Source organism: Salvelinus sp. IW2-2015, linkage group LG20 (assembly GCF_002910315.2).
Source record: "Salvelinus sp. IW2-2015 linkage group LG20, ASM291031v2, whole genome shotgun sequence".
Lineage (NCBI taxonomy): Eukaryota > Metazoa > Chordata > Actinopteri > Salmoniformes > Salmonidae > Salvelinus > Salvelinus sp. IW2-2015.
The window spans coordinates 21,616,560-21,668,107 of record NC_036860.1 but is presented as its reverse complement, the minus strand read 5'-3'; the positions used below and the strand labels follow the sequence as shown (position 1 = coordinate 21,668,107).

At 43.7% G+C, this 51,548-nt stretch overlaps 1 protein-coding gene across 3 annotated transcripts; it reads right to left on the bottom strand.

The window, feature by feature from the left end:
* Nucleotides 1-3,729: 3,729 nt before the first annotated feature.
* On the bottom strand, nucleotides 3,730-30,673 carry LOC111981957 (cytoplasmic polyadenylation element-binding protein 4). 3 transcript variants are annotated; one of them, XM_070449268.1, is made up of 11 exons: nucleotides 30,243-30,673; nucleotides 28,257-29,411; nucleotides 19,920-20,010; nucleotides 16,190-16,244; nucleotides 13,731-13,750; nucleotides 10,914-11,084; nucleotides 10,145-10,234; nucleotides 9,755-9,873; nucleotides 9,357-9,471; nucleotides 8,841-9,022; nucleotides 3,730-7,747 (listed from the first exon to the last, which is right to left on the bottom strand). In XM_070449268.1, exons 2-11 carry the CDS (start codon nucleotides 29,364-29,366, stop codon nucleotides 7,520-7,522), a joined length of 2,181 nt encoding a protein of 726 aa, XP_070305369.1. In that variant the 5' UTR covers nucleotides 29,367-29,411; nucleotides 30,243-30,673; the 3' UTR covers nucleotides 3,730-7,519. The 3 variants fall into 3 exon arrangements, with proteins under 3 accessions (XP_070305369.1, XP_023869230.1, XP_023869231.1); XM_024013462.2 differs by lacking the exon at nucleotides 16,190-16,244 and having other exon boundaries at nucleotides 13,731-13,754; nucleotides 30,243-30,313; nucleotides 30,599-30,670; XM_024013463.2 differs by lacking the exons at nucleotides 13,731-13,750; nucleotides 16,190-16,244 and having other exon boundaries at nucleotides 30,243-30,672.
* Between the last annotated feature and the right edge of the window lie 20,875 nt (nucleotides 30,674-51,548).

The window sequence follows — 51,548 nt, the reverse complement described above, 5'->3', positions numbered from 1 at the left end:
CAGGGGGAACTCGGTCCCTCCCCCTCCTCACCTTGGCTTCCTGTTGCTGTGGAGCAGAGCKCATTTACTCTCACTTCGGGCAGTGCATGGTGTTCTCTAAGCAGCATCTCTCTCACTGACGGGTTGCATCACTACCTGGTATGGCAACTGCTCGGCCTCCGACCGCAAGGCACTACAGAGGGTAGTGCGTACGGCCCAGTACATCACAGGGGCTAAGCTTCCTGCCATCCAGGACCTCTATACCAGGCTGTGTCAGAGGAAGGCCCTAAAAATTGTCAAAGACTCCAGCCACCCTAGTCATAGACTGTTCTCTCTGCTACCGCACAGCAAGCGGTACCGGAGCGCCAAGTGTAGGTCCAAGAGGCTTCTAAACAGCTTCTACCCCCAAGCCATAAAACTCCTGAAATTCTAATCAAATGGCTACCCAGACTATTTGCATTGCCCCACTCCCCTCTTCTATGCTGCTGCTACTCTCTATTATCTATGCATAGTCACTTTAATAACTCTACCTACATGTACATATTACCTCAATTACCTCGACTAACRGGTGCCCCCGCACATTGACTCTGTACCGGTACCCCCTGTATATAGCCTCGCTATTGTTATTTTACTGCTGCTCTTTAATTATTTGTTACTTTTATTTGTWACTTTTMMMMMMGTATTTTCTTAAAATTTGTTGGTTAAGGGCWTGTACMTAAGCATTTCACTGTAAGGTGAAATACKTGTTGTATTCGGTGCATGTGACAAATACAATTTGATTTGATTTTGATATGATTTGAWTTGATATGATTGTGGCATATTTCCCTGGCATATAGCAGCAAGGAGCAGGGGTTACCTAGACGAGTAAGCGCCCACTCCACTGGCATKTTGGGTGTTGTTTAAAGGGTTGACTATAGGAGYTATTTGTGCTGCAGCGAGTCGGGCATCACCACACACTTTMCTTACGGCAAGGACAGGGGAAAGTCACTAGGCAGCGCACCGTGTMCTCAATACCCAGACTGTCACATCTGGTGGTGTCAGGTCTGGGTTGTCTGCCATGGGCCATTGGGGCCTGATTATATTTCCCCATAGTACGTTTTAACAAAGTTGACTGACTTAAAGGGAACGTAACGTTATGACTATAACTACTGTTCCCTGAAGGAGGGAAAGGAGATACAACACCWGTTTGGCCCCGCACCGCCCGTTCCTGGGCTTGGTGAAGAGCATTATTAAATTGAAGGAATGAATCCAAGCCTCACGCTTATCACCTGTGGAAGGCGGGGCTTCCATCGAGGCACATATTTCATTGGCTTTGTCAGGCGTGATTGTAGATCCTTCAAGCGAAGTCGCGAGAGTGCGACTCCCCATAGTATGATGTACCTCGTTTCCCTCCTTCATGAAACAGTAGTCACAACGTTGCATTCTTTGTTTCAAGGGTTCAGTGRACTACTTTTGACCAGGGCACATAGGACCAAAAGGCACATAGGACCAAAACAGTGTTCAATAACAATAATCTAAGGAGATTTCAAATTCCTGTCCTAGAGTACTCATTCTTATAAATGTACTACCTAAGGGACAACATGTCCAGGGCAGAGGCTTTTCCTTGCTATGAGTCTTACCAGACACCACGGCCTAGCTGTGCTTAATGAGGGGTCCATGTCTCTSTGACCTGGTTGCTGGCTGCTACAGAGGCAGAGAGAGAAAGAGAGAGAGGCAGGCAGGCATCCGGTCGCAGAATGAATTGGCTCAGCAGAACCWTTGTCTCCACTGTCAGAGAGACAGGCGTGATGTCATCTGGATCTTTCATCCAAGTTTTTTGTCACTATTATTCTATACTGAACAAAAATATAAATGCAACATGCAACAATTTCAAGATTTGACTGAGCTACAGTTAATATAAGGAAATCAGTCAATTGAAAAAAATTCATTAGGCCCTAATCTATGGATTTCACGACTGGGCAGCGTTGCAGCCTTGGGTGGGCCTGGGAGGGCATAGGCCCACCCACTTGGGAGCCAGGCCCAGCCAATRASAATTAGTTTTTCCCCACAAAAGGGCTTTATTACAGACAAAAAAAAATCTCAGTTTCGTCAGCTGTTCAGGTGGCWGGRCTAAGACAATCCCGCAGGTGAAGAAGCCGGATGTGGAGGTCCTGGGCTGGCATGGTTACACGTGGTCTGTGGTTGTGAGGCCGGTTGGACGTACTGACAAATTCTSTAAATTGACGTTGGAGGTGGCTTATGGTAGAGAAATGACATTCAATTCTCTGGCAACAGCTCTGGTGGACAGTCCTGCAGTCAGCATGCCAATTGCACATTCCCTCAAAACTTGAGACATCTGTGGCATTGTGTTGTGTGACAAAACTGCACSTTTCAGATTGGCCTTTTATTGTCCCTAGCACAAGGTGCACCTGGTTAATGATCATGCTGTTTAATCAGCTTCTTGATATGCCACACCTGTCAGGTGGATSYATTATCTTGGCAAAGMAGAAATGCTCGCTTGCAGGGACGTAAACAAATGTGTGCCCAAAATTTGAGAGAAATAAGCTTATTATGCATATAGAACATTTCTGGGATKTTTCATTTCAGCTCATGAAACATGTGACCAACACTTTTCATGTTGTGTTTATATTTTTGTTCAGTATATGTACACTTCCTGCAGCGGTATATCCATGCAATGCCATCCGAGAACAGGGTTGGGGTCCATATTGACTGGAGCCCAACTACTGTTTTTGATGKAACCTCATGAGGAAAGGTTTTCCCAAATGCACCGCACAGCCCCAGGGACCTACAACTTTTTCTCTTGCATTACCTATTTTGATGATAGCAAGGTAATTCATGGTTTTGCCTACATTGAAGGATTTACACTTACTCAGGCAATGTGAGTGCTGCTACCTACGGTACATAAGGTCCCAAGGTTAGTGAGCTAATGGTTTTCTTTCAGGTTTGACACATTATTAGAAGACTACAGTACATTAGAGTGAATTCTGAGTGGTGCTTTATATTGGTAATGTACCAGTCAGCAGGCAGGTGGAGCTGCTGAGTCTGATGAATATGATCACTTACAGTGTGTTTGTAGACTGACATTAATCACATTCTTTATCCCAGGACATTTCGGCAGGATTATCAATACCCTGGCATGTGTGATGATACATCTATTTTGAATGACTGGCTTCATCAGCTACGGTTTGTATAAAGCAGGGGTGTCAAACTCATTCCATGGAGGGCCTCATGTCTGCTGGTTTTAGTTTTTTCCTTTCAATTATGACCTAGACAACCAGGTAAGGGGAGTTCCTTACTAATCAATGACCTGAATTCATCAACCGAGTACAAAAGAGGAACAACAACCTGCAGACACCCGGCCCTCCATGGAACGAGTAGCATTACAGTGACATTCTTTGAAAGGATCCAGTAACGACTGGCATACAAACACACAGACTTCTTAGTCTGGAAAAGGAAATAATGGTTGCAAAATAACAGCTCATAAAATATTAATGGTTAATCTGATACCGACATTTGCAAAAGCTGCTGGTGGTCGCCATTTTAACACCCTCTCTCGCTCACACACAGCATAACGTTCATAACTCATTGCGACCTTATTTTCTTGTATGTAGTAAAGATATCTGAATTCATTCAGAGGTTTAATRAGCCAGGGCCCAGCAATGGCTYCTGCCTAGCTTTATGAAAGCAGCAARCAATGAGCATCTACAGAAAACACAATACACTGTCCACACAAAGAAAAACACAATGGGCCTTATTGTCACAGTTAAGTTTTATTCATTCAACATTTCACATTACAAATATTTAAAAGTTATGCATACTGTTATAAATAGTTGGCTGCAAACAATTAAATAACATTAGATTTCTCTTTTTCATTTCACTAGCACTTCTACAGACCAACTCCTAGAAATATGGACATTTTGTATTACATAACTTAATTTGAAAGGAAAATACAAAAATAGTAACTTATAAAGTGAAATGACAATAAAAATTAAGGTGATATCTTAAGTTTAAAAAAAATATTAATAAATACAACCTTCCCATACACAGTTAAAAACTATTGACATTTTGCCATTAAGTAACATCATTAACAGACCAATATTTAAATATTTATTTCCTTCAGAAAATGTGAACCATATATTGTGGAGCACAATATAGCAATTAGTAAAAACTAGACACTAACATATTAAAAGCTTCACCTCAAAAATATAACAAAAATCTGATCAAAATTATAAAAAATTATACATTCCAATTAAAAATATACCAATAAACAGCTAAATACATTATTGACCTAATAATTACAATGCAATCAATCACAGTAGCTTGAAATAAACAAATTAAGCAAATGAGCACAAAACCTTTAAATGTTTTAAAAAATAACTTCAATTATTTATATTAGTACAAATAGTTTGATTTCTTTTTCTTTTCTTTTTTACAAACACCAGCATGAAAAGGATTACAATAACAGTAGAAAATGACTGTGAAAAACATATTAACATCTTCTTTAAATGTCTGCAATTAAAAACGGCATTAAAGAATTACATTGCAAAGTCTTATTCTGGAAAAAGGTTCAAAAAAGGTATTGCACATAACAACTCGAAGTTAACTTGCAACATTTACCACATTCAAGTCTTAATGTTCCCCTTCCTCCAACTAGGTTGATTTGCCTCAACAGACAGTGGAGATGAGTTATCAAGTCTTTTCAACAGTGTCCTAAAAGATGCTCAAGTCTTGCACTGTTAAAATATATTTTAGAGTTTTTTTTTTTCTTATTTTCTTGTATATTTTTCTGTGCATCCTGCAGAGGTCTGAGTATGGGGAAGGCAAAGAGATGAACACATGGGAGGGGAGTGAGGTGTGGGGGTGTCCTTAACAAATTAAAAGTTGTGAAACATCTGGTGCACTACAACAATTAATTTCAATAGCTAATTCATGTACTTATCTTTTTTTTTTATCATGCATGCTAAGGATTATAATAGGAGCTAGTTGGCAAGTTCAAGAATATACATTTTCCAATGTTAAAATATCTAAACACCAAACATCCATTCTTGTGATACGAGATTCAGCCTAATTATGAACCATCATTTGCATTCTCCTTATAATTGTTACATTCCAGCTATGGAGAGAGGAAACCAAAATAATAGAAGTTACCGTTTTCCAACTAGGATAGCCATTTTTTTAAACATTCATTTTAAATGACAACTTWTTCTCACCATGCTGTTAAGATCAGATTTTTGTGAAACATTTAGTGTATGAGATCTAATACCTTAAGCAATACACTTTCATCATTCCTCTGCAGTTTTGAAGTCGCATCAACACAAGTGTGCACTTAGTTGTAAAGATTCCTCAGCACTGAAATGTATAAAAAGCATAATTGAAAATAATATATTGAAATCACTCAACTTTTTTCTTTAAATTAAAATTTCCATATATGCAGATCTCAGTAACAAAAGTACAAAAGCTACCTTTCACAATGTGAAAAATTGAGGTATTGCAAAAAGGAGTTTTCCCATTTGTGAAAAAATGTGCCTAAAATGACTGTTGAAAAAAATGTTTAGAAAAGTAGTGCATAATAAATGTTTATATGTGCATGACAAAATAATTTAGCTAGAAAACACTGTACCAAAAATCWGCAGGCCATGTATAAAATAATKTTTTTCTCATTAACAGCAAATTCTTCAAAAAGGGTTTTTAACTTCTAAAATGTTCACCCACCACACCCAAGCTAAATTCATGGTGCAGAACTGGTGCATTAGCACACCATCAAGCCAACACAAGGATACGTATTTCACTAGTGTATTAAGTTATATTTCAGCACTTACTCCCTGACATATTTAACGCTAGTAGATTCAGATACTGTATGACTATATTAACCAGACCAACTGTGAGTCTTTGTTTAGCTTTTTGTGTTACATTTCCAAACCTTTTGCAGATCTATCCAAGTTACACAACTGCCTAGCAAGAAGCTTCTCCATTTTGACCTTTGGAAATGAGCGGATTGACTGGTGAAAAGGCCTGGGTGCTTGTAAGCTCAATAAATCCAGTTGTTTTCACTAATGTTTTCCTGGATTTTGACTGCACTGTTATCTATTCAAGGCCAATCTTTGGTTTACTGGTGTCCATCTGGTCTTCGTAAGGAAAGGGTAGAAATGATATAAAAACGAGAATGAAAACTCTTTTTTTTTTTAAATTGAAGAAATTAGCTAGTATTACTCACTACCACACAGCCGTCTTTGCTTCCCTAAAGCGTCTAGGTATAAACTCTTTATTGCAGTCTTGAGTGAATGAACTGCATGTGGGACTCACATAGTAGAGCACATTACATGGAGTATCTTCATTTATGCTTAAAACACTGGCTGAGTTAGCTCGGCTGGCACAGGAAAAGAGGTCGCTGTTCTAGCTATATCAACTCCTCTAGGTGTAAATGTGTGTTGATGACAACCCCCGACTTTTCTAATTAATTTCTCTTTTTTTAAGGGGGGGTAAAAACAAAATAGGATTGTGGATAAAGGCTTGGGAGATTTGCACACCTGCATTAATAATAATAAATGGAGAAGAAGAAAAAATAAAAAATACAAAAAATAAAAAAAACTGGGCTTTCTGCTCACATGCAGCCCTGATGAGAACTAGACCCTAGCCCCTCCTCCTCTCCGAGCTAGCAAGACCACAGACACAGAGAGGGGGGTTCAATAATTATCATCCCGACACCGGCCAGCACTCAGGGCCTCTGGGACCTCCAACGCCATACATTCCTCAATAAGATGCTCTGTTCATTCTTACTACAACCCTGGTTGGATTACAAAAATAAGGAAGTGACAAAGCAGTGTCTAGAAAAGTGTGCCTTTTCGCTGGTGCCGTTTCCCTTTGATTGTGGTCCTAAGGGAAAGGTGGAGACCAGCTTCTTTTCTTTAACTTATTCGGCACATTAGCAGCTAAGCTTGAGGTATTAGTTTTTGCATGTCAAAATGGAGATCAAACTCAAACGCCTGTTGTGAAATCGATCTTGTCAAGTAACATCAAATATTAGCATGGTCTTAAAACATTATTTCAAACATTTGATCTGTAGTCGTTTCTTTTTCAAACCAATTGAGATTAAGCTTTGGTTAAACTACTGGGATTTTATACTGAATCATCTGCACTCTAAAGTAAATAAATAAGTGCACTCTTCTTTAGCGACACCTTTTATATTCACATTTGCTCTGAATTACAACTGAACATACTGCTTTGAAATTCATGGTCAATGACACGCCAAATTGGATAGCAGAGTGAGAATTGAAAGCCCTTTTTTTTTTATGTCTATATGCACTAATAAAATATAAAATCAACTGGAGAAAGTAAAGAATGGGATTTAAACATTTTCTTTTCCTTCCTTGACATATCTGGATATAATTCCAGTTTCTCATCTTTAAAATAAATATGAATTTAAAATTWAAKAWWWWWWTCAAATTAGAGCTAAAAAGTAACCAGCAACTGAAAAGTGCATTTATTTGTACAATGATTTGCGACTCCTACTCCCCCCTCTGCCTCTTTCTCTGTGTGTCAGTCAGTTCCAGCGGAAGGAGATGTGCCTAGGCCGGTCTCCTCCTTCCTTTACCAGTGGCTTGTGGAACTCCCGGCCGGCGCGTGAGTGAATGGCCGCCCAGCAGTATTCACAGTAATACTGAAGGCAGGTGACGTTGGCGCAGAAGAAGGGGGCAAACTTGCCCCCACACCGGGTTCCCTGACACTCATCACACAGCTGGTCGTCCAGGACGTATGGCTTCACTTCCACCTGTAAAGAGAGATAGAGAGAGGAGAGAACCATCTGTCAGACACCCACTAAAGAATAAAGCTAGGATTCATTTACATTAATGTACACTACATCACCCATTAGTGAGGTCAGGCACTGATGTTGGGCGATTAGGCCTGGCTCTCAGTCGGCGTTCCAACTCATCCACAACGATCTCAACAACCCATTTCTGTATGGACCTCCCCAAACTGTTGCCACAAAMTTGGAAGCACAGAATCGACTAGAARGTAATTGTATGCTGTAGCGTTAAGATTCKCTTCACTGGAACTAAGGGGCCTAGCCCGAAACATGAAAACACCCCCAGACAATTATTCCTCCTCCACCAAACATTACAGTTGGCACAATGCATTCGAGCAGGTAGCGTTCTRCTGGCATCCGCCAAATCCAGATTCGTCCGTTGGACTGCCAGATGGTGAAGCGTGATTCATCACTCCAGAGAACCCATTTCCACTGCTCCAGAGTCCAAAGTTGAAAGTCACTGAGGTCTTCAGTAAGGCCATTCTACTGACAATGTTTGTCTACGGAGACTGCATGGCTGTGTGCTCYATTTAATACACCTGTCAGCAATGGCTYTGGCTGAAATAGCRGAATCCACTAATTTGAAGGGTGTCCACATATTTTTGTATATAGATATATAGTGTATCTTCAAAGATTTAACACACAACACATCATTGTACTGACATTACGCACGTCATCCTTTTATCAAAAACATTTATCTATAAAAATTCTCAAGTCACTACAAAAATAGAGACATGTTGGCTTGGCACATACTAATTTGTAAACAATTATTCCAGTTTGACCGAGTGAAATAGCCAAATTCTTCTGCAGGAGGCAGCTGGTTAACGGTACAAGGCATTTGTTTTCTGTCCTCGTATGCCACAGTCAAAATGCCAACAAATATTTTGCTTTAATCTTTTAAAACCAGAACAATAAAGAACAATTTGTRCTTTTAAAAGACAGGAGACAAGAGCCTATTATCTGTTTTGTACAACATTTCTGTCCTTCCGCATATTTGTGTGTGTAATGCTGCATTTTCCTGAGAGAGAAAGAGAAAAAAAACAAAGTCTTCACTAACCCGTTTATCGATTTCTCCATGCTGCAGTTGGACAAAACGAGCGCTGATAGCAGCAATGTAGCTCTGCTGATTAGAGAAGGCGACCCGCCCTGCTCCCTTGGGGTACTTGAGCTCGGGGTCTGTGTCGATACCGGCGTAGCACACCCCTCCATACAGCCTGTCCATGATCATTGCTAGCTCCACTGTGAAAAGAGGGAAACACAGGTTACAGATGAGTTCAAATACAGCACAGTTCCAGGATCTAGCCTCATAGATTTCATGTGACATTCCGAACTTGGCCATCATTTTCCAAATAGCTATACGAAAGTCCTCCCTTCTCCCCCCATTACACACATGCTGATGTGATGAAATGCGACGCTCATCTAACCGGTTTTAATATACCATAGAGGAGCTAGGGGCTGCATCCCAAATTCTCTATGGGCCCCTAGTCAAAAGTAGTGCACTATATGGTGCCATTTGGAACACAGCCCAGGACTAAAGTGCCAATGGGAGTGTGGACTAGGGTCAATAGGTTACCTGCACGGAGAGGGCGTGGCACCCCACCCACAAATATGGTCTTCCTGGGGTCCAGAGGCTGGGAGCCGTCCATCACAAAGTCACTGTCGTTCAGGTTCCAGGGGCGGATCTGGACCTGTTACACACACACACACAGGGAGACGTATGTATCACAACATGTTACGTCTTAATGTTTGTCATGTCAACCATGTTACGCTTGTAATGATGGAAAGCCAATTCCACAAAGAAGGGTGGCTGCTTGGTTATTCACTTGGTCAGCCACTAATCGAATGGGCTCCCTAAATAATAAATGAAGCCGTAAAACGCTGCTGTGGCGCTGCGTCTTGATACCTTTCACAATAGTATGAGAGAAGGGGAGAGAAGATAATWGCAGATGGGTGATGGGGCAATCCGCTCACCGGCTTGTCTTTGATGGTGGGGCTGGACACACACAGGTAGAGCTTGCCGTCCTCTTCAATACAGGCCTCGATCAGGGCCTGCACAGAGCTCTCKTCCTGGAACAGCAGGAAGGCATAACCTACAGAGCAAACGGAGGACAAGGTCACTCAAACCACCTACACGGAACAACGTCACAGAGATTACTAGAGGACTTACCTCTGCAGTTTCATTCTCTTGTCTGCTGCTGGAAATGACTGTCAACGGTAAGACCGCTCTGCTCGTGAGTTTGTTTTAATATTTTACACTATTTAGGCCTCAATAGTCAATTCTGATAGTACATTTTGATGGCAATGCCGTATGTGGCTGACGATAAGGGCAGTAGCAGTAGGTTGACTTAAAACGCGACTCACCTTTCGGGGGAAAGTAKGATTTGCTCTCTGCCTTGTGAGGCCAGTCCACAAAGAGGTGTCCAAAGCGACGGAAACTAGCCGTTATCTCATCTAAAAGGCGAAAAAGAAAAGAAAAAAAACATTCAACTATTGCTTCACAGTGGTTATACTGTGATATGGTGCATGTGTGTAACATCAGATGCCTGTTCTTAGTGGTGTAGACTACAGGGATGTGAGTCCCTACTACGTTGGGTGTAGATTGTAACGGTAAACAAGGAGAATAAAGCAGAGCAGATGGTAGCATCAAGAAAACAAGCAGGGCCTCAGCTGTTCTCTAGTCCCCCGCCAGCAACACCAATCTGACACGAGATGTCCRCCATTCCTTATTCGAAAAAAATACACAGAGAATGTACTACAACTATGCCTACTTAAGAGCCAAAACCCTCAGGAAGCAATAAGAACCGGGCAGAAACTGAACAAAATAACACAAGATGTTGTGTTATGCAMTGAGAAAAATGACAAGAGACTTTCACTACGCATCGCTGCTCTTACGGCAGAAATGGGTCCCAAAAGGGAGACATCTTCAACATCCGTCGTGTAACCCTAGACTACAGCCCATGAAGACGTGCACAGTCTAGACATCCACCCCATCAACCAGGTGTCCAGTCCAGTATCATCCTTGTGTTCACAGTTCATTGCCTCCACCCACGTAACCGTCGTCAGCAGTGGTGTTCAGTGAAGATGTTTTTATATATTTTTTTTTAAATTATTATTTTTAAAAAAAGGTTACCTTCATCAATATCAGGGGGGAGACCTCCAACGAAGACCTTGCGTGAGTAGCGCTCCACTCGCTCCCCGTTCTGGTGGGGGAAGCAGTGGGGCGAGCCTAGGCCAGGCAGGCTCTGCTCGCCGCGCTCGTCGTCAGGGAAACCATCCTCCATGGGGAACAGGGAAGAATGGACTGAGGAGAGGATCGCAGACAACGCAGTCAGCCAATAACAGAGGATAGCATGACTAAACACAACAACAAAAAGATCAATACTCATTCGGTTTATTTCCTAGGTTTATCATCAACCTGAGTTGAGTGGGGGGATATCATTGCATGGTTAGGTATGGTCTAGCAATTTTAGCTACAACAACGTGCCCATTTTCCAGTAGTTCATCTGACATGAATCATTGAGTGCCAGAAACAATGCTACAATAAGGCCCTGCTGAGCTGTGTTAAGAGGGACTGAGCCAGGGATACTAATCAATCTCCCGTTCTCCACATCCGTCCCCCAGCACAGAACTACACCAGCCACCCCCCAGTTTCAGCTCAAAACACACAGTCCACACACCCACCCACATGAGCGCCTGCAGCCAAGCCCATGGAAGCAGCAGAGGCCGTGCAGGCCTAAAATATTGTTCCCGGCCGCGTGTCCTGGAGCCACCCCAGCCTTATTCCTAACCAAGTGACGGAAACCAGAGCTGAGCAGCTTTACGTGAGAGAGTTAGCCCTGAGTCTGTACACTGTGTGTATTGTGTCAAAATCTAATAAAATGTTATTGGTCACATACACATATTTAGCAGATGTTATTGCGGGTGTAGCGAAATGCTTGTGTTCCTAGCGCTGACAGTGAAGTAGTATCTAACAATTCACACAAAACTAAAAGTAAAATAATGTAATATAAAAATACACAAAGTTTGGATACACCTACTCATTCAAGGGTTTCTTTATTTTAACTATTTTCTACATTGTAGAATAGTGAAGACATCAAAACTATGAAACAACATATGGAATCATGCAGTAACCACAAARGCACATTCTTGGCATTCTCTCAACCGGCTTRGTGAGGTAGTCACCTGGAATGCATTTCAATTAACAGTTGTGCCTTGTTAAAAGTTAAATTCCTTCTTAATGAGTTTGAGCCAATCAGTTGTGTTGTGACAAGGTAGGGGTGGTATACAGAAGATGGACTTTTACCAAATAGGGTAAAAGTACATACGGCAAGAACAGCTCAAATAAGCAAAGAGAAACAGTCCATCATTACTTTGAGACATGAAGGTCAGTCAATGCTAAACATTTCAAGAACTTTGAAAGTTTATTCAAGTGCAGTTGCAAAAAACCATCAAGTGCTATGATGAAACTGACTCTCATGAGGACCGCCACAGGAAGGGAAGATCCAGAGTTACGTCTTCTGCAGAGGACATGTTCATTAGAGTTACCAGCATCAGAAATGCAGCCTAAATAAGTGCTTCACAGATTTCAAGTAAGAGACACGTCTCAACTGTTCAGAGGAGAATGTGTAAAAAAGGCCTTCATGGCCGAATTTCTCCAAAGAAACTATTACTAAATGACACCAATAAGAAGATGAGACTTGCTTGGGCCAAGAAACACAAGCAACGGACATTAGACCAGTGGTCTGATGAGTCCAAATTTGAGATTTTTGGTTCCAACCGTGTCTTTGTGAGACGCAGAGTAGGTGAATGGATGATCTCTACATGTGTGGTTCCCACCGTGAAGCATGGAGGAGGTGTGATGGCGTGGGGGTGCTTTGCTGGTGACACTGTCAGTGTTTTATTTAGAATTCAAGGCACACTTAACCAGCATGGCTACCACAGCATTCTGCAGCGATACTCCATCCCGTCTGGTTTGCGCTTAGGGACTAAGTGGGACTATCATTTGTTTTTCAACAGGACAATAACCCAACACACCTCCAGGCTGTGTAAGGGCTATTTGACCAAGGAGAGTGATGGAGTGCTGCATCAGATGACCTGGACTCCAGTCACCCGATCTCAACCCAATTGAAATGGTTTGGGATGAGTTAGACCACAGAGTGAAGGAAAAGCAGCCAACAAGTGCTCAACATATGGGAAATCATTCAAGACTGTTGGAAAAACATTCCAGGTGAAGCTGGTTGAGAGAATGCCAAAAGTGTGCAAGCTGTCAAGGCAAAGGGTGGCTACTTTGAGCACTTTTTTGGTTACTACGTTATTTCATAGTTTGGATGTCTTCACTATTATTCTATAATGTAAAAAAAAATATATATATATATATATATATATATAAACCCTTGAATGAGTAGGTTTGTCCAAACTTGACTGGTACTGTATATGTGATGGGATGTATAGACAATATGGACACTATATGGATAGAATATGTAGTATACCTGAATAATAGTACACGTGCAGCAACAGTTAAATAGGATAGGCCTTGACTAGAATACAGTGTACACATATGAAGTGGGTAAAACAGTATGTAAACATTATTTAAGTGACCAGTATTCCATAGGYCAGCAGCCTCTAAGGTGCATTGTAGAKTAACTGGGTGGTAGKCGTCTAGTGACAGTGACTAAAGTACAGGGCACGCTACTGGGCSGGGGCCGGCTTGTGGTCACTGCTTGACGTGTGTGTCTGTGTGTCTCGCTCTGTACACAAACAAATGTAATGCTGACAACCACAACACCACAGACCAACAATGAAGCATGACAACTACATGCAAACACATACGGTCGCCCTTCATAAACATTGGACATGGCTGCAAAAGACAGGGTCTTTCTATGCCKGTTTTGAAGGTAAAACCAAACAAACATAATCCACTTGAATAACCCAAAATGATTAAATTTACCTCGTCTCCTCCCATAATTCCTTGCTGCATGTAAAAACAAGACAGGTGAACAAACGGATGCATAGAACATCAACAGTGACAGTTTCATTGAAATGCTKATTCTTTCAGGCACAGCACATGCCCTTCTCCTTTGCAGTCAAATCCTACACGTGATTAGTGCTGTATTGCCTCCTCAGTGCCCAGCAGTACATGGCAGAGAGAGCCAGAGGATGCCCTTGTGTCATGAGGATCCCGCACCCACTCCCTTCCATGGGTCAGATGGCGAGCAGCTCTTCAGGAAGTCAGTGGAGGGTGGTTTTACACGCTCTCTGATACACGTGTGTGCATTCCACAGAGAAACTACCAGCTGGTGTGACTGCCTCTCTAAGACTAGTACTCTCTGAATGGTATCTATGCAGGACCACCATCTGTACAGTTTGATCACCGTCTGACCATATGACCGAGCAATATAGGCTAACACTATGAGACTCYGGGAGAGAGTCCATGGTGGATCACTGGGCTCTCAGTTGCACGTCGGCTTATGCATATCAAAATGCAGTTGAGGAAGCTGTATGTTATATTTTTTAAATGAACATGTCACTATCTTTAGGCAATAGGTTTCATTCTCACGTAAGGACACAAATGGGGAGCTTAGTTCTTTCATTGCATAGCTAGGCAAATTAGAGGTCTGGCTGAATGCAAATAGCATAGCCTCTGGCCCTCTGTGGCCTTATCACATGTAAAATAATAGCTTGCCTATGCAATGAAAGAACTAAGCTCCCCATTTGTGTTCTTACGTGAGAATGAAACCCATTGCCTAGAGATGGTGACATGTTCATTTKAAAAATATAACATACAGCTTCCTCAACTGCATTTCGATATGCATAAGCCGACGTGCAACTGAGAGTCCAGTGATCCACCACGGAGTCTCACCCAGAGTCTCTGCGTCAGAACAAGATTTAAAAACAGAAATTAGAATGACAAAGCTGTAAAACAGTATCCTAAATATAAACCATCAACTTAGTGAATTCCACTGCTGTTTAATATGAGGGACTCAGCATGAAATGTCTTTTATTACTAATGTTTAACACCCTTATTTTTATTTTACTACGTCAATATGTCTTTGTTGTAAATGTGTTGGCGCCAAACTTGTGGCAGTTGTGAAAAAAGTCAATAGCTGGAAGAGTTGCAGAGTTAATAGAAAATAATGCCATTGTTGATTAGATGCTTTTTCATTGATTAGGCTATTCTCTCTTGAACCATATGGTCTATCTACTAGAAACTCATGGACAATATGGTATAATATAAAAAAAGACTACTATGACATTGTTGTTGTACTACTTTACCCCTTTTTTGCCCCAATTTCGTGATATCCAATTGGTAGTTAGTCTTGTCCGATCGCTGCAACTCCCGTACGGACTCGGGAAAGGCGAAGGTCGAGAGCCAAAGGTCGAGATCCTGCCAAACCGCACCGCTTCCTGACACACTGCTCACTTAACCCGGAAGCCAGTCGCACCAATGTGTCGGGGGAAACACCGTCCAACTGGCAACCGTGTCAGCATGCATGCGCCCGGCCCACCACAGTAGTCACTAGAGCGGGATAGGACATCTCGGCCGGACAAAACCTCCCCTAACCCGGACCAAATTGTGCGCCGCCTTATGGTTCTCCAGGTCAGGCCGGGTGGCTGCGGCACAGCCCGGGATAGAACCCGGATCTGTTGTGACGCCTCAAGCACTGCGATGAAGRGCCTTGGACCGCTGCACCACTTGGGAGGCTTATGAATATATTTTTTTAAAGTTATTCTAGTAAAAATTACTTAAGTTACAATACATTATCTGTTAATTACCAAAAAGATCCAAGATTGCAGTAGATTTGGTAAATTAGTCTACCGTAGATTTCCAATCCTATCACTATTCAATTAATCTGACATCCAGAGCAAAAAAAAATTAAGATTCAGTTCTGGGGGAGACGTGATACTAGAATGAGGTACTAGAAGATACTAGAATGAGGAGCGGTAGGGGAACGAGGAGCTCCACCCCCTCTTTTTTTGGAGGTTACAGGCAAGTCTATGGGCCAAATGTCCCCATCCCATCCGAAATTCAAATGATGCTTACACCTGCGAAATTGTGATTTGTTGTAATTACCCGTGCTGGAAAATCTACGCACCTGGTTGCAATCCATAGTCTGTTGACAGATGCTACAACACCAGTAATTCTACGTGCATCTGTCCACAAGAGATTACTATTCAATAAATCCACATCAATCATTAAAGAACTAATGGCATAAGAATCGTCCACAGAGCAGCAAACCCACACTGGTGCCTCAAGAGCACGCTAAGCAAAAACATGGTGCTGCCAATCTTGCTGACTACATTAACATATGGCTTGTTTCACCCTCCCTCCCTCCATCCATCCATCCATCCATCCATCCGCTAGCATGGGTAAAGCCATCAGATCACTAGTGCTATAAAACCATTTACATATCATTTATGGGCAAAGGACTATCTCCCCCTGGATGTGTGAATCCTAGGCGACCTAGTGAGAGGAAACAGAGTATAAATCATTAAGAGATTCAGTTACAAGCATATGCTGCAATACACAAACTGAGCCGTGGTTACATTAGCCCACGTAGTCCATCGCCCAGCCGCCTGCTCGCTGGCACCTCATACAATATACACTGAGCCATTTGCGCGCACCCRGTTCCTCCCATGACCTCCTGCCAAATGTACTTGAGTGTTGAACTGTGCCATGCTGGGATGCCTTGGTGAAGGGGATAATGAGAGGGAAAACTCGCAATAGTAAACCCATTGTGACTGGTGTGGACCAGAGCCACGTATTTAGAGTTGAGCAATTGAGGTTTCAGCGTTGATGCATTTACATGACACTTCAACATTCTATGGCAGCCATGTCAACGCCCCATAAGCATTACATGGGGAATATTTCATGTCTAGAATTGGAACAATAATTCGCTTTGTTTGTTTGACCAACTCTCTATATAGATGGCTCCTGTGTGGACTAGATGAGAGTGCCGTGATTTGTGACGGAACGGATTTCACCAATTCTCTAAGCCCCTCCCCTCCCTCCACCTATTCAATCAAAGAGAGCGAACAGGCTGGTGGACAGGCTCAGCAGTCAATGGTGACACAGAGCCAACACACCATTTTGTAACTTCTCAGAGAACAGAGTGCTCTTTTTAGTCGCAGAGGACAATGCTGGAATCGATTCAWAGCCACTTCTACAGTCCATTTTTCCCCTCTTTCCTTTTAATCTGTTCTACAGAGGTCCACGTTTGACGGTCAGATCATTCTTTTCAATTAGGGATAGGGGGGGCCGGGGTGCTGCTTTGGTACCATTGGAGCTCACCCAAAGCGACCCAGTAAGGTCAGGACACAGCCGGAGTAGGGCCTGCATCTGTGTGGATATTTCTAATGTAGAAACACATTGCCRTGGAGACAGTGGCGAGGAACTGCTGCTGCTCACAAGGCAAATAATGCAWCAGAATTATGTTTTTCTCTGCCCTCTGTAGCTGGCACGCAGCACTGGGAGCGTCATTCCAATAATCAGCAAAGGCACAAACTAGATTGGAGAACATCTGAGAGGCAGAGAGCCTGAGGTGATGAGCTGTTGTGTGTGACAAAGTTGTTGACTTTCACTGTGTGGTTTAACAGCTCAATACGGAGGTGTAAAAATGAATACACATGCTACTGAAGAGATAAACATTAGAAACCCATGCCTAAGCTACTCCCTCTAACCAATCGTGACCCAGTCTGTCCTTACCCAAACAAACCAAAGAGTAGGCTAGGTGTAGATTAGGTTGTCCTCACTGACTGACAAAAGGAACGTTCCGGTTTGCAATGTTTGCGTCACAAACCAGACGGACAACCTATAGAGACTGTCGCAAGCGTTGCATTTACATGCCCCATTAAAAAAAAAAAAATTAAACTCTGCGAAATCAACAAACCCCACTAGCTGCAGCTATGAAAATACCTCCCACACAACCAGCAGCTAACCCCCAAAGATGACCTCTAAAACGCCTCACTTTACATCATTAGAAACTGATTCAAAATCCAGACAGTTTTATTAGTGGTGGAGTCCCTTCCTCCACGTCACAACATCTCCACCCTCCACATCCTGGATCAGCCMGACTAATCCTGAGGATTATCCTTGCATCACGGAGATGGCCTGTCAGCACACCCAGCACAAGTGCTCCATGGCTGGGACAGGGAAAGAGGCACCTGTGGAGGTCTGCTCCATCAGAGGTGCTGGCGTTTATAGGTCAGTGTAGCTGCTGCCAACACCAGTCTGCTGCGCCACGGCATTGTACGTGTGCAGCCGCACAGCTCTAATGGACCTAAGTTGTGCAGCTGCTCAAAATCCATCTGCAACGYCCTCAAAAATGGGGAACTACAGGCAACTATGAACGAGAAGGAAGAGTTGGGAAGGAAAACTTAGTCCCATCAAGTGATTATCTCTGCATGTCTGTTCCATTTGACTTCACACCTGAAATGGGACTTTCGTACCTTATGCAATGCAAAGTTGAGAGGTCTAATGGCATTGCAACATTACGGTTTAATTAGAGGAAGGAATCGATGCAAACACGTTCGTTTTCCATTGTAAATTAGCATCTGCTGCTGATGYAACTTATGAGCTGGATCTGTGTGTGGTGTGTGAATGTGTATGTAGGCACCTGAGCTGAGCCGTGAGAGAAACTACCACCCCCACTATCAGCTCGGGGGGGGGGGGGGGTTTGCATTTTTATTAATTTTATGGACCGTTTGGAAGTTGTCAGACGCGATGTGAGCTTCTCGGAGTGAGCTCCTCTTCCTATAGCAAAAGTGACTGCTGTCCCRGTTAAGAAAGTATCAACTTCACTCTGTATATCTAAAAATGACCATARTAATTGTTTCAAGTAAAACTACCAAAACTATTACTCATGGTGAACCTGGACAATCAAAATAAAATATAAGCCCCGATTAGGTTTATTTATTTAAAAACTTTAACTAGGCAAGTCGGTTAAGAACAAATTCTTATTTACAATGACGGCCTACCCRGGCCAAACCCTGCGAACACTGGGACAATTGTGTGCCGCCCTATGGGACTCCCAATCAGGGCCGGTTGTGATACAGGCTGGAATCGAACCAGGGTCTGTAGTTTTTTTTTTACTCTGCGAAATCAACAAACCCCACTAGCTGCAGCTATGAAAATAGCTGCAGCTAGCACTGATATGTAGTGCCTTAGCCAGATAGTATCCGGTGGTAGCTTAYGCTACTTTTATTCCAGTAAAACATTTTCAACGGCGCATTTGATAAAAATAACCTAGCAAATTGCAGTGGCTCTCACTCAACAAATAAAGCTTAATATTGCAAAAGCCATTTTACAAACATTTGAATGCTGAAAGTGACACGCAGCAGATGTGCCAGATCAGGAATAGACCTCAATTTGCACCCTCTGTAGAAAAGCCTAGCATTTTGAAGTGCGCATTGGCTCTAGTTGTATTAAAAAGACGCAGAAATCGCTCCACCATTTCCTGGTTGCTAAAATTTTAAATAGGTTGCCTAATTTCAGTTTGTGACAAAACAAGCAGTCATTCTYTAGAGAATCATTGTACCATCTAAACCACTGAAATATATTTTCCATAACCCAAAATAATGTATAGTCAGCTGTTTGAAATTGGTGTACAAAACCGAAAGTAAAAGACAAAAWAATATCAGAAAAGGAAGCAKAGAAATAGCACACTTCTTAGAATTGCTTTCAACAGGAATGAAAGATCTATAACTCAAATTTCTATGTGAATCTGGTCAGGTGTCGCTTTAATGGAATAGCCTACAATGTTTGTTTTAAGCTCAGATTTACTCAAGTGGCAATGGCATACAACCCGGCATAGCTTATAGGCCTAGGTGTTTTATTTATATAATTATTATGCATTTACCGGACCGAGGCCCCCGTACACGAATGCGTACCATAACACCACTACTGCACAATCATAAGTCCATTTGCAATCTCAGAATAGCCTACATAAGCCTCCATACCTTACTTCCTAGTCTACTCTAGGGCCACTGAAATGAAAACTCAAAATCAGCAGTTGTCTGACATGGCTGTCCTTGATGACCTTGCAGCAGATTTGGGAGGACAAAGGCTGTAAGATACGGCCGTTAACAGCAATTTTGTGACCGGACATGCGATCCTGGTGTTGTGTGATTGTCATCTTACCTTTCAGGGTATCTTGCTCAGCCCTCATGATGTCAATGAGAGAGTTCTCCAGGGAYTGCATGTTGAAGCCATCAAAGGATCTGGTGCGCTCCTGTGTAAAAGATAGATGAGAGTTCTGCTTTAGAGGGATGGAGCCGCCGCTGGTTAAATGTTACATTTGTTGGCCTATATTCGGAGTCCGACGCAATGAAATTTCCATTAGGCTTTCATCACACACTTCATGCATGGAATACAGAATACTGTGAATAAAGTAAATGCAATCGTGACCGTTACTTTTTGCTGCAGTGTTATAATTATTTTATAGCTTTATCTCTTACAGAAGTCAATCTGTATCTACACATTTTCGTTGCAAGTATGATTCAGTACAGAACGCAGGTCGTCGGCTCAAAAACACGCTCACTGCGCACGCAGGAGGAAGCTCAGGCAAGCAATGATTGAGATGAACTTTAAACACCAGACCATGAAAAAGGGCCGACACCACGACCAAACTGGAAATGTTCAATTCTTTCAGTCAGTCGGGCACGACGTGGCAGTGCGATAAGAGAGCGCTCATAACCTAAACCAAACACCTTCTCAAGCCAGCAGTTCAACTTGTATACAGAAACAATATTGAGGCCTACTARTAAAACAAGGCAGCCTCTCACTCGCTGTCCTTGACTTGAAGGTTTTCAATGGACACTCAACACTTCCCATGACAATGGTAGTCACGACTCATTTCTAAAAATTACTTGAGCAGTAAGCAGGTTAAACCCCTCTACTGAATGGCATACCAGAGGCCAGCCATGAATAACACAAGACAAGTCCTACCTGATGATAATGCYAAGCTTGTTGCGCAAGAGCTGGAAATGATTCACACTATCCTTCAACCCAGGCCAGACAAGATCTGGCTGTCATATGACAGGAGAAGCACTAGTATGAAGGCTCATGTGGTGTTCGGGACATGGTCACGTCTCATATGTCATGGAATCAAATACCATGATTTCTACACAGGCCCCATTTCAGGAATTTCAAWACCGTTTACTGAAAAATCCATACTTTGAATAAAATGTACGCAACATCCTATCACCTTCAGGTAAAATACACATCACGCTAGGCGGTGGGAATTGAAGCAGGCGTTTAATGCTCCATGGCCACCATTTAAAGTGATAACATTAACAACCATGGCCTTGACAGGGACAACCAAACTATTACCAGCAGGCTGGTGCTCCAGTAGACTGTGGTTTATTTTCTACAATGCTGAGACATGAACTACTTAGTCAAATAGGCTACCAGAGATTAATACAAAAATACTCATTACAAATTAAATTCTAGTACAGTACTAAGTAACAATATGCCATAAAGGTGTGACATTGTGCAAGATCCTGTAAAACCCTTCCGCCGCCACCACGACGCACAAGCATGGCTGCTGTTGTTGCTAAGCATCTGAATGGATTGGCAACCGTAGCGATTAACTKTCTGTTCTGCCCTCCTTTCTCACGCACCTCCACCCATCTGATGAACAGGCAGCAACACTCATCCCTGGAAGCTTAGAGGGCCCAGGCTACGTACTTAGGTGCACACAAACAGCCCTTAATAGCACACATGGCATGGGCCAGCTGAACCTGCCTGGCCCTCAGTGTCTATCTCACAGCCTCAGAAGTTTGGTTAATCTCCAAGGTACACAGATAGAAAGGTGCACGGGTCAGATAAGGCACTTCCTTACCAAGCTCAACAATAACCTTTGAAAAAAGAAAAGAAAATGATCAAATAAAAAAAGTCAGGCTTTAGGCATACGCATGCTTCCCAGTCGAAACAGTTTCAGAAGAGTTGTTTTGCATACATTATGGCGACATTGACATTTTTGTTTGTTTTTTCGGCTGTTTGGGCAAACAAAATGTTTTCCTKGAAGCCAGCAGAAGTTCGGGACCCGAAGTCCACACCCCTTCGTCTGTGATTGGTGAACTGTAGGGATTGTTCAATAAAGTCTTTGTTGTCATTCAACGCGAGATGACTTGTATTCATGCACATTTTTTCATTGAGAAATACTGCAGCAAACATCTTAGAAAACAAGTCGTTTTACATCCTAAGATCCCCTCTGCAAAAAACTTTAAATGAATGATAGATTAGATTAACTCGGACTATTTTGAGGTAGTGTACTGGCAGCTGCGTCTCAAAATAACCAAACAGTACTATTGCCATTTTCTTTCAAAAGAAGGTCTTAAGGGAGTATGCCAGCACACACTATCAGTTCGCCTAACGAACTTCYGCTAGCCGCCAGCCAAACTGAAGCATGACGACGCCTTTAGTCCACATAATAGGCGAGTTGCACATATACAGGAATGTAATCAAAGAATTCCCCCGACCCCAACTATGAGGAAAAYAAGTTGCACCTTACAGAGACAAAAGAATCGAGGGAAACAGTGAGGGAGAGACCAAACCGGTGTAACAAAGGAAACTGAAGGAGAACAAACCAGTGTAACCCATTTGTATCATAATATCTCTCTCCAGGCAAAGAGCCTGTGTCTGGGAGCTTGAAGCTAGGGCCAAACTATCCAACGTGAAGAACACTGCTAAAATAGGCCTTGATGAAACACCCTGAGCAGAATGATTAAGTATGGCATGCTAAGGGTGTTTCTGCTACAACATTAATCTACAATGTCACAGCTATACTAATGAAAAAGGGAATGGAACGGGGGGAGGGAGGTAGGTATAAGAGGCCCAGCTTTGACACTGTTGATTTTTGTGTTGCTGGTCAGAGTATTTCAAAGCCTTGCACATTAAAACACCCTCAAGCCCATTAATCCAGCCTCAGAGCCTGGTTAGGGAGGCAGGGGGTGCAGACTGGTCCCACGGGGGACCCAGATCTACTTTGGTGATAAAGTAATTAATGAACAGCAACAGAGCCTAATCAGAGAAGGGGTGTTAAATGCCTGTGACACTTCTGACATTTATTTTCTCTCTCGCTCTCATTTCTTTCATCTCTCTCATTACAACACACAAGATGCTTCCTGTTTCAAAACGACATTCAAGGGTAGGAGAAGGGCGAATAGAACACAACACAGTTATGCGCTAGTCACTGATGGTTATTTCATTATTCCAGGGACATTTGCAGAATTTAACGCCATAGGATCATTCCATAATTGTCTGATGTCCTCAAAATGTTAATAGCTGGAAGAGTGTTCTGGCCATAAACGAGGTGTTGAATGACAATGAATGAGGCTCGTTACTACAGCAGTAGAACAAAAGATTCAATCTGGAACTGACCTCAGAACAGCAGTCAGTCACACAGTCCAGTCCACACGATCAAAAACATATTCCCATTAGTACACTTAACTGATACAACAGTGATGTGAACAACAAGACATCCTGCCACATTGTGACTAAAGGTCGACCGATTAATCAGGACCGATTTCTAGTTCTCATAACAAACGGAAATGTGTATTTTTTTTTTTTTTTTACACCTTTATTTAACTAGGCAAGTCCATTAAGAACATTCTTATTTTCAATGACGGCCTAGGAACGGTGGGTTAACTGCCTTGTTCAAGGGCAGAACGACATTTTTACCTTGTCAGCTCAGGGATTCAATCTTGCAACCTTACGGTTAACTAGTCCAACGCTCTAACCACCTGCCTCTCATTGCACTCCACGAGGAGCCTTGCCTGTTACGTGAATGCAGTAAGAAGCCAAGGTAAGTTGCTAGCTAGCATTAAACTTATCTTATAAAAAACAAAATCATAAATCACTAGTTAACTACACATGGTTGATGATATTACTAGTTTATCTAGCGTGTCCTGCGTTGCATATAATCGATGCGGTGCGCATTCGCGAAAAAGGTACCTAACCATAACATCAATGCCTTTCTTAAAATCAATACACAAGTATATCTTTTATACCGCTATTTAGTTAATATTGCCTGCTAACGAATTTCTTTGTGTCACTCTCTTGCAACAGAGTCAGGGTATATGCAGCAGTTTGGGCCGCCTGGCTCGTTGCAAACTGTGTGAAGACTATTTTATCCTAACAAAGACAGCCAAACTTCGCCAAACGGGGGATGATTTAACAAAGCGCATTTGCGAAAAAAAAGCACAATCGTTGCACAACTGCACCTAACCATAAACATCAATGCCTTTCTTAAATCAATACACAGAAGTATATATTTTTTAAACCTGCATATTTAACTAAAAGAAATCCATGTTAGCAGGCAATATTAACCAGGTGAAATTGTGTCACTTCTTTTGCGTTCATTGACACAAGTCAGGGTTATTGCAACAGTTTGGGCCGCCTGGCTCGTTGCGAACTAATTTGCCAGAATTTTAGTTTATTATGACATAACACTGAAGGTTGTGCAATGTAACAGGAATATTTAGACTTATGGATGCCACCCATTAGATAAAATACGGAACGGTTCCGTATTTACTGAAAAAATAAATGTTTTGTTTTCGAGATGTGTTTCCGGATTCGACCATATTAATGACCTAAGGCTCGTATTTCTGTGTTATTATGTTATAATTAAGTTATGATTTGATAGAGCAGTCTGACTGAGCGATGGTGGGCACCAGCAGGCTCGTAAGCATTCTTTCAAACAGCACTTTCGTGCGTTTGCAGCAGCTCTGCTGTTTATGACTTCAAGCCTATCAACTCCCGAGATTAGGCTGGTGTAACCGATGTGAAATGGCTAGCTAGTTAGCGGGGTGCGCGCTAATAGCGTTTCAAACATCACTCGCTCTGAGACTTGGAGTAGTTGCTCCCCTTGCTCTGCATGGGTAAACGCTGGCTTCGAGGGTGGCTGTTGTTCGATGTGTTCTGGTTCGAGCCCAGGTAGGAGCGGGAGAGGACGGAAGCTATACTGTTACACTGGCAATACTATAGTCCTATATTTCCTAACAACCTAAAACATCTTCCTGGGAATATTGAAGACTCATGTTAAAAGGAACCACCAGCTTTCATATGTTCTCGTGTTCTGAGCAAGGAACTTAAACGTTAGCTTTCTTACATGGCACATTGTTTTTGAATTATTTAAACCAAATTGAACATGTTTCATTATTTATTTGAGGCTAAATTGATTTTATTGATGTATTATATTAAGTTAAAATAAGTGTTCATTCAGTATTGTTGTAATAGTCATTATTACAAAAAAGTTTTTTAAAATTATTTTTATTAAAATTGGCCGATTAATCAGTATCGGCTTTTTTTGGTCCTCCAAAAATCGGTATCGGCGTTGAAAAATTATAATTGGTCAACCTCTAATTGTGACCCAATGGATATCAGACTAATTGGAATGTTCGTAATGCTTTATAGAATGTAAAAACACAAAGCAGCAAGGTCTACTATAAACTAATGATTTACAGGTATTTCAGTCATACCTATTCAATCAGGATTTATGAATCTCTTTAAAATGACAAAATATTAAATTAATTCCAGATTCAAAACGTTCAGCCTTGTATACAAGGACAATGCAATCACCATCCAATAAGGTCCTTGTTCACAGCCCAATGTCCCCATAATTCTATTAGGGCATCAATATATATTGCATGGTTCATTGAAAAAAATTAATGTATATGATAATCTGAATTCTGATTTGGAGCTGTTATACATTCAAGCAAATGTCCTTCATTTAAACTAGCTAACCAGAATACCATAACCTACATCTACTAACAACTTCCCACGTAGATTGCTAATGTGGCCCTTTGGGTGCCTGCCCAGCCCCAAATCCAAAAGGCATGTTACCGGGCAGCAGGCCCTGTTCCTCCCAGTCACGGAAGGCTGTAGAGCAGCTTACACAGGGCTAAGAGGAAGTTTGGTTTTTAAAAAGTGAAAGACCTGCTTTGCCTCAGTGCAGAGAGGCCTAATAACACAGCTCTAGTACCATACCTAAAGGCAGTATAGTAGGGACCAGGGCCCTTCACACAAACTGTCTCCTATGTACAATCGTTGAAAGAATATCATGAGAGATGATACTGGTGTGTGTGTGTTCGTCCACGTTGTATAATATCATCATGACATCCCTCTCTGGGAGGCACAGTCACTAATCCCTGAAAGATGACACTGGACCTAGGCAACAGACGACTATTTGTCATGGGCACCTGCACCCAATGACAAAAGCTACTCTAATACAGAAACAAACAGAGTACAGTGGCCTAGCCAGTAAAACAAACAGCCTTCCTACAGTAGTCTAGGTTGCCCAGTACAGAACTGATCTGTGATCAGCAGCACAGCCCAAGGCCATCACAGGATGCACGTCACATCTAAATAAAAYGGAGGGGCCTTTTGTTTTTAGCACCATTGTCTCTTGACAAACCTTTTGTTGCCCGCTTTTGTTCTCCCCTGAGTGGGAGCAGCACCTCCCTTCTCTTATTTTCTCCCTAAGCTGCTAGTTAGCCTAATCATGAACGCCTCACCTGTGTCAGCTTGCATGGAACCCGTGCTCTCCTACCCCACCGCCTCTGCCTTCATACCAAACATGAGATATTCTAGGCTGAGATACAGGAGGCCTATTGAAACTTACAGCGCCATTAAGCTTTGACTAAGAGATGGGTATCACATCACTTGTATCAATGTAACTAGTTAAGTCCCTAAGGCATACACCTAAACAATTACTGAAGCCTCCTTTAAAATAGGCTACAAACAGACATCRAGTGTTGATTAACATTAACAAAGGAAATTGGTGAGCCTATAGGCTGCTGCAATCTATTATTTTAAAACAGGTGAGTGGTTAAGAATGAATAGGGAGTGAACAAACGGGGGACAACATCTACATGTTGCCTCTGTGATAAAATGGAAACTATGTGGAGCCATTTGGAAATGCCTGGCAGTCACACGAGAAAGGCATGTGATCCATGGAAATGGGCTTGTGTTCACCATCGCTGTCCACTTTAAGCTGAAAACATTGCTTGGTCAGGGACAGAGACAAACAGGAAACCTAGTAGTCCTAGTAATGTCCTTACTACAAAAATCTGTGTTTCCCCGAAATTAATTTAGTGGCGGTGACCGACCATTGTTACCAACGCCACAAAAATAGTATATATATATTTTWAAAAATTGCCGAGATGTGCTTTTAATTGGATAGTCGTTGGCTCAATAATTGTTAGTCGATGGGAACAGCTAGCATGTCATTGCGCTAACGCTAGTAGCAATGCACTCACCCCCACCAACCTTGCCACCACTGCTGAGGAAACACTCAAAATAGAACACAACCATGAGAGTTAGCCTAGTGTGACTAAACATGATTGCACAGTAGAWATTGAATAAATCAACAGCACTTTCAAACAGCTAACCTTAGCCTACTATACTGCATTTTGACCCAAAACAGATCCCTCGGTCCAGTCACACAAAAGTAGCCTGTCCTTTCTCTACTCAACCGTTGAATATAGAGACCYTTGCAGAGAATTCAACCTCATTTCCAATGGATTTTAAGACCACAACTTCATTCTGACAGTCTCTATTCAACGCTCTGCATCCTGAACTGCCGATCAGCCCAACCTAACGTGTGAGAATATTCAGCCTCTGGAAAAGACACATTTAAATATTACAGCCTGCATAAGGGAAACTAAAACCCCCAATCTAGCCCTCTACCCCCAATGCATTTAGAAGGCAGAGTGTCATAATCGAGCTAGCCTGAGCTACACAGGGTGATTATAAACCAACAAGGGCACAGCACTGCTGTGTGATATAGTAACATAGTAGCTAGGCTATTAGCAATATGTATCATGGTCGGTATGGCATCATGGCTGATGCAGCACTTCTGGGGGGGAAGGAGATCCTCAAAGCCTTCAAATCAGGCCTTCCAGCACATGTTTATATCAGCCCAACCCCCGCACCCACCTTCACCCCACAGACACCCCGGTGCTTAATCAATAAAATAACCTCCATGCCCTTTCCATCAATCCAACAGTGTTCTCTGCACATAACACTGTTATCTAAGTCATCTTAATTGTGTGCTATCAAATTGCATTAAAAATGAGACTGCATTATAAAGACGGCGTAGACCGGTAGTCTTGGGTTATTATTAGCCCTGTAATGTTAAAATCACTATTTCACGGGAAGATGGGTAATTGATGCTCCATCCATTTCTCTACCGCGTGTTCTCTGGATGAAGAAAAATATCTGATTCYTTCTAGGCTATGTCATAGCTTCTCTATCTCATATACGTGGCACCCATCACTGCAGTGGCAAAGCTATGTTAGTCATAAGGGGTATCTGGCAATTAAAGCATAGGACTAACATTAATATCGTGAAAATTCATCATATAACGGAGAGTAGGGCCTTTGGGTACATAAAACACAATTACATCTCGCTGAGTGGCTCTAAGTATGATTACAGAATTAAGAGGTATAAAAGCAGAGGGAATTATTCACTGACCTGGAAGGGGAAGATGTTCTCGCTCCTGCTCACACTCTCGTCCATCCAGGACTTGGGGTTGAAGCCGGGGCTGGTGCGGGAGTACTTCTGCGACGGCACGTGGTTGTTGGGGAAGGTCTTCTTCAATGGGGAGATTGAGTTCAGGGGAGTCATGCCTCCATTGAGGCCCCGACGGTACTCACGCCCCTGGGAGCCTCCCCAGCCACCATAGCCCCCACCGGGGCTCCAGGAGGTGGAGGAGGGGGAGGGAGAAGGGCTTTGGTAGCTACCCCAAGGTGACGGGGGCTTATTCAGGTTATTGGACAAATGCGGCAACTGGCTAAAGGCAGCATTCCTATGGGGGAAGGGAGGCGGGTGGGGGCTGGCCGGGGACCTTCGGTGCTGTTGGTGCTGGTTGTGGGGATGCTGAAAGTGGGGGTGTGGGGGATGGTGCTGGGAGATGGGTCCAATCTGGGGAGAGAAGTTTCCTCCGAAGCCTGGGCTGACATGGTGGGAGAAATTCTGGAACAGGAGGGGCCCGTTATTAGCGGAGGCAGCTGGGTTAAAGAAGCTGACATCCTCGTTGATGATGGTGGAGGGGGTCTGGGAAATAGCAGCTGACCAGTTGTTGAAGCCAGTCAGGGACGAGGAGGTACTGGACTGGCACGGAGTCCCAAGACCTGATGTCTCTTGGTAGTCGAAGCCTGTCAGTACTGGGGACTCGAGGCGCAGCTTCTCTTTTCCATTGCTACKCTCAGAGGGGCCGCCCTCCACCTTGTTCTCCTCTGACCTCGCCTTCTCTAACTCAGATACGATTCCAGACTCCGGGTGGCCAGGGGATAGTAGCTGTTTTTCTTGCGTTTCTTGCATTTCCTGTTGCTGGGCTTTGGGCTTTTCTGACCCAAGAATTTCATCTTGCATGCTGCTGTGGGCAGCTGTGGCTGAAAACAGCCAAGGTGACCCATTGTTACTGCCATTACCAGCTGTGGTACTGTTTATAAAAGCACCAGGGCTTTGAGACGCATTCTGATGATGGTGTGGAGGTTGCAGATGTGGATGAATTCTAACTGGGAAAGCAGACTTGTTGCCAGTGTTATTTTGCACTAAGACTCCAAACCCGTAATCCCCCATTTGTTTTCCCACACACAATATCAGCTATCCCTTGATCTTTAGGTCCTAAAGAGAGGGGGGGGGAAACAAAATACACCCGTTATTATTTCAATGTTTGTAAATGACAATCAGGCTGATAGAGAAATCAGACAGGACATTGATAGCACTCCAGCGTTCTAATTTTCTGTTGCTAACCATCTTGCTAGTCGAATAACAGTTAGCTAGCTATACTCAGCTAACGTCTGTCGAGAATAGCTGTCAATATAACAACCTTACTAACGAGACATGTTTCTCTGCCACATCAGTTCCCTGTAGTTAACTATTTTGTTTGCATGCTAGCTGTTTAGCTAGCAACATATTTAACTACAGGCTCGTGACGTTGCCACAGTCCAAATATGCTACGCGCTAGCAGCTAGCCAATTTGCTAGCAACTCGGAAAGCTAGCCTACCTAGCTAGTAAACGTTAGCCTGCTATTTCGGACAGTCGACAGTTGTTCCAACATTTCTYAGGCCAACTAACTTAATAGCTAGCATTTTGTCGATAACAGGCGCAATTAGCTTTATAGTTGCAATAGTATTATTCAAGAGTATTTMGAAAATGTATCTAGCTAGGTAAATTTAGAACGAAAATATGACAGACAAGCGACCTTGCGTGACAGCTGTCAAAGCCTATTCCCTGTGTGGGTGCTATTTGGACTCGACCCTTTAATTACATAAAACTTATGACGTAGCTAGCTAACGCGTTAGCAATCTCTTTATTTATATAGTTTCTGGTTGTTTTAGGCAAAATATGAAACGGATATTATCAAGTCGATAGTCGTAGATGCTAGCTAGCTAACTTCTGAATAATCTGGCTAAAGCGACYCTGCAAACATCGATCATAAAATCCTTTTTCACCTTTTGGTCGCTACCCTTGATCCAAGCGATGACTCGATCCGTCCTGTAGTTAACCTGCAACCTCGATGTGTCTGATAAAATAATGAAAAGAAAGTTTATGACTCAAGCGATATGGTCCTTCTATGCCTTTCGCTCATACAGTAGCTATGGCTAAACTGCTTTTCTCTCTCTCCTGACGTGTCCTGCCTGATCAATGACACAGCCCTCTCTGGAGAGCGCTAACCTTGACTGTATAAAAAAAAWAATACGTCATTGAATTAAATATATACAACTAATTCAATACTAGTTAAGTGTAGTGGCTTATTCGGTCGGTTTCATTGTTTAAATTATTTCAAATGTTTCTCTAGTCAACTGACTTGTTCCTGTGTTTCTTCGCCGTAGCTCTACCTCTCCTCAGAACCGACCGTGGCCAAATGACAAGGTTCTCATCCGCAAGACACTTCCGGTTAGAGCTCTGCCCCCTTCTTAAAGCCCTCCCACGGATGGCTGAGAGCCTCGCCTCAATTCGTGACACCACCCACACCTCGTGAGACAGCGTCGTGTAATTGGTCATACAAAAAGTAGCCTCACCCATTTTTTCCAAATAAGGCGCACATGCGAAAGATGTGTCCGCCTTTTAAGGTCTTTAACGTGATGCATATGCATATTCTCTTCACGCCAAGTCTCCACCTAGTAGGGTTGAATCGTGAGAGATGAGATCCAACTGAAATTGCATTCCATGCACGGTATCTTATGCAACCATGTCATGAGCCTCCTACAAAAAGATTGAAAAAGGTGAATGGTATGGATCCTGAGCAGAATTAAAGCATTGACCAGGCTGTAGTTATGATGATATAGTGACAGTCCTACCTTACTCTTAGATGCATARACACAGGGTACAAAACATTAGGAACACCTGCTCTTTCCATGACACTGACCAGGTGAATCCAGGTGAAAGTGATGATCCCTTACTGATGTCACTAGTTAAATCTACTTCAATCAGTGTAGATGATTGGGAGGAGACAGGTTTAAGAAGCCTTGAGACATGGATTGTGTATGTGTGCCATTCAGAGGGTGAACGGGCAAGACAAAAGATTGAAGTGCTTTTGAACAGGGTATGGTAGTAGGTGCCAGGCGCACCGGTTTGAGTGTCAAGAACTGCAGCGCTGCTGGGTTTTTCATGCTCAACAGTTTCCCGTGTGTATCAAGAATGGTCTACCAACCAAAGGACATCCAGACATCTTGACACAACTGTGGGAAGCATTGGAGTCAACATGGGCCAGCATCCCTGTGGAACGCTTCGACACCTTGTTGTCCAGTGGTCATCAGCCGGTCAATCTTCAAGGCATCCCTAATAGATCATCAAACTTTTCTGTAGAAAAGCCAACGATAAAGCCCTGTACACTGGGTAGGCAAAGTGTTCCTATTTTGGGACCATTTCCTTTGTCTGAAAAGACAAACTCTGCCTACCTGGCGGACCGGGAGATCTGTGGCCAAATTGAGTGTGCCTACTGTGCTGGCCAATCAGACAGCTTAAATCACCGTGCCTACAGCTTCTACGACCCKTGCCACAGCACAGTTTGATACTAGCCTACTTGAGATTTCATCATTTTTAAACCATGACCAGAGAGGGACTGTCAAAGAATACAGCAAAGAGCTGCTGTTATCAGTTAGTTTATGTTTAGGTTGTTTAGGTTTTTATCCAACACTGTCAACACTGTTTTATTCATCACTATTACAAAATATAAAAAGCGCGTCTCTCTATGTCCACACGAGTTGCAGTTGGAATGAATGAGTGAATGAATATCGAAGAATATTTCACTTTCTCTGGTCATAGGAACAAAATGAATTTGTGCATGATGTTATGCGACTAGAGTTTCGCCATCAGGTCTCTGGTCAGTCTCAGCAGAAGAAAGGAAAGAGAGAGCAGGGACCATGAGAGGCTGACCCTCTGCTGCTCTCTCCCTCCCTCTGAGACGAATGTCGTGTTCAAAACAACTGGGAACTCTGAAAAAAACAAGATCTGACTGGGGAAAATCGTTTTGAACGGTCATCCAACTCGGAATTCCAAGTCGGAAACTCTGGCATCTATCTAGGGGTGCGTTCGTAAATTCAATTCGGCTATCTACTCCGATTTTAGAGCACTGTCGTCTGTGTGCCAGAACGCAGAATAACTGAGGAATTTATGAACGCTCAACACCCGTTGAATATGGCCGGTGTCAGTAAACATAGGCAAAAAAAGGGTCATTCAATTGTTGCCAGCAGTACAGTTAGTCACCAACGCTCTGGATAACATGAAAACAGCCTAACCAGCTCTGCTAGGGCGAGTAAAAGGGTCAGAGTGAGGTGTTCTCTCATATGTGTCTGGAAGTAGCTAGCCAACGTTAGCCAATTAGCTTGGGCGCTTGACTGCCGTTGTGAGGTCAGAGCGCTCGGATCAACCCCACTCCTCGGCCAGAGCGTCCAGTGCGCTCTGAASGCTTCCAGAGCGAAACGCTCTAAATTTACGAGTGCACTCTGGCACTCCAGATTGAATTTATGAACACACCCTAGATCTCCAACCTGAAGATCATTGACGTCATGATTTGACCTCGTTTTTTTCCCGAGTTCCCAGTTGTCTTGAAAGCACCATGACCAACAAAAAAGCGAATTGTTATCAAATTATTTCAATGTATCCTGAGCTGTGCCTCGCAAGTGCTACACCAACTGATCTATTTTGTAATCAAAGCTCAAGTTTTGAAATATAAGATATGGTCTGAGAAGAACAATATTGGCAGGCCAGGCATATAGCCAATGTGCTGTGATAATGTATTAGGCCTACTGCACAAACCTCATTCCTACAGAACTGTTACATTTAAGATGTGTAAAAAAAATCTGAGCGGTAGATCTCGGCTTGAATTTTGACTGGGAAAGTGATCTTGACCCAGAAAAGGCAATGCCCCGACGAATTGAGGCTGTTCTGAAGGCAATATTCAACATGGAAAAGAGAGCTTGCTCTTCTGATCTTAGATATATTCACCATCAAACACTCACAGACAACCAGGATCATGTGATGTGCCTTAAATGAGCATGCAGCCCTTTAACTGCAGGCCATAGGCATGGAAGCTTGGGATGCAAATATCTTCTTCAACTTCCTGAAATTCTTCCTATCTCTGTGGTTTTGAAAGGCAAGTTGGTGGTGATGGGGCAGATTTTGACAGCGAGGGAAAGGCCTGCTGTCTGTGGCAGTGGTGGTGGCACCTGCTTGCTCTCTTCTCTCCATTTTTGGGCAAGCAGGATCAATCTCATTACCAGTMGGCTGTGAAATGATGGGTCAGGGAGCACCGAGAGAGAGCCTCCACTCTGAACAGCTGTGTCACAGACAGAGATCTAATTAAACCAAGCTGCTACCTAGTCTTCTTTTCTCTCACCCACTAAGCAAGCTCTTCCTGCCTGATCAWTTTKCTGGGCTGCTCGGGACACAACTAACTGAAATTCTCTAATTTGCCTTTTCATGAAACAAATAAAAAAATAAATGCCCCATTTWATTTTTTTGAAGTGTGATTGTGGTGTACTGGGGGTTCTACAGAGTGTGTAACCGCATGCTGGTGGTGGCCATGGCTACTAGAGCATGATAGCCCATTTTAGAATGTTCCGTCTCATTTCTATTTAACCTCATACTTCACTCAGTGAGACATGTCCTTTCACCTGCTGATAACAGCTTTGACTGAATTGAATTCAAATGTGTGTGTTATTATCTGCCTGTGCTGCCATTGTTGTGTTTGACAAGCCAACGGAATTCAAATACAATGAGGCGTTTGTTTGCAATGGATTCCATTACTCCGCATTATAATGCAGCATCAGGCGCCATTTAAAGATGTTTTATAAAGGTTTTGTATAATTGCAGCCAGTAGTTTTGAATGTAACGCTCACGAGCAACAACCGGTCCCTGAAAATTGTGTACAACGTCATTGTTCTTTATCCTCTATAGCATGTGCCCCCCAAAAAGACAACCTGTGTATGTTGGGCTCACCCCGCAACCTCATTGGACAATACTTTGCTGATCTGATCCCACTTTAATCTTGCAACCTCTTTGGACATCATTCCACCTGCCAATCAACATTGTACATCAAGTTCGGTTGACAGCCAAATCAATCAACAGCTGCGGTTGTGCCCACATTGGATTACCCCATAACGTGGAATTTGTGTGTGAAAGTTTCGAAAGACAAAATGTGGATACATGGAATTATTTCATTTTGATGGGTGGTTGACACAAAATAAAGGTAGGCTGATCGTGTCTGAACTCAAATCAAAGTTTATTTGTCACGTGCGCCGAATACAACAGGTGTAGAGAGATTTACCTTACAGTGAAATGCTTACTTACAAGCTCTAACCAACAGTGAACTGTCTAAAAGGAATTAGGTGAACAATAGGTAAGTAAAGAAATAAAAACAACAGTAAAAAGACAGTGAAAAATAACAGTAGCGAGGCTTTATACAGTAGCAAGGCTATATACAGGCACCGGTTAGTCGGGCTGATTGAGGTAGTATGTGCATGTAGATATGGTTAAAGTGACTATGCATGTATGATAAACAGAGAGTAGCAGCAGTGTAAAAGAGAGGTTGGGGGGTGGGGGGGGGCACACAATGCAAATAGTCCAGGTAGCCATTTGATTACCTGTTCAGGAGTCTTATGGCTTGGGGGTAAAAACTGTCGAGAAGCCTTTTTGTCCTAGACTTGGCACTCCGGTATCGCTTGCCATGCAGTAGTAGAGAGAACAGTCTATGACTGGGGTGGCAGGGGCCTTTGACAATTTTTAGGGCCTTCCTCTGACACCGCCTGGTGTAGAGGTCCTGGATGGCAGGCAGCTTAGCCCCAGTGATGTACTGGGCCGTACGCACTACCCTCTGTAGTGCCTTGCGGTCAGAGGCCGAGAAGTTGCCGTACCAGGCAGTGATGCCAGGCATTTTCTGGTTTGCAGAGAAATGCATTGACAGGGAAATGAAACTACCACAAAGTCGTTCTTTCAATTATTTTATATTTTCAATAATACTGTCACCAACAACAACAACATACCACACGTACACAAAATCAATAGCACAATGTTGAGGTTTTCTAAAAGCACAAATGTTACAATAAGCAAATAAGCATAAAAATAATAGTGAGGTCTAATAGATCAAACTTCTAATTTCTGATGTTTTTTGTAACTTATGATGCATGGATTTGATCAATTTATTCAAATTATATCTGCTGTCATCAAAACAGCTAATGGTAAGCCATGCAGCCACTTGAAAACTTGCTTCAGAGTGCGCGTTCACTACATGACAGGAACAAGCACGGCGTGTCTTGACGGCAGGTTAGAATGTAAGGATGGTCTTTTTCCACTGGGAAAAAGACTGTAGATCGTTTATTTTTCATGTACGAGCCAGACGTGTATACGCCGAGTCCAAAACGGGAGGTCGTTAAAAATACTGAGGTTGTTTTCAATCTTCAGGAACATCTCTTTCAACAGTTCAAGATCCAATCATTCTGCCATGACATTACATGTGTCATGTCCCTTTTAAATGGGGTTCATTCACTTCAGCCAACATTTCAGGATTTCTGTAAAGGAGTAAAAGGGAARCAACTCTGTTTCCCTGGGTGCTGCTGTTCTCAGAACTGTGGCGGAGCCGCTTTTTTACACTGAGTAAATGCTTATTTATGACCCATAGTTTTTCCAGTTCCGAGACAGATAGCAGCCTAATGCTTCCACAGTAATAATTACATAGTGTCAGTTAATGTAGACCAGTGTTTCCCAAACTTGGTCCTCGGGACTCCAAGAGGTGCACGTTTTGGTCTATCAAAGCTTGATGATTAGTTGATTATTTGAATCAGCTGTGTAGTGCTCGGGCAAAAATCAAAACAGGCACCCCTTGGGGTCCTGAGGACCGAGTTTGGGAAACTCTGATGTAGACAGCAGACATCTCCATAGCTCTCTGTCCTATACCTGTTGTTTTCCCATTTTCTCTCCAATTCAGCAAACATGGTCTAGGGATATTTTGTCATTCACCTCGACAATAGTGGGAAGAGCCAGAGGAAGGGAACATTTGATATGCTGTACATATTTTTCTCGCACAGTGGGGTGGAGATGTTGAAGTGTAGGCAAATAGAATACAGAGGAATAGAAGAACTGGTCTTACTGGCCTTGTTCAGAGAGAGACAACCCCCCCCCCCCCCCCCCTCCCCCCAACTCATCTTCCTTCCCATGCAACCCAGGGAAATAACATCCATATTTATAAGAGAGAGCAGCTTGGCGGATGATAATAGCTTTTAAACTATGTATTTACTATGTATTACTATGTATTTCCTATCAGGATGTGCATTTGTTTGTCCACCGTAGCATGTAAACCAATCGCAGATCCAGCCATGTTCTGTGTCTGTTCTTCCTGTGTATATATCGCAATAGTGCCGCGGAGGCTATGAATAAAACATTGAATCCATAAAAAAATTAATCACCCCTACCTAAGGCATAATTGTGGTGCGATTTCTCCTAGAGGGCTGAGAATAGACTGTAACAAAGCCACATTATGTTGCGTAATACCATTGTATCGTGCCACATGAAATGTTCAAGCCGTGTACATACACCAGACAAAACAATCTGGGAAAGCTACTGGGTGCCTGGCCTTGTGTTCACAGCAGTCATCTGTCCTCATGAGGGCAAGGCAGGAGGATCAACAAAGGCATCATTTATGTTTGACGTGTTGTGTATATACTATAAACATAGTGTTTTTTTCAGCAACATGTGCTTAACACCACTGCTATGTAAGTGCCAGACGCCCAACCTAAATTTACACTAGCATGTTCCACTATATTTCTAGACTGCCTCCTTATATTTGACACTTAATCCATTCCTTATCACGGTAGTTTGTTTGAAAGGAATGGAATATAGTCATGGACTATGTTCCAGTACAGCAGGCCAGGGGTTTTTCATATTGTTCTCCGTGTATTTGTCCTAGTGCATRTTTCCCCAGGGATGAAATACTAATTAAGCCAAAGAGGTCTGGCCAGTGGAATATATCAGTGTTTGAGGGAGGAATGTTGGATGGTGGATGTCAGAAAGGTCTTGCTGATTTCATTAGTCCTTTGGGTACTGTAAGGAATACATTACAATGGACCAGCTGTGTGTGTGTGTAACAATTGAGATGCCACTTTCCTTCTGGGCAGCTCTCCACAGTTGATGAGCTTGGCCTGTTGACAGGGAACATCTGACAGTGGCCAGAGCTAGTGGTATAGCTTACTGCGATGGTGAATGATCAAAATGGCTACCTTAGCATCATCTCACTCACACTACCAATCCACCTAGAACGACCTCTCTTTCCTCTCGCCCCTCTCTCTCACCTCACTCCCCTCTCTCCACCTACATGTATCTCTCTCTTCTCTCTCACGTAATGCTGACGCGGCCTAAATAATGGAGCTTTGGAAGCAGAAGTGCTGAGTAAGACCGACCTGAGCCATCCTTCACCCCGGCAGAGATGCATAGTGGGGCCTCATCAATAATGTAAAGTCCTCCGCCATGCTGTATTTGAGGGGACATAGCCTAAAGTTTATGGTTCCACCTCTACTCAGCTGATGGATGGAGMTTCAACATTCATCAGTTGATGCCCTGTCAGCCCATGGACAATGTAATGTCTATGTGTCAGCCACTTGTGATACAGTGGCTTCCCATGTGAAAGAACCGGTTTCTTTTTCAACAGAATCTAAAAAGTGTTTTAAATTTGAAGGAGAGTGAAAAAGAGTTGCGCCAGTCACTAAACTGTTATCTACTTGTCCCAGGAGTGCTTGAGACCATCATCATCATAAAACTTGAAAGCCTGAGGAGGGAAGATACTTGTGCTTTTGACTCCCTCTCTCGCTCTCTTTCCGAGCTTATATTCTTCTGTCTTAATTACTGCTCCAGATGTTCGTTTCTTGGTGTCCCCATAAACTTCCTGTGTTTTAGCAACAGACAAAAGAGAACTGAGATGGATTCCCTGAGGCTTGGCATAGCCCCATTCTTTTCTTCACTGCTTTCAGTATACAGTAGCCTACTTGGGTCTGGGCAACTGGCTTGGCTATGCATGAGGTAAACTGTATCTGTATCATGTCCAGGTTGGGTTTCAGCCTTCCAGGTCATACATGATCATAAGTGTACCGTAGCTTTAATGTATGATTCAATCCAATATTCCAAAGTGGGTGCCGGTGCTTACAGAATAAATAATCGAAGACAGAGTTAATACAAATGGAAGGGCATTGATCCTAGAGTCATAGTTCAGTTTTATTTTCTGTTTCCTGGGAACATTATGATTAGCACCACTGTGTTTTTATGATGTGAAGAGGACTGTTGACCTTTTAATCAGGACCAGAGTGAGGCTGGGCTTTAGTAAAGAGATTGATTTCCCCTCAGGGCCCCCGAGGCACTGTTATGTTTATTGACCTCAGTTTGCAGAGTTCACAATCTGGCGGATTGATAGTTGGTCCCATTGATTGAAGTATAACATAGATTATTAATCAGTTTAAATCTCTCTCTCTGACTCTCCTCCCAGCCCTGCCTGGGATGCTCCCAGCCTCCCAGCACAACGGGACTGCTGCCTAGGTAACAACGATGGAACCAAAGGAGAGGCCCTGCAGTGTGCACTGTGCATGAAAAAGAGCTATCCCCGGCCCCACCTATACACTGCACCACCATGCAGGATCAATACCATACGAAATCCATGAGGAAACCATTTAACATATCCTTTGATKATTACTTATGACGCTCTCTAATAACCTCTTGATATTACGGTTTCATGGGCAGGGGAAGGGAACGCCGATGACTACATCTTTCTGCTTCTCTTTCTCTTTTTCTCCATCTCTCCGCTCAGAACGCAGGCCTAGGCAGGGGACAGATGGCATGATGCAACATATCAGACCAGCAATCTGCAATCCCACAAAACATTTACACCGCCACTCCACCCCCCTCCAAGGCTAGCATGACAGACCCAGCCCTTTGGTGCCTGCCTGGGAGTACACGCCCTGCTAGTCTCCCGTTACCAGTTACCTTCACAGAAACACTACGTACAGGACATCCCTGCATGTGTCGACTCCCATACTGTCTGTCCTCTTAGAGATGCCACGGAGCAACATGATGGTGTTGGAGGAAAGGAATGGAGCGAATAGGTACTTGTGTGAGAGAAAAGGCTTCAATGRCTTGGTTTATATATCTGCTGATGAGTTTGATGCATCTGTTTATGTGTGCCTCTAACCTTTGAAGCCATAGACATATACATGCACACGTTTACCGGTCATCAATACTCTGAGACCATTCTAAACTTTTATGAATTCAGTTGAAACCTGTGTAGCTAGCTCTGATCAATACTACCCTCCATTGAACTTCTCTTTCATCTGCATTCATTGAGCTCCTCCTTTTCATGGGGATGGGAGAGCTGTTTGGGGGAGGGGGTGAAGGGATGTGGCACAGTTTTTTGGGAAACATGTTCTTTCAGTTTCCACTRGCCAGGTCTGGCTGGGTCACTGGCAGGCCATTCTGCTACAGGCCAACATGGGAGCTGATTAGATTGATTTCTGTCATTCGCTGTCTATAKATCTTTATTGACACATAAACAATTGCTATGCAATGTATAGCACTTTCAGGCTCTAACCTTCACAGTAACTCACAGGCATTATCGAACAACCGTCCCACAAACATTGCAACAACACAAACATTAGCGTGTGTCCATTGAATTATGACAGTCTCTGGCATYGACCAATCTTTGTCGTGTATTATTAAGCTTTTTTTCCCGTAAATATCTATTATGGTACTGTATTTTACAGCTTAAACAATTAAGAGCAAATCTAAGAAAACATAATTCTATGGAAAAGATAAGACATTTTCTAAGGAATCCTGGTTAAGCACAGTATTTCTTTTTCCMTTACCTGATTTTGATTCAGCCAGGCATTGAGAAGGGGTCCTCTGTCCTTGTGCTCATGGCAACGGCTGAGCCCGAGTGTGTTGCATCTCGCAGTGTGTGAGCAGTGAAAGGTGTGGATGACAGCACACATCTCTGTCACACCAGGCTCTCCTCCGGGCCATCTTGTGCAAGGCCATGGCCCATTCCCCATAGCAAGGCCAGCGCAGCAGCACACACAGAGACAAAGCTGTATTGTATGTGCACGTGGCCAATCAACCTTGATTTGATTTGATAGGGGATATCAGCTAATATACTACACAGAGACAGACATAGACGCTGTATACCAGAGGCATGCTAGTCTAGATGGCACTAGTAAGTCATCTCTCAAGCGCAACTTTTATGTATGTCTTTTTATGTAAACGACAACTCTCTGTGCTGGCTGCCAAGTCAACCATTGCCCTATTATCCTAAGTTATCTTCTTCCTTCTCATCACATCCAATAGGAGTGCTGCAACATCTCTCAATACAAAGTCCACTTGAATCTCTGTCCGGTTCTATTTCAAGCCAAAACATTACCATTGATCATGGTTTAAGCCAGCTCCCCCTTCCTTAGGAGAGGCCAGGTCAGAGCACCTTAAGACTTTTCACCTGCCTACCCAGTGGGGGAGAGAATTCAGATAACTGTTGGAGTATATGGAGTGTTTTTCTAGGCGACAGGCCCACTGCCATGCTAACCTTTGTGAGAGGTACCTATATTGCTGCTGTAAAATATTTCCACTTTATGTGGATTGCAAATTATGGATGGCATGGTATTGTACGAAAGTCCTGCTTGATACAGGAAATACATGTTTGGTCTTTGGGCACTATATTACAGAGCAATTACATAAGAATGAATTGTTAAAACGTATTGTACGTATGATAAAAAGACTGCATTCCAAGCAAAAATGTATAGTACTGGATCACTTGCAGTGGAGGATGATGCTATGCAAGCTGCCGTTGTCCAGTGTTTTTTTTTTGTTAATCTCATGGAGCGGATGCCCGGCAAATGCACTGTAATCAAATTCCTGCTGGAAGGTCATTTGRTCAGCTGCCCACAGAAGCGAGGAGGCAGGAGGCACTCTGCCAGTGGGGATAATGTAACAGCCAGGACATCACATTGGGGTGGCAGGTAGCCTAGTGGTTAGAGCTTTGGGTCAGTAACCAAAAGGTTGCTGGGTTGAATCCCCGAGCTGACAAGGTAAAAATCTGTTGTTCTGCCCCTGAACATGGCTGTAACGTTCGTCTGAAAAAGTGGACCAAGACGCAGCGTAATTTGTGGTCATCATATTTATTTAAATGAGAACCAGCAACAAAATAACAACGTGAAACCAAAATGAACGTATCGTTCCGTAGGCTACAAGAGCTGTACAAAAACAAGCTCCCACAACATTGGTTGGAAAACAGGCTACCTAAGTATGATTCCCAATCAGAGACAACGATAGACAGCTGCCTCTGATTGGGAACCACACTCGGCCAAACACAAAGAAATACAAAACATAGAATGCCCACCCCACATCACACCCTGATGGGCGTGACAATGGCAGTTAACTCATTGTCCCCCGGTAGGCTCTCATTGTAAATAAGAATTTGTTCTTAACTGACTTGCCTAGTTAAATAAAGGTGAAATAAAATAAAAATGAAAGATGGGAGTGCATAGGGTATTGTGTTATCACCAGGGCTATGACACGTTCCTGTTGGGTGGCTATCTGGGGCTGCTTGCTGTGGAGGATTCAGGTAGAGGGGGTATCCCACCCCCACTGAGACTAGGGGTGCAGCGGCGACCGAAGTGGAGCGGAACGGCGGGGTCACCGCATCTTGGGGTGTCATGGCACCACCTACCCATAAAAGATAATTGCACGTCGGTGGCAGGCAGGCAAGGGAGAAGGCTGTCTTTATAATGATGATTCCCTGGCGCCAATTACAGCATCTGAATCAGACTCCTTATCTGTAGCAGCTATATGGGGCGGCAGGTAGCCTAGTGGCTAGAGCGTTGGGCCAGTAACCGAAAGGTTGCTAGATCGAATCCCCGAGCTGACAGGGTAAAAATCTATTGTTCTGCCCCTGAACAAGGCAGTTAACCCACTGTTCCTAGGCCGTCATTGTAAATAAGAATTTGTTCTTAACTGACTTGCCTAGTTAAATGTATAAATAAATATCTGGTCTGGTAAATCTTACAGAGTAAACTGCCTCGCCAGATGAAAAAAAGAGCAAGCAGCTAAAAGAGGAGTTTTCTTGTCTCTCCACTCCTCCTCCTCCTCAATGCCAGTGCTGCTGAGCCAAAGAGCAGACTAGCTTTGTGATTTAATTGCACACTAGAGCAACCTCAGAGAATCCTGTAGGGTGCACATGCCAAAACAGTTTGTGTTCTTTCTTTTTCTGCCTTTGAAAAAAACAAAAAGTGGTGCTTTTTCAAGGCTAGTGGTGCTTGTTCAAGGCTGAGTAGGTCCGCTATGCACCAGCCCTTTTCACCCTGCTCTGGTCTGACCTTTGTGCTCTTAAACCCTTTGGCAGACCTACCCCGGGGGTGGGGGAGTATGAGGGGGGCAAGTTACTAATGTGGAAGGGGGCAAGTTGAGGGGGGCAAGTTACTCCTCTCACAAGGGGTGGGATGAACTAACTGGAAATCCTTGACAGAGAAACCATTGGGCCTTCAAACACCAACTTGAGCTGCAACTGTATCGTAAAATACTCTGATTGCTTATTCCGTGTCAGTCTGACTGATTTAAAAATACCGGACCATGCCATGCATTTCAATGTATTGTAGTGGTGCTGCTGGAAATGAGATTGGGACACTTGGAGGTGTTTAAAAACTAGTCTTTATGTCTGTGCCGTCAGAGTGTACTGTACTGTAGGAGGATGGGGCTGGTGGACAGAGTGTACTGTAGGAGGATGGGGCTGGTGGACAGAGTGTACTGTAGGAGGAGGGGGCTGGTGGACAGAGTGTACTGTAGGAGGAGGGGGCTGGTGGACAGAGTGTACTGTAGGAGGAGGGGGCTGGTGGACAGAGTGTACTGTAGGAGGAGGGGGCTGGTGGACAGAGTGTACTGTAGGAGGATGGGGCAGGGCTTGGGAGTGTGTGTTTGCGCAGGGCCCGTACACTCAGCCAGGCAGGCAGCGATGTGATGTTATTTTTTTTAACCTTTATTTAACCAGGTAGGCTAGTTGAGAACAAGTTCTAATTTACAACTGCGACCTGGCCAAGATAAAGCAAAGCAGTGGGTCACAAACAACAACACAGAGTTACACATGGAATAAACAAACGTACAGTCAATAACACATTAGAAAAAAAGAAAGTCTATATACAGTGTGTGCAAATGGAGGATAGCAATAAATAGGCTATAATAGCGATGTAATTACAATTTAGCAAATTAACACTGGAGTGATAGATGTGCAGATGCTGATGTGCGAGTATAAATACTGGTTTTCCAAATAGCAGAAAAGTAAATAAAAACAATATGGGAATGAGGTAGGTAGATTGGATGGGCTATRTACAGATGATGTCACGTTCCTGACCTGTTTTCTGTTAGTTTTGTATGTGTTAGTTGGTCAGGACGTGAGTTTGGGTGGGCAGTCTATGTTTTCTGTTTCTATGTTGGTTTAAAGGGTGACCTAATATGGCTCTCAATTAGAGGCAGGTGTTTTTCATTTCCTCTGATTGAGAGTCATATTAAGGTAGGTGTTTTCACACTGTTTGTTTGTGGGTGGTTGTCTCCTGTGTCTGTGTTTGTTTGCACCATACAGGACTGTTTCGTTCGTTCGTCATTTTGTTTGTAGTAAGTACTTGTTCGTTCGTTCTGCGTGTTTTATGTCAGTTCGTCGTTCTAGTCTGTCTACATTCGTTTTGTTATTTTGTAATCATTTCAAGTATAGTTRGTTTTTGTTCTTGTTTAATAAAATTKATTATGGCATTTCAATGCGCTGCACCTTGGTCGAATCACTACTCCTCCTCTTCGTATGAAGAGGAGGAGGAACATCGTTACAGATGAGCTATGTACAGCTGCAGCGATCAGTTAGCTGCTCAGATGCCAGCCGACGAGAGCATACAGGTCGCGGTGGTGGGTGGTGTATGGGGCTTTGGTGACAAAACGGATGGCACTGTGATAGACTGCATCCAGTTTGCAGAGTAGAGTGTTGGAGGCTATTTTGTAGATGACATCGCCGAAGTRGAGGATTGGTAGGATAGTCAGTTTTACAAGGGTATATTTGGCGGCGTGAGTGACGGAGGCTTTGTTGCGAAATAGGAAGCCGATTCTAGATTTAATTTTGGATTGGAGATGCTGAATATGAGTCTGGAAGGAGACTTTACTGTCTTTACAGTCATTTGTAGTTGTCCACTTATTCTAAGTCGGAACCGTCCAGAGTAGTGATGCTAGATGTGCGGGCGGGTGCGGGCAGCAAATGGTTGAAAAGCATGCATTTAGTTTTACTAGCGTTTGAGAGCAGTCGGAGGCCAAGGAGTGGAGTGTTGTATGGCATTGAAGCTCATTTGGAGGTTTGTTAACACAGTGTCCAAAGATGGGCCAGATGTATACAGAATGGTATCGTCTGTGTAGAGGTGGATCAGGGAATCACCCGCAGCAAGAGCAACATCGTTGATATATACAGAGAAAAGAGTCGGCACAATAATTTAACCCTGTGGTACCCCCATAGAGACTGCCAGAGGTCCGGACAACAGGCCCTCCGATTTGACACACTGAACTCTGTCAGCGAAGTAGTTGGTGAACCAGGCGAGGCAGTCATTTGAGAAACCAAGGCTGTTGAGTCTGCCGATAAGAATACGGTGACTGACAGAGTCGAAAGCCTTGGCCAGGTCGATGAAGACGGCTGTACAGTATTGTCTTTTATTGATGGCGGTTATGATATCGTTTAGTACCTTGAGCGTGGCTGAGGTGCACCCYCGACCAGCTCGGAAACCGGATTGCACAGCGGAGAAGGTACAGTGGGATTCGAATTGGTCGGTGATCTGTTTATTGACTTAGCTTTCGAAGACTTTAGAAAGGCAGGGTAGGATGGATATAGGTCTGTAACAGTTTGGGTCTAGAGTGTCACCCCCTTTGAAGAGAGGGATGACCGTGGCAGCTTTCCAATCTTTAGGGCTCTCGGACAATACGAAAGAGAGGTTGAACAGACTGGTAATAGGGGTTGCAAAAAGGGCGGCGGATAATTTTAGAAAGAGAGGGTCCAGATTGTCTAGCCCAGCTGATTTGTACGGGTCCAGGTCTTGCAGCTCTTTCAGAACATCTGCTATCTGGATTTGGGTGAAGGAGAAGCTGGGGAGGCTTGGGCAAGTAGCTGCGGGGGGTGCGGAGCTGTTGTCCGGGATTGGGGTAGCCAGGAGGAAAGCATGGCCAGCCMTAGAGAAATGCTRATTGAAATTCTCGATTATCATGGATTTATCGGTGGTGACAGTGGTACCTAGCCTCAGCCTCATAACGATTAACTTTGTTACATTCAGGTCCAGGTTCCCATCTCACGCTCAGGTGTCATTTATCGTCCGCAAATGAGGATATATATTTTGTGTGTCATAGAGTGCCGTGCTCCGGTTCTCTCTCTTTCCTTTAGTCTGTTACTCTACTCTTTCTAGAAGTAGAGAGGAGGATAAGGGCTACTTGAGCTGGGGATGTTTACCCTCCAGCTCTGCCCTGACAAGGSTCCCAGTCTGCTCCTCCAGCCCCCGACCGAGCAACCTGGACTCCGGGGTAGACATAGCATAATAAAGGTAATTGATATATGTTACATTTCATGTGGTATGTATTKATTTATCCATCATCCATTTCATGTGATGTGTTATGAATTACAATTCGTACAATATGTAATGAATTGCAATTTTGCAAAAAGTGTTATAGTGTATGTTACGAATTCCAATTTGTTGTGGCAAACGTTAGGTGGCTAATGTTAACGTTAGCTAGGTGGATAACATAAGCTACGCTAGGGGATAAGGTTAGGGTTAAGGTTAGGGTTAGGAGTTAGGTTAAAGGGTTAGCTAACATGCTAAGTAGTTGCAAAGTAGAAAATAATTTGTAAGTAGTTGCTAATTAGCTAAAATGCTAAAGTTGTCCGTGATGAGATTCAAACACACAACCTTTGGGTTTCTAGACGTTCACGTTATACGCCCGTCCACCCATTAACCTCGACCAAGCACCCTAATTTCGTTATTGCCTTAAGTAACCTTCAGTCTTATGTAACCATACCAAACATAACATATTATACTAATTTGATGTCCTGGATGTTACGTCTAGTGTATGAGACCAGGCTGGACAGAGTTGCTTAGCCCGGCACAGACCAGCCCTCTGTCCTGGCATGGAGRMGGGCTCCTGTCTCACACCCTGACCACTGTTAACCTCACGGGCCCGGTTTCAGGGCAACGCCTCATAGACCACACTGTTGGGAAGAAACTGCACAGTCACTCTCAACAACGGGGCCATTTTGTTTCAGGTGCCGTGGCCTGCCGGTGTAGTGTATCAACCCCAGAACTGAATTACCCATACAGGAAGAAGTCTGGCTTTTTCCCAGGGCTGGATTCAGCTGACAGTCTAAAAGCTTTTCCCCCCCTTCTTTTCTCTCTCAGTCAATGCATCAGCACAAGGTCAGACTTAAAAGGAAGGTTGAATGCAGCAGGGTTCTGTGGTGTGGTGTGCTCCCTGACATGCAGCAGATTTAGCTGAGTGCATATAGGCTACAGTACAGTTCGCTCTGCAAAGCTGATTTACAGATAGAGAAATCCCTGATGCCACTGAAGCGCTCAAAGCGGTCCGTCCCTATACCCAGAGTCCTCTCTTGCTGTCCCTCGCCGTGCCACATAAACAATGCATTATGGCTCTGTGGGTGACGAAGAAAACACTAATTACCATGACAACGTGATGGAGCAACGTGGCAGTGCAGTGTTCTGTGCACGGCTTCTCATGGTGACTCATTGCAGAATCATACTCAGGCAGCGTGCTGCTCCTTCGCCAAGCTATTCCTCACGAGGTCATGCAAGCGTGTGTCCATGTATACCCAAAAGCCACCGCCACCGCCACCGCCAATGGTGCATGTACTCCCTCTCCATGGCAACAGCGAGGATTGCATTGCAGCCTACACGTGAAGGCTGCGGGGTAGAAGCAATGGAGAGCACATTCAAACCGAGGGAAGACAGGCATCTCCATGCGCTAGTGGGAGTGAGGGACACCATCTTGTGCTGTGGAAAGGATTGGGAACACAGCTGGCAAGGCGAGGTGAGTGGGTTATCTACATGAAGGAACCAAACATTAGTCTCTACAACATGACAGAATATATGGGTGGTTAAATCAGATTAATGATTCCTTATTCTTTAGTATTACAATGAGTGATCGACATTTAGACTCAAAAACAGCTCCCCAAAATCGCCCAAGAGACTGCAACACAGGCACGATCGAGATGGAGAAAAGGCATATGATATAAATCCTATGCATCTCATGCAGTGGATAGTCTAAAATGGTTGCCAAGCACTCTAGTTCCTTTAGAGACTACAGCATCCATTTGGCGTGACAGTGTGTTTAAGTGTGAGTGGGTCTGTTTGTGAGTGTGTGTGTGTGTGTGTGTGTGTCAGAGGTATCCTGGACCCTGTCATAGAAATGGCACTGCTGGTGCTCTGAGATGCGTTAGACAGATGGAGCTTGTGATAGGTCACATCTGGCGGTGGGGGAGGAGAGGAGAGAGTCTTTCTAGTCATTTACAAGGGAAGAGTACTCAAGTAGAGAATCTAGGTTAAAAACTGGGATATAAAAAAGATTAGATAGGAAAGTATGAATACTTTCTATTTTATTCACACGCATTGGTCAGTGTGTGTGATTACAGTATACACTGAGTATACAAAACATTAGGAACACCTAATGACAGACTGACCAGGTGAATCCAGGTGAAAAGAGATGAAAAACAGGTTAAATAAGGATTTTCAAGCCTCTAGACATGGAGGGTGAGTGGGCAGACAAAATATTTTAGTGCCTTTGAAKAGGGTATGGTGGTACACTCTTAGAAAAAAAGGTGCTATCTAGAACCTAAAAGGGTTCTTTGGCTGTCCCCATAGGATAACCCTTTGAAGAACCCTTTCTGGTTCCAGATAGAACCCTTTCAGCTCCAGGTAGAACCCTTTACACAGAGAGTTCTACATGGAACTCAAWATAGGTCTACCTGGAACCAAAAAGGGTTCTAGCTGGACCCAAAAAGGGTTTTCCTATGAGAACAGCCGAAGAACCCTTTTGGAACCCTTTTTTCTAAGAGTGCAGGTGCCAGGCACACTGATTTAAGAAAAAACTGGCGCTGGAGGTGATGGCTGCCATTTTATTGGCTCTTAACCAACCTTGCTGTTTTGTTCGTTTTTTCGCAGTGTTGAACTTATTTTGTATAAAATGTTGCTGCTATCGACTCTTATGACCGGAAAGAGCTTCTGGACATCGAATACTCACCTCGAATTGGACAAATAATTTTTCTTTAATGAGTCATATGGGAAGGATATACTCCAAACAGGCCCTCATCCCCYTCATTCGCTCGAGAAAGAAACTGAGATTTCGCGGAAAGACATCGGGGTGCCTTGTGAGGATCAGACGACAAGTGGCTAATCTGCCTTTGCCATCCGTACTGCTAGCTAATGTTCAATCGCTAGAAAATAAATGGGACGAACTGAAAGTACGTATATCCTACCAACGGGACATTAAAAACTGTAATGTCTTACGTTTCACCGAGTCGTGGCTGAACGARGACATTAAAAACATACAGCTGGCGGGTTATACACTCTATCGGCAGGATAGAACAGCAGCCTCTGGTAAGACACGGGGCGGGGYCCTATGCATATTTGTAAACAACAGCTGGTGCACGATATCTAAGGAAGTCTCAAGGTTTTGCTCGCCTGAGGTAGAGTATCTCATGATAAGCTGTAGACCACACTAACTACCAAGATTGTTTTCATCTGTATTTTTCGTAGCTGTCTACATACCACCACAGACCGATGCTGACACTAAAACCGCACTCAACGAGCTGTATAAGGCCATAAGCAAACAGGAAAACGCTCATACAGAGGCGGCACTCCTAGTGGCCGGGGACTTTAATGCAGGGAAACAAATCAGTTTTACCTCATTTCTATCAGCATGTTAAATGTGCAACCAGAGGGGYAAAAAACTCTAGACCACCTTTACTCCACATACAGAGACGTGTGCAAAGCTCTCCCTTGTCCTCCATTTTGCAAATCTGACCATAATTCTATCCTTCTGATTCCTGCTTACAAGCAAAAATTTAAGCAGGAAGCACCAGTGACTCGATCAATAAAAAAGTGGTCAGATGAACCAGATGCTAAACTACAGGACTGTTTTACTAGCAAAAACTGGAATATGTTCTGGGATTCTTCCGATGGCATTGAAGAGTACATCACATCAGTCACGGGCTTCATCAATAAGTTAATCGATGACGTCGTTCCCACAGTGACTGTACGTACATACCCCAACCAGAAGCCATGGATTACAGGCAACATTCTCACTGAGCTAAAGGGTAGAACTGCCTCTTTCAAGGAGCGGGATCCTAACCCGGAAGCTTATAAGAAATACCGCTTTAGCCTCCGACCAACTATCAAACAGGCAAAGCGTCAATGCAGGACTATGATCAAATCGTACTACACCGGCTCTGACGCTCGTCGGATGTGGCAGGGCTTGCAAACTATTACAGACTACAAAGGGAAGCACAGCCAAGAGCTGCCTAGTGACAAGAGCCAACTATTACTTCTATGCTCGCTTCGAGGCAAGTAACACTGAAACTTGCATAAGAGCATCAGCTGTTCCGGACGACTGTGTGATCCCACTCTCCGCAGCCGATGTGAGTAAGACCTTTAAACAGGTCAACATTCACAAAGCCGCAGGGCCAGACGGATTACCAGGACGTCTACTCCGAGCATGCGCTGACCAACTGGCAAGTGTCTTCACTGACATTTTCAACCTCTCCCTGTCTGAGTCTGTAATACCAACATGTTTCAAGCAGACCACCATAGTCCCTGTGCCCAAGAACACTAAGGTAACCTGCCTAACTAATGACTACCGACTCGTAGCACTCACAGCTGTAGCCATTAAATGCTTTGAAAGGCTGGTCATAGCTCACATCAACACCATTATCCCAGAAACCATAGACCCACTCCAATTTGCATACAGTCCCAACAGATCCACAGATGATGCTATCTCTATTGCACTCCACACTGCCCTTTCACACCTGGACAAAAGGAACACCTATGTAAGAATGCTATTCATTGACTACAGCTCAGCGTCCACACCATGTGCCCTCCAAAGCTCATCACTAAGCTAAGACCCTGGACTTAACACTCCTCTCGCAAACTGGATTTGGAACTCCTGACGGCCGCCCCCCCAGTGGTAAGGGTAAGTAACCAAACACATCTGCCAAGCTAGCCTCCCCACCAAAACTAGGGCCCATCAGGCGTGTTTGCTCAGTCCCCTCCCGTTCACTCATGACTGCACCGTCCAGCCACGACTTCAACACATTCATTAAGTCTTTCCCGAGACACAACAGTGTAGGCCTGATCATCGACAACGATGAGACTAGCCTATAGGGAAGAGTCAGAGACCTACGTTGTGCAAGGACAACAATCTCTCCCTCAACGTGATCTGCCTGGTATGGCAACTGCTCGCCTCCGACCGCAAGGCACTACAGAGGTAGTGCGTACAGCCCAGTACATCACCAGGGCCAAGCTTCCTGCCATCCAGGACCTCTATACCAGTCAGAGGAAGGCCCTAAAAATGGTCCAAGACTCACCAGCCACCCTAGTCATAGACTGTTCTCTTTGCTACCGCACGGGAAGCGTACCGGAGCGCCAAGTCTAGGTCCAAGAGCTTCTAAACAGCTTATACCCCAAGCCACAAGACTCCTGAACATCTAATCAAATTGCTACCCAAACTGCTCTTTGCTACCCGCACGGAAGCGGTACCAGAGCGCCAAGTCTAGGTCCAAGAGGCTTCTAAACAGCTTCTACCCCCAAGCCATTAGAACTCCTGAACATCTAATCAAATGGCACCCAACTATTTGCATTAACCCCACACCCCCTCTCTACCGCTGCTGCCACTCTCGTTTATTATCTATGCATAGTCACTTTAATAACTCTACCTACATGTACCTATTACCTGAATTACCTTGCCACTGGTGCCCCGCACATTGACTGTGGTGGTTGTGTTGTGTGTTGTGTGTGTGTGTGTGTGGTGTGTGGTTGTTGTGTTGGTGTTGTTGTGTTGTGTCCGTGAACCAACTGTGATTGTGCGGGTGTTGTGTGTTGGTACGTGGTGTGCGTGCATGTGCTGGCTCCTCTTGCGTGACATAGCTGAGTAGGCAGCCGCCAAGTGTCGCTCACCTATGCCCAGCTGCTGTGGCCCTAGTCTGTTGGCTATGCTTTCCGTCTGGT